Consider the following 50661-nt stretch of genomic DNA (forward strand, 5'->3'; position numbering starts at 1 on the left):
AGCTAAATAGAACTGTATGTTCAGTGTCAGTCAGTTGCTGACCATTTAAATAAAGCCCTACTGTACATAACACAGATTTCTAAATCACCCCAAGCATAGTTTTTTGCATTATATGTTCTGTTTTCATATCGGCGCATATCGGACAACATATACGCCGATACCGATGTCTGTGTCGGCCAACCGATAATCGGGCTTTATATTAATTTACTAATTGTTGTTCCAAGTTCCAAGTCTTGGTGTTACATGGCTTTAGTGACCTAAATGTTACGATTGTTGACCAAGGTGGGGTCCAGCATGTTGTTGTGAGTTTTGTTTCTCTGGTTGCTGCTGCTCTACACATTTAGAAGTAGGTAATGAATCTAACTTCCTTGGATGTTTTGCTGAATACCTTGCTGATAGTCATCCAAACAATCTGATGACAGATGGGTCTTTTTTGTTTTAGAATATACAGTTTATCTTACGGATATAATAATAAAAATGGCTGTGTCATTGGTTGGGATTTGTAAAAGTCACCTCTGCCTTGCTTCTTTTCCCCTTAGTCACTCTACGCTCAATTTAGCAGCAGACACATCTTTCTCTGCAAGGTGCACAAGCTGTACCCTTGAAAAGATATTTTTACTGGCAACACTCCCTTCTGACAGGCTGGTCTTTGTCTCCTCTGTGCAGCTCAAACCTTGACACAATAATAATGAAAGAAGCAGAACAAGTCTCCTAATATACTTCAGCTTCTGCATATGTTCTAGTAACAAGGCATGCCAGTTAGTATCAGGTTCCCAGTGGATTTGCTGCTTCTCTCCACTGTGTCACAAATTTACAAAGCAGCATAGAATAATAGGAAGTGCAGTTTTTGGCTGTTGAATTATACATTAGCTTGTTCAGCAAAAATCTGAACCCCTGAGCTCCTTTCAGGGTGGTACCGTTACTATTTTACACGCCGCTGCTCCATTGGATCCAATGAAATCCAATTGTTTACGATCGATCACGACATTACTGCTAGCTGCTCTATAAATGTAAAGTTTTCTTACTTGAGCAAAGAATCTCATACATTTTCTTAAACTGCTGTGATTTTAAAATTGTAGTATTTATGTGAAGGCCTGTGCCTTGGTTGTCGTCCGTACAAACATAAACAGTTGGACTGAGTATTATTGCTCGTCTATGCCAGTGATTCTAGTGTCATTCCAGGGCAATCCCCAGCTGTTGTTTCAATCTCGTCTTTTAAACCCCACGTTAATAAAACGGTAATTAAAAAAGCTTTGCATCCTCCTGTATCCAGTTACTTACACTTTGGTAATATGCACAAAAGCTGTTTGTATGGCTATTCCCTCTAGTCCATTTTCTGATTGATGTGTGTGTGTGTGCACTAAATAGATCCTATAATTGCAACAAGGACAGCTGACCAGACAATAGTAAACTGCCAACACTTTTCTCTTGCTTGAGTCTCTAGTTTCTAGTCTTCTACTTTTGCTCTAATGAATTCAGTAAGGTGGTGTCTATAGGCAAAATCAATTTGGTGTGTTATGTGGGCAAGTTTCCATCTGGCTCCTTCTGTCCTCCTGTTGCCCCACTATGACTCAGTTTTTCGGGTTGTTCAGTCTTTTACATTACATTACATCTCATGTAGCTGACATTTTTATCCAAAGCGACTTACAATTGCTACATATGTCAGAAGCCGCATGCCTCTAAAGCAACTAGGGGTTAAGTGTCTTGCTCAGGGACACGTTGGTTGATGTACCGCAGTGGGAATTGAACCTAGATCTCCAACACCAAAGGCATGAGTCATATCCACTGCCCCATCACCACCCAGTATTTATAGTTGGACATAGTCTTGCTCCAGTCTAAAGCTGAAATCATTAGTTGATCAATCGATTAGTTGATCACCAGAAAAAAACGGATCTGCAACTTTTTGGATAATTGCATAGTAGTTTTAAAGGGTACTTGTATTGCTGTATATTATCTTCTGTGCTTGACCCATACAAGGCGTTTAAAATTAGGATATCTTGACCTCTACTGCTTCAATGTTCTTGTTTTGTGACCATTCTTGTTTAATCGGTCCATTGTGAGTTCCCCAACTTTATGGAAGTGCAGTGCTAAATCGCTGTAGGCCTACCCCTTTAAGCTATTTTTTAGGAAAAATACCATACATATGATATGTGAGAATTTGCTTCTTTCTTTTATCTTTAATCATAGTAAATTGGATATCTTTGGGTTTTGGACTGCTGGTCGAACAAAACAAGACGTATAGAGCTTTTTAGACATTTTTATAGGCCAAACAATTAATCAAGGAAATAAATGTCAAATGAATTAACCATGAAAATCATTGTTAGTTTCAGCCGTACTCTTCCTTGTGAAAAAAAACAAGGGCTTTGTGATTTTCAGGTGGACAGTAGTTGATTACTTCTTATCTCACTGTATCACATCAGACATATCACATTAGTATACTTGATGTATGTAATATGTAAATTCATATTTAAGGATAAGTGGTATCTTGTTGTGCATTTGCTTCAGATGTTTTAAAATGTGTTATTACCAAAAAGCAGCCTTAGCCAGTATACAGTAACAGTATTAGCTGAATTAATCTCAATAGCTCAGCACCGTCTCATTAACGGTGCCCACTCTCCATTGATTAAAGTTACACCCTGTCAATAACCAAGTAGTTTTGTCTATTCAGGCTGTTGGTTGCCTTGGATTGCATAGTCATGTGCTTACACAGCAAATCATTAATTTGCTGGTCCAGTGTGGCCCAGTCTATCTGCTCCGTTGGGACTAAAAGGTCCTGTTTTTCTCTTTTACTTCATACATATATTCTTTATATAACTACAGAAATATACTTTTACGTGCAGTAATGTTGACAACATAGAGTGTATCTTTAAGTATATCAAAACACGTACCTGTGACTTAAAGTGTAATTCAATGACTGTCAACACACCTAAACACATTTCTGTTGCAATCTACATATATCTCCACATTATATGAAATGTTTTGTTTGTTTGTTGTTTTTCCATTATGGGTTGTCTTGCCACGGCTGTTTATCAGCAACAAGGCCTCACTGGTTGCTAAGGTGGGCTTGAGGCTCCCTGGCAGCCGAGAGCACCTCGGGTCCCCAGAGCCTGGTGCTCTGTGACGCGTTGGGAAATCCCCCGAGCCTTCATCTCTTCCCAGCACCTTGCAGGATAGGATGCAAACAGGGATGTTAAGGAGGGTGAACCGAGTGCACTAGACTTATTTTTATTTGCTCAATATTTTATTCACATTTTTCACAGTTTCAAGTTAAATAGTGTTTTTTCTTTTGCATTATTAAGATCATCAACTGCAGGTCTTTTTCCACATTTCCTTCACCACTTTATTTCTGGACCTGAACTCAAAACAGTGCCAGGCATTTAATCCATGGTTAGATTATTCTGTTAGTCGCAGGGTATGTTACTGTAACAATAGTAATGCGCAATCTGACCAGCCAAAATATCTGGTTGTGTAAACTTCCTGAACAAACAGCTAAGGAAGTGTCAGACAGGATTGCCATTTGCTCTCCTGTGACTGTTTTTACACCTTCCTTCTAAATAAGGCAGCAGGCTGCCAGGACATATGACCACCGTCCCGATTTGGGTTCTGGACACAGTATCCATCCATCCATCCCATGATTGCTCAACGCCAATGAAAGACACACACACACACACACACACACACACACACACACACACACACACACACACACACACCCCCTTCTGCAGGTCTCCCATATGGAGAAGAGCTCCGTCAGGTCAGCCACAATTAGCCACAGGAAGACTGAGAAAATAGGTTAGATTACCTTCAAAATAAAAGCACAGGATAGCACAACTTAGAACATGTGAATTTCTTATTTGAATCACAATAATTTTGGAAGATTGTGCTGAGATGTACAGATGTTCTTATATATCTGTTATTTTTAATTTTATTATATATATATATATATATATATATATATATATATATTTTTTTTTTTTTTTTTTTTTTTAAACATGTTCAAAATAAACTACACTAACAACTTAAAAAATAAACTTAAAACCTAAACTTAAAAAAATAATGACTTGCAACCCTGAATTCCTTTGAGATGAGATTCATAATCTATATTGTTCATACATTTTGTGATATGAAAATGACATTTAGGATAAAATACTATTTACTTTCGAATTATATAAAACAGCAGACAATCTTCACATTTGAGAAGCCAAAACCTACAATGGTTTGTCATTTTTGCTTGATTAAATGACTTTAACAATTGATCAATTCAGAATATCTGGACCTAGACTTTACTTTGGACCGCTGGTTGTACAAAACAAGTGATTGTAAGACTCCACCTTGGTCTTCAATGTCATTTTTTTTTTTACTATTTTCTGACCTTATAGAATAAATAAATTAATGGAAAGGTAAAAGTATTAAAGGAAAATTAATATATCTAAGTTACCCGCAGCCTTTGTGTTTTCATTTGCTGTTTTTCACCTCATTAGCTAAACTTTTTATTACAGACTCCCGCTTGACTACGGTCTTTGTATTTAGTTGCATATATATCTTTCTTGAACTTTGTTTTAATGCTATTTTTATGGTATTGTTATTTTAGCTAATTGCGTATTGCTCAGTTTTTCTTTACTTAAATTTAACTTAAAATTGTGGAGGCCATAACATATGATTTACATCACTTTCATACTCATCAAACCTTTCAGTGACTGGTCCCGCTTTGTATGAAAGTATTTATTCAGGTTTTTCCTTAATTGTGTAATTTAATGAATTGGATTTGGAAGTTTTGTGAGACGAAGTGATGCAGGGACTTACTGGAGTTTTGATGTGTGTAAGAGTTGGAACACGGCCACACTGTCAAGGGCTTTATTTTAAAAAAGCACCACAGGAAACCCTTCTTCTTATTCTCTCTGGCTTGTTTGACGCTGATGTGAAGGTGCAGCACCCCCATCGTTCTTATTAGAACTGCTGCTGCTGGGGTCTTGTAACTCTCTCCTCCTCCTCCCACCTCCTACTTTTGATGGGGGGTGCAGCGGTGTCATAGTGATGTCATTTTAAAATGTGAGTGTCGGAGCCAAGGTGAGCTGGTTTTGCGGTGAGTGGTGTCCCCTCCACGACCAGCGTTGCCTGTACAGAGGCGCGGAGCGGCGAAAGATGATCATCGTCACCGGCACCAATTCAAGCTCCGACGCGCTCTTTCCCTCTCCTGTTCAGATCTCGGGCTATGGGGCCCTGATCTGCCTTGATCCCATATTAAGCCTTCACCACCACCATGCCAAAGGACAAACAATCCGAAGAGTTGCATTTTTAGGGCAGGTAACTTTGACCACGTGCCCCAAAGGTAAACTGGATGGCCGTTACGCAAAGGTGCCTCTACAGTATGTCCAGCGGGGCCAGGGCGCACTGGACGCTGCCAGCAGTTCTTGTACTGTGGACTTCTCTCTGGGGGATCGTTTCATCTTATCCGATTCCGAGCAGGACTAATGCGACTTTATTGGAAAAGAAGTGGGAGACCCTCTTCTCCCGCTCCTATCTGGGTATAAATGGGGGGAAATCGGAGCTGAACTGGGAGAGTGACTATTTGCAGGGCATCAAAAGAGTGCGGCGACTGTACTGCAACGTGGGCATTGGGTTTCACCTGCAGGTGCTCCCGGATGGCAGGATAAGCGGTGCACACAATGAGAACCCATACAGTGAGTTGCATCCGGCAATACACTGGACCCGAAAAAAAGAGTGTACTGTAACCCTATGCGCACGCTGTGTAAAAGTTAGAGCGGGTCACTTGTCTTGCATGATATTTAATAAGAGGTGTCGGCATAGTTGAAAGTTTCCGAATGCAAAAACAGTGTACTGAGCCCTACATCCGTGCACTGCGAAATATCCTCCCAAGCCAAAAACATGACATGAATGCTTGGACCCAGTTTAGAGTCTAACTTATTTTTACCCTGCGTCCCGCTGCAGCAGGACACGCACACAGAGCCCACTCAACACGCTGTAAACTACACTCATAGGGAATCATCATGTTTAAACAAAGCAAATAGGCTAATTGAGCAGAGGAAGCATCATCCAGTCGCAGTGCACCTGCAAGGTTACACCCATCACTGCTGCATAGGCCAGTTACTCGACTTTGTCCCCAGTCGCAGTGTGCAAGAGTGTCTTTGTTTTCCTAACATTATGTTTCGTCTAGGTCTAATAGAGATCTCCACCGTGGACCGAGGAGTGATCAGCATGTTCGGGGTGAGGAGTGGGCTGTTTGTCGCAATGAACAGCAGGGGAAGGTTATACGGAACGGTACGTTTGTGCGCCACTCCACACACATCCTGCTCAGTGTAAGATGAGTTCATGTAGCTGCTGCATCCGTGGGTTTATGAGCACTGTTGTGTTATTAATATGCTCTGATGATAGGGGGGTTTCTGTGTCAGAATCTGGCAGTGGGGGAAAAAGTACTCAGATCCTTTACTGAAGTAAAAGTAGCAATACCACAGTGTGAAAATACTCAGTTACATGTAAAAGTCCTGCATTCAAATGTATTTTTAATCAAGTAAAAGTACAAATATATTAGCACCAACATATACTTAAAGTACCATAATACATTTCTTATTGTGCAGAATGGCCCATTTCACAATATAATATATTATTGGATTATAATTATCAGTGCATTTATGTGTTCATCACTTTAATGTTGTGCTTTCATGTTTATTTACTGCTGGGCAGCTTTTGAATTTACCCCCAAGGATCAATAAAGTTTTATCTCATATTAACCGACAATAATACATCATCATTTATTTGTTGATTATATTTCATATTATTCATCTTATCGTAAAAGTAAGTCAAATTACTAAATAAATGTAGTGGAGTAAAACATACAATATTTGCCTCTGAATTGTAGTGAAGTAGAAGTATGAAGTAGCAGAAAATAAAAATACTCAAGTATTCAAGTACCTCAAAATTGTACTTAAGTAGCCTAAATGTTAGTTACTTTCCACCACTGAGTAAAATACCACAATGTGAAAGTACCCCTCAAGTTAACGTCCTGCACTCAACACTGTACTTATGTAAAAGTACAAAAGTATTATCAACAAAATGTAATTTAAATATCAAAAGTATTCTGATTATGCAGTGGAGTGGCCCCAGTCAGTGTATATTAATATATATTATTGACATTAAATGTTATTGATGTGTTAACATGAAAGTACCATTTTTATGCAAATTTACACACGTGATTTTTAATGCATCATATTTTAACTGTTCATAAACATTTTTTATGTAAAATCTTAATCTGCAAAGTCACTCAGATAAGTGTGGTGGAGTAAAAAGTTCAATATTTCCCTTAGAGATGTAGTAAAACTGAAGTATAAAGTAGTATAAAATGGAGATAATCAAGTAAAGTACCACAACATTGTGTTTAACTGCAGTACTATAATATGTGAACATTTTATGGTTAAAACCAACAGAAGGTCAAACGTTAACTTACCTGAGGCCTGTCTTTATAAATATAGGCCAGTTAATGTCTTAGATTACAAAAAGGCAGTGGTTTTTACGTGATATTCACAAATATACAGTATATGTATATTTAGGAGTCATCAACATGAAATTATGCAGTGGGTCTTTTGATACATGTTCAGAAATCACTGAAAGATTATACTGTAAACAACTTAATTAACCTATAAAACGTTATACTGTAAAAAGAAAAGGATGTGTACGATTTGAATATGTAGCAGAAAATTAATAAAAAATTTAGGAAATAACTCCAGAATTCTTTAAATCAACAGATTAATGTCACTGTTAACTGTCCTGTTGATTTGCACAGTAATGGAGCCCTAGCATTAGTTTATCTAGCTTTATTAAAAGAGAAGAACGAGCTCTTTTTAGCGGAAAGTAAAGTGAATGATGGTATTGTTCTTTAAATCGACAATGAAAGATACAGCAGCATTATGTAGGGCTGGCTATCAAACCTCAAAACTATTTTGGTAGCGTTGATTATTAAAAGTACCAAAATCTACTTTTGGTACTTTCTCTTTGATAAGACAGTTTCTGATTTAAATCATAGTTTTAGTTTTTTTTGTTTAGACAAAGTTGTTGTATGGCCACTTTATGTTTGATCAACATTTAACATTTCAGAAGTTAACGTTACTATTTCAAAGGTCTCCGTTTCATTCTCTTTGGCGGCACCTATGGCAATAAGCAGTAATTGCAGGTGTGTTTTTGGATCTCACTTCCCAGAGATCACGTGTGATTTTTCCCGGGAATGTCGCCACAGACACCCAGTTCGTAATATTGCAAATGCAAGGGCTTACATCAGTGAGCCAAGGGCTCAATCACCATTCTGTTGCCCCATTCAACAATAGATAGTAACTTAACAGACATTTAATGAAATACAAATCTTCGAGATTATTTCTTTAAGCTTCTTTTGTTAAATGAAAAAATGGGTTTAAGAAATTCAATATCTTAGTTTAAAGTATTATTTTGATGTTGGGACGGAAATTCAGGTATCATTTTGGCACTATACCCAACTCTAGCCCTATGGTTGTAATGAAGGATATACAACTATATTTATTTTGCCCAAATGTGGTTATAAATACACATTTTATGGACTACAATGTCTAAATTCTATTCTATAATGTGTCACTGTTTCCTAATGCTGTACATATTGTTTAGCATTTGATCATTGCTTATTTAGTTGCATTTCTCCTTTTGAATGAGTTGGAATGTTTCAGATAGATGTGTTATAAGAGTAAAAGCAGGAGGCTGGTGTCTTTTGCAACATGCCATCTCCTCCAGTTTCCTGCTTTCTAAGCAAGCTGTGAAACCATGCATACCGGTATGTTGTGACGTTCCTTCTGTGTCTGCCATGACATTTATTGACCCTCTCTCTCTTTTTGGCCTTTATAGAAAGTCTTCGTGGATGAATGCAAGTTCAAGGAGACTTTGCTGCCCAACAACTACAACGCCTATGAGTCTTTTGTTTACAAGGGCTTCTACATTGCCCTCAGCAAGCATGGCCGCGTTAAGAGAGGCAACAAGGCCACCCCCGCCATGACCGTCACACATTTCCTCCCGCGACTATGAGAGAAACTGGCAATAACTCAGTCATTTGCACATGTGGATGTTCTTCCAGGTAATATAGAAACGCATAGTCATGATATACACACTGATGGACTGCGAGAGGAAACAAATATTTATTCTGTTTATATATATATGTATATTTGGATAGCTATCTTTGTATATGCACTGTGCTGCTTTTTGTTTTTATGGACAGGGAGAGTTGAAGCCTTTGCCTGTCTCACTTTACCTTGGTGCTTGCTGTACGTGTCACTTCCTTTTTTGAGATGGAGGATGAGCTATATCCTGTGCTTTCAAAGAGTGAAATGAATACTTTTTATTACCTCAAAGAACCACTTTACTAGATTAAGGGATGCATGGACGTCTGCTCAAATATCTGCTAAGTTTATGATTTCTTTCAAACCTTTTGAGCGCTTGATGGCTCCCTGCCAGATTATCAATGTCCGGCAGTGGGAGAAACTTAAATGCACTACCTTTGCTGCACGATTTAAAGGTGCCTTGGTGTTCCCACTTGTGGCCCCCTTAAACTTGCATGTAAGAGACACCCGCCGGAGTCAGAAATAGGGCTGACACGCCGGAGAGGGCCTCAGAGAGGTGGGGGGGTTGACTATCTCTGGTTTATTTTCTTTTCTGTAATTAGATCGATTAAGTCATATACAATCTGTGGTTGATACCAGAGAGCAGTCAGCCATAGAAAGTGGCACAAGGCCATAAGTTTGACTGTGTGGCATTGCCAGCTACTAAACAGGGTGAAATACATATCTATCTGAGCATGGAGGACATTTTTGTTTGGACCTGGCTTGCACAAGAATCGACTGACGGATAGATTGCGAGCGCATAGTACAAATGTACCTGCACATTGTCTTAGACAGAGCTCCTACAGTAAACCAGGTTACTGTTTTTGAATCGCAAAGCTTTAGCTGCTGTTGAAAATGATGTCTACTGTCCATGAAACCAATGAAAAAACAATGTAAATAGTTGCAAATGTAAAAGAAGAATTCAGGAGCTTTTGACTCTGCTTTGTCGCAGTTGCCTGAACGAGGCAACAAGAATTCAGGTTGCACAGTTAGCCATCAATGATGGTGCCTGAATGTTTTGGTAAGAATCGTTTCCACGTTTTGTTTCTTTTAATGGATCTTTGTGTGTTTGGTGTGTGCGTGCCCTGGGCCATTTCCCCCGCTTGTCTGTGTGCTCTGCAGCAGCACTGCAGTAGCAGCGAGGTGTTGGGAGCTGGAAGCAGATTGTTTTAAATGAAATTATGGATAAACCAATCAGAATTTCCCCCGAAGGACTAAAGGACAGTGCAGTTGGTGGACTGGATGCGCACTATAAGAAATGTCATAATTTCTGTTGATTTTTAGCTTGATTTTATAAATTTGATGTGGAACACGTGAGCACAGAAGCACACTTTTAATATATAATAGGGTATACATATAAGTAATGGTATGCATTGTGGCAGTTTGTTTACCAAGCTGAAGTTTGTACACTCATTGCTATCATGTGGATCAATATATATTTAATATCTTGTTACATATTCCAATGATGTTGTTCGTACTTGACTCAGTTTCGGAGAATCTTATAGTGTACATCTGCACGTGTGGTTTCTGCAGCTGTTAGCTTAAAAACCTGAATATTGCTGCCTCCATCCGTTCTTGTGTTTGGAGAGGAAGCAGGACTATTTAAATCCAGGAAAGACGTATGTGAGGGAGCCGGCTCGCCGTCTTTGTTGTTCGTCAAACCACTTGCAGGAATGTGGATCTGCCAGGATGACAGGCAGCCTCCCACATACCTGAGCGGCCCCCCCTCTGAGCGCTGTCACCCCTCGCCACCCATCTCTGCTCGTCCCTTACCCCCTGCACCCGCTGCAGGCAGGGACCTTGGGATTCCAGCTGTAACCCAGGAGCTTCCTCCTCTCCTTTCAGCCTTTTTTAGTTCAAGGTCAGAGTCACGGACCAGCCTTGGCCCCAACCCCAGTGGTCCGGGGTGGTCGGCTATATGGGTCCTACTGTTTCCATGAAATAGGAATTTGAAGTATCTTTTTCATGCAGGAAACAATTTATTTTATGCTTAAACAGAATATAATTTAGTGAACTGATGGCTCGAGAAGTGCTCTCCAACTGACTGGTACAGAACCATAGATAGCTCCTATAGTTCCTCATCTGCGTCACAGACTGCAATATTGTTTTTTTAAACACAATCCTACTTCTCTTTCTAAATTTATAGAGCCCCACCTCTTTAATGTGCAGCTCTACAGCATGCTGTCTCCTCCTTTTTTCCTGTACTTGTGTTGGGATATTTCTAGGGAGGGGACATCTGCAGAGTTAGTGCAGTGTGTGAGGAGCAGGCAGAGAGCAGAGTCACGCAAGGCCTCACCTCTCCTGCTGCAGGACGGCACCCCTGCCATCCTCAGGATGTGCCCTCCGCTGTTGCTGCTGCTGCTGCTGCTGCTGCTGCTGCTGCTGCTGCTGGGCACTGCCCCAACCCCAATCATCTCTCATCACCAGTATCACCTGCTGCTCAACTGTCTATGACGCACAGATCGATTCATAACAGTATTTTTCTAACAGATAAATATCTTTACTCTTTTTGTTCTGATGTGTGTGTGTGTGTGTGTGTGTGTGTGTGTGTGTGTGTGTGTGTGTGTGTGTGTGTGTGTGTGTGCATGCGCGTGCGTGTGTGAGTGCCAAGGCTACTGAGATGCAAATTTATCGGAAGCTTAACTCAAAGTTTCAAAAAAACAAACCGACTTATTGCTGCTGTAGATGAGGCTGCATGAAATACCACAGATGTACATTTCTTGTTGGGAGTAAATTGTCATCGTTTTTGGTTGAAGTAGTAAACGAAAAACGATCCTTGTTTCAGCATTTTCAGCTGAGGAAGCTGTGGAAGTGAACTTTGCGCATGCACAGCAATGAGCACTTCTCTTGCCCACCTCACAATCAAAGATGTCTGACGTCTGTCGCAGCACCTTACCTGATTATACACTAGAGTCAAGAGTTTTCTCACATTTTTCTGTCAAGAAATGGAGCTGGATCCCTAAAAAGAGTGAAGGTCTGTGTCTAAAACAAAAAGCTCACCTTTCAGCTTTGACCAAAAAATGTTATCCAGATTTCTCTGTCGTCGTTTTTTCTTTCTTTCAACAGCTTATCTTAGATCAAATTTGAAATAATTCAAGGGGAGGAATATGTTTTTTTAAACAGAATGTTTCATGTACTATTAGCATGTCTGAGCCCCAAGCTTAATTAGGGGTGTGTGCTTTATGTGTTTCATTTATTTTTTAAACTTCTGCTCTAAAAGGGAGTGAGTCTCCACTCTATTCCTCTCATTTCTGTTCTCATATACCTCACCCTCTGCCTTAGTTTTGGTTTGCTGATGACTGTAAATTAAGATGAAACAAACTTCAGTTATTTGTTTCTGAAAACAGACAATGCTAAGTGAGGATATTAAAGTTTTTCCTTTTATTTTTGTACGTATGTGCTGTGCACAGCAGTCTACTGTATTCCTGAGATAACAATAAAAGTTTTTTTTTTAACTGGTCGCAGGTAAAGTGTCGATCTCTCTGTTGGATCAGTTGAACTCTGATGTGACTGTGTATTTGTCAGTGGTAGAAAAAGTACTTGGATCTTTTACTTAAGTAAAAGTAGCAATACCACAGTGTACTGTAGAAATACTCTGTTACAAGTAAAAGTCCTGCATTCAAAAACTTTCTTAAGCAAGTTTTTTTTAACCAGGGCAGCAGTTTTCAGATTACATTATGTGCTTACATAATTGCAAAAGGGTTCTCCAATGTTTTCTCAGTTAGCCTTTTAAAATGATATCAGGTTAGTAAATAGAATGTGCCTTTGGAACATTGGATGAATGGTTGCTGATAATGGGCAATGTAGATATTGCATTAAAGATCAGCCACTTCTTTCTACAACAGTCGAGAACCCTTTTGCAATTATGTAAGCACATAATGTCAACTGAAAACTGCTGCCCTGGCTACAAAAACAATGCAACTGATCTCAGCTGTTATTCTGTCTATAATGGAGTGGAATGGAAATTTCTAAGTGACCCCAAACTTTTGACCGGTTGTGTGTGTATATGTATATATATATATATATATATATATATATATATATATATATATACATATATATTTTTTGTATATATATATGTATATGTGTATGTATGTATGTGTGTGTATGTATATGTATATATATATATATATATATATATATATATATATATATATATATATATATATATATATATATGTATATATATATGTGTATATGTTTGTATATGTATGTATGGATGTGTATATATATAAAGTATATGTATATATATATATATATATATATATATATATATATATATATATAATGTATGTATATATATGTATATATGTATGTATATATATATATATATATATATAATGTATGTATATATATGTATATATGTATGTATATATATGTGTGTATATGTATGTATGTGTGTGTATATATATATATGTATATATATATATATGTGTGTGTATGTATGTATGTGTATATATATATATATATATATATATATATATATATATATATATATATATATATATATACACACATATATGTATGTATGTATATACACACATATGTATGTATGTATGTATGTATGTGTGTGTGTGTGTGTGTGTGTGGGTAGCTTGTGAATTTCATCAAGGAATCAATAAAGACTTCATCATAATGTATTTGTTGATTATATTTTGTATTATGATTCTGATAAGTAACCAGTAACTAAAGTTATTGAATAAATGTAGTGGAGTTAAAAGTACAATATTACCTGAGATGTAGTGGAGTAGAAGTATAAAGTAGCATAAAAAAAGTACAAGTTCCTCAAATTTGAACTTAAGTGCAGTACTTGAGTTTATGTAAAAATCTTTGTGTTATGTTTATTTGTGTGCAAATGCAATACTTGAAGATTATCTTGATTTTCTACATTTGGAAGTGGGTTGTAAATTTAATTTCTTGGATGAAAATAATAATAAAAAAAAATTAAGAGAAGCTGTTGAAAATGTTTCGTGTAACCTCTAACACAAGATCAGGAGTATTCTTTAGAGTGATAAACAGTTTGCATGTGCCCTATGCTAAAACGTTAGCCAGTCAGCGTCTCCCAGAAAAACTGTACTAAATAAGGGAGTGGCTCTCTCTGCTGGTGAAAGGGTGTAACTGTTGAGTTCGGTTAGGCAGGTGCGTAAAAGCAGCAAACTGAACTAACTTCAAACTATGACGTCCAGTCAATTAAACAAAACTGTAAAAATATTTAATATGACGCTTAATAATTACTAATTAATTCCTTAATCGAGAATTCTGGAGTTTGCACGAATTGGAAACGTCAAATTAAAGCATACTTAACTATCTGACAGTGAATTCTAGGTCTGATTTAATTAGCAAATCATTTTTAACGAATCTGCATTCATGTCTTTTTTTGTTTTCTTCATTCTTTCTTTTTTTATTTGCTTGTTTCCAGTCTAAACAAACAAAAACTGAACCAGTTGTCTTTGGACCATTTGGAAATAGTCTTAAAATAGTGTTTAAGGTGGATGAGTCAAGACGTGTCACTAAAATAAAAGTTCAGTCTGTCCAAGAGCATCGGGATAAACAGACAGAGGTGGAAGTGGCCCTTCCGCTGCAGCAAACCCGCACATCTGCTTTGGGGGCGAGTTTCCTTTTTTTACGCAAAGGATGTGAGCAGGAGTGGCACTCAAGGGGCTTTAAATAGGAACTGTCTCCAAACTTTGGGACAACAGAGCATCTGAAAACTTCCAGCAGCTCGCAGTGGAAACCACCGGTTTGCTCCAGGATGGACGTCAACAGGAGACTGGGGATGAGGGACACTGTGCTTGCGCTCTTACTCACCGTACTCCAGGGATTTCCTCTCGGGGAAACGGCCCCGAACCCGTCACCGCTGGTTGGATCCAACTGGGGGAACCCGAGGAGATATGTTCACCTGCAGACATCTACAGACCTCAACAACTTCTACTTGGAGATCAAATTAGATGGCACTGTGCGCCGAACTACAGTCAGGAGTTCATATAGTAAGATCCTTAACCTCGTTTTCAAGTGTGTTTTAATTTTTGTAATTTCTGTAATAACGTTCTGTGTTTAACGCTGATGCTCAATGCTTTTTCTTCCCTGCAGGTGTGATTTTACTGAAAGCTGAAACAAGGGAGCGCATTGCCATCCTCGGCGTCAAAAGCAGCCGTTACCTGTGTATGGATTTGGAAGGCAACCCATTCAGCTCGGTAAGCCAATGCTTACTTTCAGTTCGATTGATTGTTACTATTATATCAATCGATCCCCTATACCAAAACTTTTTCACTTTTGAGTTCCTCTTACTTGGCACCCTTGTGGGGTTTTACGCATCGCTTCTAAGGAGCCTTTATTTTACGCACAAACGTACTGCAACTATAGGACGTCTTAACATCAATTTATTTCATTTTTGTAACCGTTTAGTTGAGTCACGTCGAGTTTGGCATCATTGTGGGGTTTTACGCATACGCATTTTTAAGATCTCTTTTATGCTTTTACGCACAAAATGTACTGTTACTATTGGTCGTTTACACATAAATGTATTCATTGCAATTATTTTCATTGATATCAAGTGAACAAACTGCTAATAGTGGTATTAGTATTTTCACTCTTTTTTTTTTCTTTCTTTTTTTAGTATCTAGATATTCCTGCACTGTAGTTTAATTTTCTCCCCGTCTCCTTCTGTCTTTCAGCCCACCTGCCTCAGGGATGACTGTCTGTTTAACCACAGACTTCTGGAGAACAACCGGGACGTGTACTATTCCACCCGGACCGGCATCCTGTTCAACCTGGAGGGCTCCCGACAGGTGTTCGCAGCGGGCCAGAACCTGCCGCAGACATCCCTCTTCCTGCCTAAGAAGAACACAGTGCCGCTGGAGCGCCTCCTGCTGCACAGGGAGAAGAGGAACCAGGTGGTAGATCCCTCCGACCCGCACAACGTCTACATTGGTCAGACCGAGGAGGGCTCTGACTCTCGGGCCGTTCCGGAGGACGACGCCGATCTGGAGGTGGAGGCCGGGGACGATGGGCGTAACGTGTCCCGGGAGACGCCGCTGGCTCCTTCCACCCACGACCCCTGGAACGTGCACTCGTCCAACCTGGCCAGCCCCCGGAGCACCGGGACCATGGGCTGATTTTAGTTGTGACTGATATGGATATCATTACCTTAATCTAAGTGAGTCCAAGTTTAGTTTCGTTTTTGATCTGTGAGAGAAAAAACATTAACATCTGACTTTATTTTGACATTAAGGCTTTTCCTTCTTTTTCACAGTGACTAAATAATGTATTTTCACTCATCACTCATTCAAAAAACAGTGTTTATACACACAAATATTAGACTTGACTTGCAGACCCTTTTTTATTGCACAATGTATAATGTTAAAACGCAATTCTTTGAGATCACTGCAGATTTAATAAGTTCAATCAATAAGGGATATGCGTTTTACCTGGATTGTCTCATCAGCATTTAGTATTTAGTACATTCACAAGCAGGTTTGGTGATTAATGAAGCATATAGGGATTTCACCACATCTAAAAATGTTGTTTGATGTTACATCTGACAATTCTCCCAGACAGAAACAGATTACTGAAAAAGAAAATGTTAGTTTTGTGCCAAGATGAGTAATCCAAATCCATTTCCCATTCCCATCCATTACAATTAGTTGGCACTCTCTGACACTGCACTATAGCTTAGATAAATGGGCCATTTCTCATCTAAGCCACATGGCCGTAAACATTGATTAAATTATTCATAAACACTGTTTGGTTTCCCTGAAGAACTATGATTTATTTTAGTGAGGATGTCATTGCTTACCAAGCAAACAAAGCCTTAGAAATTAAGAATCCCAACACTGCGGACAAGTAAGCATGTGCACGTTGTGGTCTCTTCTAATTGAGGTTTTTACAGCTGGTCTGAGAAACCCACATTTCAAAGTGACATTGATGTTATCTCAAGACAGAAGCCTTATTTAGCCTACCTCTGAAGGACTGAAGGCCCTGTGTACTGATGTGAAATTAGGCAGGCATGATTTAAAACAAAAATATATTTCATTTTGTAGAGTTAAGGTTAGGTTTTTTCCTCATAATTTAAAGTCCTACATTTACTGAGTTAGATATAGAAGATATGTTTGTTTAGTGTAAGATCTTGAACCTAAAACAGAAATTCCAAAAACTTTCAAAACTACAGTTTTGCTACAATTACAGTATTCGTTGTGTTGTACTGTATTCGTACAATCTAATTCATGACTTGAATGAATATAACTACAGGGTAAATGTTTTACAGAGCAGTCATCTTGATGTGGTTTTTACAGGTGCTGGGCACCACCAGCAAACACTAAAACCAGTCCCAAATAGTATTTATTTATTTAATTCCATTCCTGTTTTGTTATTTATGGATTTTATGGATAAATGTACATACAAGAAAACATGGTTTGTCTTTGAATGTATGAGTTGGAGTTGTAGATAGAGTGTTTGGGACAAAATAAACTATCAAGGAAACATGTTTAGTGTTGTGTCATTTATGAAAACCTACGTATATAACTGTGATGTTTTAAAAACGTTTCTGTTCTTTTTGTTCTATATTTGGTAAAATGTGCTGTCTGAAAAGGAAGTAAGCAGGTTTAACATTGACCCAGTTACTCAGCACTTTCACTCATTATAGGTAAATGTCCTGCACTTTCACACCTCCTGCACTTAATTAGCAAACAGGTACATGAGTTGCAGCTGACTCTTTTCACTCTAAAAATACACATAGTTCCGTTTTTACTTTGTCTAACTGTTAAATTGGTCACCCATTAACCTTTGACCTGTGTACAGAATAATTTAGCAGAGATTTCAGGAAGTTCCCAGCCAAGACATAGTCAATCCCCACAACCGGTTGTTGTGTTAATTAGTTAGCTTTAGAAGAGCTGGTAGCCAGATTTAGTGACAGAGCCTGGCTAACTATTTCCCCGTTTTCAGTCTTTGTGCTAAACTAAGCTAACTGACTGCCAGCTCAGCTGTAACATCATGGGCAGATAATACAGTTGTATCAGTCCTCTCATCAGCTGTTAACTCTACCTCCAATGAAAATTTAAAAAAAGGTTTTGAGATGCTGTACTATCTAGCTGCAGGATATTGAAGCTCTTTGAGATCTAAAATAGCTGTTCTTCACAGGTCAGTAGTGATGGTAGTACAGAGCCCTGGGGGGCTCAAACATTTTCCAGTCATTAAGGATGAGAGAATACTGATCTCTATCAGTTGTTAAAGACATGTGATAGGAGCCACTAAGTCTTTTTTGTTTCCCCAGTGATGGAAGAAGTACTCCGATCTTTTGTAAGTAATACCACAGTGTAGAAACACTCTATTACAAGTAAAAGTCCTGTATTCAAAATGTTACTTTTATTTTATTTTTTTTACTTATTTAGAGGTAAAGAAGTTTTATAATCAAAACTTACCTAAAGTACAAAAAGGTTACTTACTTATTATGCAGAAACACCCGTTTCAGAATAATGTATATCAGGGTAGTAATCACCTATTTACCATTAGGGAGGACCATTTACAATATTCGCCTTCTGTGACCCAACGCTTTTTTAATGGATTTTTTGGACTCTTTTTATATATATATATATATTTTTAAAGCTCTTATAACATGGTGCTCTTTGGATGCTTGTATATAGGCCGTAGTGGTCCCCTAATACTGTATCTGAAGTCTTTTTCCTGAAATTCAACCTTGGTGAAGAATTACAGCCACTAGAGCCAGTCCCACAATGAGCTTTACTTAGGATGTGCCATTTATGTGTCTGTAGCTTTAAATGCTATTGAGGAGGAGAGAGAGTGGGGGGGCAAGGTGGAGGGTGGGGGTGTGGCCTTGACCAACTGCCATACTTCACTTGTTTGCAAGCCATGATGTCTCTCTCTTTCTCATGGGCCAAATGATCTGGGCCAGCAAAGCAGAGAAAGGGGGAGGTAACCTTGCCCCTTATGAAGTCATAAGGGGGAGATTCCAGATCGGCCCATCTGAGCTTACTTTTTCGTAAAGGTGGAGCAGGATACCCAGGGCTCGGTTTACACCTATCGCCATTTCTAGCCACTGGGGGACCATAGGCAGGCTAGGGGAACTCATATTAATGTTGAAAAACCTCATAAAGTGAATTTTTCATGCCATGGGACCTTAAACTATACTGTGACTTTTTATGACATTTGTATGGCATACTATACTATGGCTTTTTTATGACATTTTTACTATTGCTTTTATATGACATACTATATTATGACTTGTTATGACATTTGTATGGCATACAATAGTATAACATAACATAACATTTGCCATTGTATAATCATGTCATAAAAAAGTAGAGAAAAAAAAAGTCATAAAAAAGTCATAGTTTTGTATGTTATCTATATATTTATTTTTTAACATACTATACTATGACTTTTTTGACATAATATACAATTACTTTTTCCCCAAAATACTATATAATTACTTTTTTTCAACAGATAATTTTTTGGGAGTTCAAGAGCTTTTATTGACAAGACAGCTGAAGACAGAAAGTGGAAGAAAGAAGGGAAGGACATGCAGGAAAGGGCCGCGGCCGCTGCGGTGAGGGCTGAGCCTTAGAACATGGGAAGCACGCTCAACCAAGTGAGCTACCAGGCTATACTAAAACTTTTTTATGACTGTTTTTGACATGACTTTTTTATGATTTCTTTTTATGACTTTTTTGGACATACTATACCATGACTTATTTTCAACATGCTATGTACTACGTTTTGGACATACTATACTATGACTTTATTATGACTTTTTTGGACATACTATACTATGTTTTTTTCAACATAATATACTGTGACTTTTTTATGACTTTTCGACATACTATACTATGACTTTTTAACATAATATACTATGCCTTTTTCAACATAGTATACTATGAATTTTATATATATAATGACTTCTTTCAACATACCATTTTTAACATGACTTTTTTCGACATACTACACTACTACACTACACCATGACGTTTTTCTGACATTAATGACATAATATACCATGACTTATTTTCAACATGCTATATACCATGACTTTTTCGACATACTGTACTATGACTTTTTTGGACATACTTTACTATGACTTTTTCGACATACTATACTGTGACTTTTTATGCTTTTTTCTAACATGCTATCCTATGACTTTTTAAAGATTTTTTTGACATACTATACTATGACTTTTTTATGACTTTATTCAACATACTATACTATGACTTTTTTTAAACATACAATACTATAACTTTTTCAACATACGATACTTTGACTTTATTATCACTTTTTTTCGATATACTATATTATGACTTTTTAAGACTTTTTTTTCTCGAAATTCTACATATTATGACTTTTTTCAACATACTATACTATGACTTTTTATGACTTTTTTAAGTCATAAAAAAGTCATTATAGTATGTCGAAAATAAGTCATAAAAAGTCATAGTATAGTATGTCGAAAATAAGTCATAAAAAGTCATAGTATAGTATGTCGAAAAAGGTCATAGTATAGCATGTTAAAAAAGTCATAAAAAAGTCATAGGCTAGTATGTCAAAAAAGTCTTAGTATGGTATGTCGAAAATAAATCATTAAAAGTCATATTATAGTATGTCGAAAATAAGTCATAAAAAAGTCATATTAAAGTATGTCGGAAATAAGTCATAAAAAGTCATATTATAGTATGTTGTAAGTCATAGTATGGTGTGTTGAAAAAAGTCATAAAAAGTCATGGGATAGTATGTCAAAAAAGTCAGAAAAAGACATAGGATAGTATGTTAAAAAAGTCTTAGTATGGTATGTTGAAAAAAAAGTCATAAAAAAGTCATAGTATAGTATGTCGAAAAAGTCATGGTATAGCATGTTAAAAAAGTCATAGTATAGTATGTTGAAAAAAGTCATGAAAAAGTCATAGTATAGTATGTCAAAAAATCATAGTAAATAGCATGTCGAAAAAAAGTCTTAAAAAAGTGATAGTATAGTATGTCGAAAAAAGTCATGAAAATGTAGTATAGTATGTAAAAAAAAAATGCATTAAAAGTAATAGTATAGTATGTTGAAAGTCAAAGTATAGTATGTCAAAAAAAGTCATAGTATAGTATGTCGAAAAAGTCATAGTATATAGCATGTCGGAAAAAAGTATTAAGTTTTTTTCGACATACAATACTATGACTTTCAACATACTATACTATGACTTTTTATGACTTATTTTCGACATACTAAATATGACTTTTTTTATGACTTAATTTCGACATACTGTAATATGACTTTTTTATGACTTATTTTCGACATATGACTTTTTTATGAGATATTTTCGACATACTAAATATAACTTTTTATGACTTATTTTCGACATATGACTTTTTATGATTTATTTTTGACATTCTATGACTTTTTTATGACTTATTTTCAACAAACCATACAATGACTTTTTTTGACATACCATACTATGACTGTTTGACTTTTTTTCAACACACTATACTATGACTTTCAACATACTATTATGACTTATTTCCAACATACTATATATACTATGACTTTTTTATGACTTATTTTCGACACACTATAATATGACTTTTTTATGACTTATTTTCGACATATGACTTTTTTATGATTTATTGTCGACATACTATGCTTTGACTATTTCAACATACTAAACTATGACTTTTCATGACTTTTTTTCAACAAACTATACTATAACTTTTTCATGGTTTATTTTCGAAACACTATACTATGACTTTTTTAACATGCTATACTATGACTTATTTGACATACTATACTATGACTTTTTATGACTTTGTTTCAACACACTATACTATGACTTTTTCATGGTTTATTTTCGACACACTATACTATGACTTTTTTAACATGCTATACTATGATTTTTTTCGACATACTATACTATGACTTTTTATGACATTGTTTCAACACACTATACTATGACTTTCAACATACTAAACTATGACTTTTTAAGGGTGGTGGTGGCGCAGTGAATATGACATACATTTAGTGTGGTAGTTCTGGGGTCAATTCCTACTGTGATGCATCAACCAATGTGAGCACTTAACCCGTAGTTGCTCCAGAGTATCCACATACTATATTTCAACATACTAAACTATGACAAACTATCAACCAATGTGTCCCTGGGCACTTAACCTCTAGTTGTTTCAAAGCCGTGTGCCCTCTGACATATATAGCAATTGTAAGTCGCTTCGTATAAAAGCGTCAACTAAATGACTTTTTTTCAACTATGACTTTTTATAACTTATTTTCGACATACTATAATATGACTTTTTATGACTTTTTTGATATACTATACCATGAGTTTTTTTATGACTTTTTTTGACATACTATACTATGACTTTTTTAACATGCTATACTATGACTTATTTTCGACATACTATAATATTACTTTTCTATGACTTATTTCGACATATGACTTTTTATGATTTATTTTCGACATAGTATGACTTTTTTATTACTTATTTTCAACAAACCATACTATTACTTTTTCAACATACTATACTATGACTTTTTATGACTTATTTTCAACGTATAACTTTTTTATGATTTATTTTCGACATACTATACTGAGTTTTTTATGACTTTTATGAAATACTATTCTATTACTTTTTTTGGACTTTTTTTGACATACTATACTACAACTTTTTTATGACTTTTTTTCCGACATACTATATTATGACTTTTTTTAACATGCTATACTGACTTTTTTAACATGCTATACTATGACTTTTTTAACATGCTATACTTATTTTCAACATATTACTTTTTTATGATTTATTTTCGACATACTATGACTTTTTTATAACTTATTTTCAACAAACCATACTATGACTTTTTTCTGACTTTTTTTTTTACATACTATACTATGACTTTTTTTCAACACACTATGATATGACTTTTTTTAACATGCTATACTATGACTTTTTTCGACATACTATACTATGACTTCTTTATGACTTTTTTTTCAACATACAATACTATAATTTTTTGGTCATATTATACCATGACTTTTTTATTACTGTTTCAACATCCTATACTAAGATAAGAACTGAGCCTTGGTACATGGGGCACACGCGCTACCAAGTGAGCAACCAGACAAAGTACAGAACTTTTTGACAGTATTTCAAAATCAAGGTGACCATCTTGTACTTGTGCACTGTGGACACTTCCCCTGCATATTTTAGTAGTTTATCAGCATCATAACACTTGTCTGACATGATCAGCTCAGTTTGTGTCCTTGCTTAACATGCCACTGTTTACTCTGGCATTATGCTTTTCAGATTGGAAACACAGGTTTCTTAGAGGAGCTGTAGCTCAACAAGGTTGAGACTGGTTTTCAGAGCAAAAGGTTAGGGGTTTAAATCCCCTACGCACCACTCACCAACCCTCACTTGAACAGAAAACCCTGTTCCTTGGGCATACTCAACAGATGAACAGGAATGTCTCTGTTTGGCACTTCTTCTGACAGAATCTTCATTTATTTCCATTTTTCTGCTCTTCTCCAATCCACCGCCTTTTTCTTTTCCTGTTCAAAATCCTCGGCCCCATACATCATATAATATATACATATACAATATAATACATATAATTCATGATTTTTTTAACATACTATACTATGACTTTTTCATGAACATGTATACTATGACTATTATAGTCATATTATATATACTATACTGATTTTTCCGACATACTATACTGTAACTGTTTTGTGAATGTTTTCAACATACTATACAATTACTTTTTTATGACATACTATACTATGACTTTTTCAACAAACTATAATGTGACTTTTTTAGACAACCTATACTATGACGTTTTCATGACTTTTATGACAAACTATAGTGTGACTTTTTTGACATAGTGTACTATAACCTTTTTATGACATACTATACTATGACTTTTGACATCCTATCCTATGACTTTCTTATGACTTTTTGACATACTATACTGACTTTTTTTGACATACTTTACTATGACTTTTTTGACATACTATACTGTTACCTCTTATGACATACTATACTATGACTTTTTTGACATAGTGTACTATGACCTCTTATGACATGATATACTGTGACCTTTTTTCAACATACTATACTACTTTTTCAACATATAAACAAAAGTCATAGTATACTATGACTTTTGTTTATAGTATTTCATAAAAGTCTTAAAAAAGTAATAGTATAGTAAAAACTCATAGTATAGTATGTTGAAAAAGCCATAGTATAGTATGTCAAAATACATAATAAAGTCATAGTATAGTATGTTAAAAATAAATAAAAAATAAAGCCATAGTATAGTATGTGGAAAAGGTCATAGTATACTATGTTAAAAAAATCATTAAAAGGACAGGAGTATAGCATAGTCATAAAGTCATAGTATACTATGTCAAAAAAGTCATAGTAGAGTACGTAAGAAATCATGAAAAAGTCATGATATATGTAAGTTAGTTAACATGGTAAGTTAGTACATTTAGGCAAATATTGTACATTTTACTCCACTACATTTATTTTTGACAGCTTTAGTTACTGTGCAGATTTAGCTTAATACAAACATATAAATTAACTAATAACTTATGATTATAGATTAAGCTACCTAGCAGAAATATAATGTATTTAAAATTAGCCCCACCTTTACCAACTGCAATATTAAAGTGATGTACACATGAATACTTTCACTCCTGGTACTTTAAGTATACTGATGCTAATACTTTTACTTGATAAGATTTTAAATGCAGGACTTTTACTTTTTATTGTTAAACTGTAGTATTACTACTTTTACTTAAGCAAAAGGTCTGAATAGGTCTTCCACCACTGATAAATGCCATGAAACGGTACTCTAGAGACAGCTCCTCTTTCACTATTTCGTGTTACATTTTGTTGTGTCAGACGAATAAAAGTGCATTTATATTCAATGGAAAGTCTACAGTTTTTAGATTTTACCTTGCAGTATTACCATAAATATATCAAACACTGCGTTTGAAATAGTGAGGCTATGACGGGCTGCTAGGCACAGGCATTCAGTGGAGATTAAAAAGTGACTCTAAAAATAGAAAGAAATAAAAAGACACATGGAACACCAGGTAGTTGGACGGATATAATAAATGTAGTTTTACAGCATTTTGTGATATATGCATCCTGTTTTTTGTCTTCTTTTATCTATTTATATGTATAAAACAACAAAAATCCAGTGTTATGTTGTATTGCACAAGTAAAATGAGCAGCATCACAGAAGACATCAACTTGAAAATGCCACACATACTGACAGTGTTCAATAATACATTAAATAGTTCTGACTTTGGTATAACATGATAAAAGAGGCAATACAGTTAACAAAATGTAGAATGATAAGTCCTCACTGGCCTAGGTCGGGAGGATGATGAAACAGTTTGATAATACAGTACTGCAGCCTTATTTTGACTAATGATCCACAGTAAAACGCTATGATTGAGAAAACATAATTTACCATGCCCCTTTCTTTATTCAGTTACCTGTGGTAACTTTGAGGTCTTTTCCTTTATTTTCCCTCATGACTGTTCCTGACAGTGCACAGAAACAGAACACATACGCCATACATGAAACATTTATCCCCATCTCTCCACACTATTTAGCAGTTGTGAGATTTTCTAGGTGATATTTCTTGTTGGTAAAGAGGCAACGGGAAGCAGAGAGGACCGGGCCGGACTCGGACTGGCTCAGGGTGAAAATGAAGCGACTGATGCCTGTGTTCGGACAGGGTGAAAACAGCTGGGACATCTTCACCCCTGCAGGCAGAGAACTCTTCAAGTCCTCTACAAGGTGCTTGACGCCTACACGGATGTAACCGCCGTGGCTCACGACCAGAGCGTGGACCGGCACTCCCTGGAGCCCATCAGCAGCCGAGCCCACAGGAGCAACGTGTGAGGCGCTGGCTGCAGAGGCATCTGGTCCTGACCGGCAGTGTTCATCCAACATTTGCTTGAAGAGGACTTTAAGGAATTTTTTGAATCGTAGCTTCACCTGGAAACAAGATGACAGTGAACCAGAGCAGGTTTGAGAGAGCGTGAATCAACTGTTAATTTTGATTCTATTTTGAATATTCAAAGTCATTTCTCAAGCAAAAGTGCCCAAAATCTTCTGGTTGCAGCTTGTCCAATGTGAGGATTTGCTACTTTTTTCTGTTTTCTATCATTATAAAAAGGAATATCTTTGGGGTTTTTTTTAACTGTTGGTCGGACAAAACAAGACATTTGAAGACTTTTATAGAAAAAGGTTTTTGCGAGAAAACAACTGCCATTTAGAAAAGCAGCAGAAGTAGTCACGCATTGTCACAATTGTGGAACATTCTCCTACATCAGAGGCTAATATAACACTTAAAATCCATTGAATTAACTAAAGAATGCATTGTCATGAAGCGTAAAAAGAGGCCGTTTTATTTCATGAAAGGTTGACGTTATAGACTGTCATTGAACAAAGACAACATGTAATAGCTAAGTGTGCTTCACAACACAATAGAAGAAAATACCATGGGAAAAAAAGTCCATGCATTTAAGAAGAGTAGTTCAGGGTTTTCATTACATCACATTAATCTTTGTAAGCAATATAAAAGCTACATTGACTTTTTACAACTGTTATCTGTCCAGAAACTGATTTTAAATGCAATATTTAAAATAGGCCCTACATGGCGCTGTTGCACAAGCAATACTCTCTTGACCTTGAATTTTAAAGTGACTGTTTTCAACTTTTTAACAGTATTGTACAATGGTGTCCAAATGATGAATCCTGACTGTATCTGACTCACCTGGTCTAAAGTCTCTCCTCCAGGAGGGGTGTAGTCACCACATGACTGGCCAGCAGCGTTGGCCATGTTCTTCAGATCCTCTTTGGGACGTCCTTCAGCAACGCCGAAACCCTGTATTAACAAATCAACCACAACTTAGAGCTCAGAAAGGAAACTAATGTAGTAGTAAATTTAAACCTTTAATATTTGGACGTAGTGTAAAGACAACAGATCTTACCCTCTCTCTGAGTAAAGGCTCCAAAACCATCTCTGTGCCAGAGCAGTAAGTGTTGTTCCTCAGAATTATTTCAGCTGTCTGATGGAGGAAATGTAATCTGGAAATGACTGACTCAATACATTTGTAAGTGCCAAAAGAATCTGCCGTGGACAGACTACAAAGTCATGAATACACTGTCAGCATCAGTGAGTCAAAGACCACAGAGACATGAATGTTTACACAAACTATTTCATATCTGGAAGTCCTTTACATGCATCCCGTATTTCCCTTTCCCCGTCACAATCAGAAGAAAACAACAGTGACATTTTACTGGTTTGAATGAAGAATGATTTGTTCCTGATGGAAAATAAACAAGCTAGATATGTATGTGTTTATAGGCAAGAGGTCTGAAGCTCCAACTGTGACACAATTTACAATAAGTGTCGATGCTCAGGTCCAATCACAGAGCTTCTTTTGCATCTTGGTAATGAACAGTACCTATTTGCTTAACGCAAGTAATGTAAACAAAAGTTGTATTTGTCAACGATCCCTTGCTCAGCATTACGTACCCCTTTTTTACCAAAAGCACCTAGATGCCCTTAGTCCCATTTCCAGTGTTATGGGCTAAGATGCTTTGAGGACCTGTACTGTTTTAGACATATTGGGGCAAATGATCACGTAGGAGTGTGTTAAGATGTGAAAAAAAATGTGTAAGGTTTGGTCTGTAATCACTTTATTACAAATGTCACTTATAAAAGGCTGTTGCACAATGGTAGTGTTGAAAAAATGAGAAGTTCCACTAACAAAATATAAAATATCACTAAAACACAGTACACGGACATACCCTATACAGTATAAGATCAATAGGCTGTCATTATGTATGTAAACCTAATAAAATATTCTAATAGAAATGAGACCTCAAAAATATCCATTAAAAAAACGCTGTGGATACAAGGTTTAAAAAGATATGCCCGCCTGCTGTTATTCCTTGTTTTTTTTCTTACTGTCAATAAATCCCATGAAAAGATAGAGACCAATAATAACTTGTGTCTGTCTCTCAATACTTTGACTGTCCCACACTGTCTGTGACTCTCTGCCCCAAGCCCAGTCATACTCAAGATGTAAATCTTTAAAAATTATACACATAGAGTCACTTTTATAAAAGGATACATAATAAAAACAGCAGGGAACTGTAGTTCATAGCCAACAGGAGTAAGCAGTGCATTTGTTGGGAACTGTATTTGGCTGCGGATTATTACACGTGATTCTCTCGTGAGCATTTTCAGTAAGAAGTTGTATGTGGGATTGTCTCAAAATAAACTACAGTGCCAAGGTTTATGGTAATGAAGGAACATGTTTTTTTGTATCAGTTTTTGGACACAATAATTGCACAGAGGAATAACATGTATCAGGTGTTGACTACACAGACAGCAGTTGTTACTAGGATCAATTCATGGTCTTGGTTTTGGTCTTTTCATGGAATTTGTTGACAAAAAAGACAAATATACAATATCATCAGGGTTATCCTTTTTAACAACACTACACAAATACAATAACAAATCTGCATGGTCTGACAGTGTATTTAGTCAATATATACCACTTATTTAGCCACTATGCATGTGGCAGGAGGGCAGTGATTTTTCTTTTAGTCACCTAATCTGTGTGTAATATGCAGATGGTAGGCCACTTGTTATGGCCCGTTAAATTAAAAATGAATGAGTCTGACTTACCTGTATGGCTCGTTGTAGGTTACTGGCAAACACATTGTTAAATGGGATGTCTCTGAGGTATTTTCCTACGGCCTCAGCCTGCTGAACACCTGTTTCTGACAAGAGCGTGTCAACACCTTGACCTAAAAAAACACGTTTTCAGTTTCTGCAGTATTACTCTGTACAGTGGAAATTAGGGTTAATCAAGTCTATTCAAGTGTTAGTTTTCTGTAACATGCAAGAATATGTTTAACGTTAACGTTAAAACACCCACGTTTGACCATAGCTGTATAACGTTAACATTAGCTAGTTGATTCAGACTTAAACAACGTACCTTGCAGCAGCTTGTCTCTGTTGTAGTGTGTTTCCCCACTGTGTAAAAATATAGCAATGGCATATCAATGTATTTCACCGGTGACAAGTAGCTAGCTAAGTCTGTGTTAAAATCCTAACGTTTGCTAGCTAGGTTAGTGAAGAAGACTACAAGACTGAAACATATGCACATGTTAGCCTAAGTTACTTAACGTTAACTCTTGTTTCTGTTAAATAACGTTAACACATTCTGCCGCCATGCTTAACCTTAATTACCAAACTGGCAGGACAGACGTCACATTACCAATTCATTCGTGTTTAAGTCCTCTGAGATAATAAAAGGGAAATTAAACCTTAAAATAATCACTTACTGTCGTATTAACGTCAAACTAAATGTAAACATTGTTTTCAACGGCTGCTTTCGTGCTACTTCCTGGTTGCAGTTTTTTTTTCTAGGACGGCAAAGGCATCTCCCTCTGATTGGCTAGTGCTCGTTGTCTGCTCTGGTTGGCATCAGGCAAGAACAGTCCATGGATATAACCATAGGCAGTATGGATATAACGAGAACAGCCCTTGGACCTCTCTTATGATACATCCGAGGGCTGTATGCTGTAAAGCTTGTAACGTGGATGAGAGCTGAAGCCATGGATGAGCTTTGTTCACGAAACTGCAGGCTAACAGCTAGCTAGCGCTAGTTAGTAGGTAGTTAGCTAGTAGCAAAACATAATTATTAAATCTCCTTGGTTGTCTAGCTAAATACATCTATCGTTTATTTAGCTAAGCATGTAAACTATAGGGAACAACGAAAACACAGTGTTTAACGTTAGTGAATATTTTAGACAATGAAAACGGCGAGTTCATGAGTTCGCCACTTGTAAGAGACATGACAGAGAAGCTCATGAACGCGCATGTTGCTACCGGTTGCTACGACAACGCAAACAAATTGTTGCTAGTGCGCATGCCCATCGTGAGCCAACCAGCGTTATGGGCCAACAATGCGGAAGAGCCGAGCTCCATGTTTGCTTTATGCGTTCTCTTAATACATCCATGCTTTATGCGCTTTTGAGAGTGTCTCCATGTCACTCCCTGTATGTTTCTTCCGATAATGTTAAGAAAGCCAATTCAATTGTTTTCCAATTCCTGTGGAAAAACAAAACCCATTATATTAAGAAATCACAGCTGGTTAAAGACTATGATATGGGTGGTATCAAAGCATTGGACTTTGAATCAATGTTTGGGACCTTTAAGATCAACTGGTTGAAAACATATCTATCACAACCAGATTCTATGTGGTTTCACATACCTAGACATTTATTTAAAAAAATAGGAGGGCTTGATTTTCTTCTGCAATGTGATTTTGAGGTGACCAAAATTCCTGTTAAGTTGTCAAACTTCCACAAACAAGTTCTCCAATATTGGAAAATGATATTTACCCATAACTTTTCTCCACATGGATCCACCTTATGGAACAATAGGGTCATTATAATCAATAGGAAATCATTGTTCAGGTATGATTGGTATGAAAAGGGCATTGTTTTTGTGAATGATATTATAGATGACAATGGTCACCTTTTGGAATATAAAGCCTTTTAAGAAAAATATAATTTAAACTGTACTTATAGAGAATACAATACGATCTGTAAAGCAATACCTGTACCATTATTACAGTTAATTCATAACACATTGTTATATGCAAGAACAAGACCCTTACCAACTTTACCAAATCTTGTTATCAATGATTGTACTTTAATTGACAATAAATGTAATAATAAATATATTAGTGATGCTTTGAAATCTAAATTATGTCTTGGTTATGAAAGAGGATTGTGTGTACAGGTTCCGAACATGGATGCATTGTCCATAGGAAAAACACATTTTAAATTCATTAAATGGCCCATTTCCCCAAAAATCAAAGAGACTCACTTTAAAATAATTTATAAGATATATCCAGTCGCTGACTTTCTTAGAAGAAGATTCAAATTTGATGTAGACCCTTGTATTTTTTGTGAGATAGCTGATGAGACACTGGAACACATGTTCTTTTTTTGCCCTGTGTCCAACAGCTTCTGGTCTGAGATACAAAATTGGCTGTCACTTAAGATGGATAATATCCCTACTCTCACCTTGCCACACATCCTCTTTTATATGGATAATATAGATTCATCAATATCAGATCTAGTCAATATGATTATTCTAATGGGTAAATATCATATTCATTGCAGTAAATGGAGATGTTCTAAACCTTCCTTCCTTTGGTTTATAAATGACTTTAAATTATTTTTTTCCTCACTGAAAAAGATCAAATCTACTAAGATTGCAAGGAAAATGTGTAGTGACATATCTAGGAAACTACTGTTTTGATTAATCTCTCCTTGTGTACCGCTCCAAATGTTAATTTTATTTTTTCTAGCCTTTTTGCTTTTGACTTGTATATTTTAAGCAGCTCCCCCTTTTTGTTCTATTCTTTGTTTCTTTTGACCCGGTAATTCTTTCTTGTACATTGACAACATTTATATTGTATATACGCATGTATATCCTTTTCCCCAACGAGAGTTTTGTATGTTGGTGCTTTTTGTCAATAAAATAAAAAAAAAAAAAAAAAAAAGCTTTTGAGAGTGTCGGTACACGATCCGTTCTGCCTGCACGATCCGTTCTGCACATGCGCAAAATGTTCGCGCATGCGCGGTTGTACGAGGATTTACGACACTGCACGATCTGTTCCACGCTTCCGGTCGACAGCCAAGCTAACGTTAGTTTAGCTAACAGCTAATTCGGCTAACCGCTAGCTGATTGTAGCGGTCTGCCGTTAGCCTCCACAGGCAAGCTAACGTTAGTTTAGCTAACGGCTCATTCGGCTAACCGCTAGCTGATTGTAGCGGTCTGCCGTTAGCCTCCACAGGCAAACTAACGTTAGTTTAGCTAACAGCTAATTCGGCTAACTGCTAGCTGAGACAGCATGTAATAACTTTAAAAGACCCTCAAAATAAAACTTGAAAATAAACGTTGACATATATAACAAACACCTAACATATATAACAGCTGTTACGTCAGTTCTACTTTACTTGTGCTCATTTAAAATACAATCACTCAATACTTGTCTTTATTGTTATTACTGTGAAGTCTTAATTTAGCTGTAGCTGCTTTTCCCATTACGTTTGAGTTAACGTTATTTTAGACTGAATCTAGCTGTCAGCTAGCGGTTAGCCGAATTAGCTGTTAGCTAAACTAACGTTAGCTTCCCGGTGGAGGCTAGCCATAGGCTAGCGTGGAACAGATCGTGCAGGTCGTATCCTCGGTAAAACAGTATTATCTTGCGCATGTGCAGAACGGATCGTGTACCGACAACATCCATGCCTTGGACGCATTAAGAGGAACAGCCTCCTACTCTCCGTTGACGCAACTCTCTCTCTCTCTCTCTCAACGGCGCTGGGCAAGCGGAGTGGGCATGATTAGGGTTAGGGTCAGCGTAGGCCAATCAGAGGCAGAGTGGGGCGGAACCTTAATACATCCATGGTCAGGCGGAACATGCCTTCGCTGGGATAAAAAAAAAAAAATACTCGCATCCCGGTTGGTTCAGTTCTCTGTATGTTCAGACTGTCGGTACACGATCCGTATAGCCTAAACTAACGTTAGCTTGCCTGTGGAGGCTAACGGCAGACCGCTACAATCAGCTAGCGGTTAGCCGAATTAGCTGTTAACTAAACTAACGTTAGCTTGGCTGTCGACCGGAAGCGTGGAACAGATCGTGCAGTGTCGTAAATCCTCGTACAACCGCGCATGCGCGAACATTTTGCGCATGTGCAGAACGGATCATGTACCGACAGACTGTATATTCTATGGTTCAGACTCGAGCCGCAATTATGTAACGTAGCCTCCTGCATCATAACGCAAATCTTATCGCATTGCAGAGCAAATCTTTTGTTTGTTACGGATTTTTCACTATATTTTTCATTTTTACTTCTTTGTATCATTCGTTATTAGTATTGTACTTTTTAATATAGCAGAGCTGCGTGAAGGCAATCTAAGCAAATACAAAGCTTCCTTACTCAATCTTTAAAGTTTTCTAGTTGAATTCAATTTGTCCATGAATACATTAACCCTTATAAAAAACAAAAGTGAATGCAGTTATACAGTATTAAAAAATATATTTTTTGTCACCTCTGATTAAGATATTTACTTTGATTTAATTGTTTATATATGTTTAGGTACCTTGCTTTTTATATTTCATGTATTTACATTTTTAAAATATTTTTTCGGATGCAGGCCTCTTAATTTTGCCCTTAGATATATGTACTGATGTGGATGCAACAGTTTGAGGGCACACCACCTACTTGTCTACTATACGTTTTCAGATGTTTAGTCGTCCTCTAGTGGCAACAGAAAGGTAAGATCTCACTAAAGGCACAGTCCAATTATTTCTGCAGATGGGCAGACCTCAGACTGTAAAGAGGAAGACAAACCAGTCACATGATTTTTAGCCAATTTATTGAGGAGAAATTGTTGAGGTACACTGTGTGGTTGCACATGGGGATAATGAAAGAGGAGTTTGGAAAAACAACCACACTGAACAATGATAAAAACATTTGCGTGGTTTAAACTTTGACTAAATGGGTACCTCAAAAATAAACAATGTTCCACCTTGTTTAAATGAACTGATTAACATGAAAATTATTTTTGTTTAACTTGGATATATGAAATAACCCATTTTAAAGTATAGGCACTTATAACTGCTCAGTGGAATCTGGCAGCAGTTATTTGATTTAAGAAGCATCATACTTCCTCTCATCTAGACAGAAAAAAAGTGAAACCCGTCCAACAAATTCAGAGTAAAACCGACGTGTGTGATGTGAAGTTTGATGAGGTAAAGATGGGCTCTCGCTCTATCCGTCCAAATTAACCTGAGGTACACAACATTACAAAGAAGCAGCAAGAATATGATAGAATATAAAGTAAAAATACAAATGAAACAATAAAAAGAATAAAACATGCTAATCAAAAAGATTGGCAAAAACAAGTACTTCCAGTCCCGCACCAAACTGTGTTACGTTCCCTCCAGTACACATACAAAAGCTAAGAAGACAAGTTATAGAACATTTCATAATATAGCAGCACACAAGTGAATTACAATAAGGCATCTTTGTGTAAGACTAGAAAAGAAAAGCGTAATAGCAGCAAGAGAATGATGAATATAATCTAGTTTTCTCACTTTGGAATTATCTTTCAAATTATACACAAAGCCTTTAAAAGCATAATCTTTTTTTCTGTTTAAAGCACTTTTTTTGGTAAAACATTTGGCTTTCTGCACAAACATGCATGGATACAATTTAGAAACTAAATTTCTGTAATGACTTTTCAACATTTCTGCTAATTGGTTGTTATATACAGTTTACACCATATAAACCCCTACCTACCCATGTCTACAAAAGGGGAAAACTCACTTAAAAGTTCAGTTCAGAGAGCAGTTTATATTTATAAAAAAAAAAAAAAAAAAAAAAAAGAGCAAAAACATGAACAAGAATATTTAGGACACAGTATGCGTGTAATTCTTTGAAAGAACTATTGGAAGGTTTTGGCTATGAATTAACAAAAAATTCAAGTAAGGCGCACTGAATCCAAAAGAGTCTACAAGTGACTTGGATTTCCTTAGTTTATATACTATTATATTATAACACCAATTATCCTACGTCTACTCACCTGTCGGGGCGTAGCTTTCAAGACAATGTGCATTACCCCATGGGAATCCAGCCCAGAAAAAAATCAAATAACTTACAGAAAAACTAAAAAAAAGAAAAGACCCTAACAACCAACTGAACGCTCCACAACCACCATCCTCTTACCCTCCTTAAGGAGTGTGTTTTTAAAAGTGCATAAATATTTTTCCATGTCACCCACTCTCAAAAAAGTTAATGGTTAAATTGATAACAGGAGAAACTGCAGCACAACTAATCTGATCCCTGTCCCGCCGGAACTTCACTGGGAATTCTTCTTCCTCCTGTGTGTCACTCAAGTATAGTGAAACTGCAGAAACATTACATAGCTTAAGTTAACTTCCTCGCCAATTTTCTATAATTCATCAATCCAGACTTCTAGCATCCCCCACTTTCCACATGCATTTCTTTTCCAAAAAACCTTACAACAACCCTTTCAACCTGCATCCATTTCTTCTCAAACCTGGTCAAAAAAACTTGCCAAATCTCCTTTTCCTCAAGTAACATGACATCAGTACTACCTAGCTGAGGATAAAATCAACTGCAAACCATCTGCTAAACTATCTCTAACATGTAGGAGCTAGACCAAGAACAAAATAATAAAAGTAGACTCACTGAATATTGTCCTATTAACATACTCTACTGGTCTGTGGATATGGCAGTGAAATCAATACCTTAATAACTGACCTTGTCCTCTGTGTTAACCTTTAACAGTAGCCACTGCTCCAGACCTCAAAGCCCCTAATGCTCTTCTTCTGTGAGCAGGCCCAGCCCACTCCTGGCCAACACTTTTCAGCATAAATAGTAAGCAGTGCTTCAGGTGCACAGTATATATGTGTGAGAGAGAGAGAGAGAGAGAGAGAGAGAGAGAGAGAGAGAGAGAGAGAGAGAGAGAGAGAGAGAGAGAGAGAGAGAGAGAGAGAGAGAGGCTAGCTACAGTAGCACTCCTCAAATCGGAAATCAAGTTGGTTTAAATGCCATGTACTGTATTATCAGCATTTCAATCACTACTAGGAGTTTCCCTGCACATGTGAGGAAAACCCAATAAAACTGTGAATTGATAACTGTTCACTAAAGATGATAAAAGAGTAACATAACTAAATGCTAGCTAAATATAGCCTAGAAATCCAGACCCAAATCCGAAAGATTAAGGTTCTGGCATTGAGTAATGAAAATGGCCCAACTCGAGGGGAAGCACCAAGCATGCATTTGAAAATCTCACTGCACGCAATTGGATAACCCTACGACCAATCACAACAATACATGAGGTGACGTATCCAGAGCCCCACACGCTTAGTTACCAGCGGATCTAACTGGCAGATTAAACTGTCATCTGTTTAGCTCGCCTCTGGCCCGCCTATATCAGATACACCGATGTGACTGGTGCAGCTCGGCTACAACGGCATAGTTAATGAGCATCGTTACTCAATGCCAGAGTGCCTCGCTGAGCAAATTCAAATTGTGCTCCCGCGAGAACTCTGGATTTCCAGGGTAAGCTAAATATACATTATCATATCTATTTTTACTAAGAAGTATGTATATTTCATATAATTATGTTTTTGTTTTTTTTTCAAGTATGAAAATATATTTAGGTTTCCATTCTGGGAAACCAAAGGCACTATCAAGTTTTCAAGAATATTTTTTTTAAATAGCTTGTTTGATTACATGTGGCCCGTACAAAAAGGGAAAGTACACCCAAAAGGGTATGAATGGGGCAAAAAAAAAGGAGAAAAACTAAAAATTTCTTATTTTTCTAAAAGTTCATGGATTGTCACACCATCGCTCATGTGGCGCCTCAACGTCGATACTGGCAGCTCATGCCTCCCTCGCTCCCGTTAGTTCATTGGTAAACAAGCATGAGTGGTGTGTGCGAGTCGGGTGGTGATGGGAGTTCATAAGTTGACATCACGTACATCTGTGGGGGTGCTGGACTGGTCTTGCTGCTTCCTCGCCTTGTTGCCTGCTCTGACGCCGGTCTCCTGTCCGTCCTGCTGGCCTTGCTGCAGGCTGGTGGTCAGCACGCGCTCTATTTGCTCCTGGCACGCCCTCAAACAATCCTGGAACAAAAAGGGTCAGACGTTGTTACACATACACACAGTTCAGATCCCCCATGCTACGGTTTATGTGCCATTAAGACAGGGTAGTCATTAACACACTAACCAAACAACCCTCTAGAGACCAGGCTCATATTTGCTGACTTTCTATGCATGATTTTTGTCTTTTAGGGCATTTTCACACATGAAAGTCTGAACCAAGGTCTGGACCAAGGTTCATGTTTTTGTTACATTGTATACATTTGATCTGGTAAGTTTTGGTTTCACACTGCAGTTATGCAAGCGCACTAAAGATCTATACGTGACAAAACTACGTCCTGCCGTCATCACATATGTGAGCTGCGTCTCCAGATACTTATGATTGGTTTGTAGACGGGCTTCTATCCTCTCATATCCTCTCTCTGTGTCGGAGTTTTTCCAGCTGACTGCTGCTCTCCCCTACTGCCGCGGCTCTTTTTGTTTTATTGTGATGTTGAGAAGCAAAGACACGGGAGCTTTCTTTCTGGAGAATTTATTCAGAGACAAATGGAAACCTACACTGTACATTTACTACCACTTAAATAAACTGCTGATGTATTCTCTGCTCTGATAGCAGACAGCTGTCTGCTCTGAACGCATTCACCGTCACTCTCTCATGTAGCCTACACACTAAGCACCGAGCTACTCCTTAAAAGAGCTTCCCCGGTCTTGTAACACGAGGACAGCCTGCCAGAGCTTCTTGTATTTGGTCCGAAAGTCCGAACCATCCAAAAAATGCTTTCACACTATAAACGAACCGGACCATGGTTCAGTTTGGTCCTGACCGAGACCACCTCTTTTTATTGGACCAAAATTTGGTCTTTTGATCCAAAAGACCAAATTGTGAAAACGCCCTAAAACTGTTCTTACCCCACATGAATAGTATCCTATTATCAACACAAATTCAGTTGTTTTTTTTGTCAATTTAACGAAGTATAAAGCTGCCAGGAACCAAAAACAAAAATGTCCCTCAAAATAATTGTTCTGGTCTACAGACATAAATGAGATATTGTGTGAAAGTCTCACATCAGCACTTTCAAATCGGTTGTCTCAGTTTCTCTCTATATGATACACAAATAAAGTTAGTTTCTATAAATAAAACATGCTTACTGTATTTAATTATGAATACAGGGTTTAATCTGTACACCTGTACGCAGACACTAGCGTGCAAAAACCTGGTATTTTATCCCATTTGATGTGCAAGTTGTTTAACAGCTTTGGTCACATGCATTGCATACCAGCAGGGAATTATGTGCGCTGAGGTAGGTGGTCCTGTCTGCATCATGACCAGAACAATGGGTACCAGCACACTCCAATACCGACAACACAGTGCAGCAGAGTACATGGTGGGCACAGGAATCCCCTCTGACACAAGACCTGTGCAAGGCTCCTAAAGGACCTCTGTGGTCTGTCAGAGAACAGATCGGCAGATCTGGACTCCCTTCCTCCACCCCCCTTTGGGTTTACAGCACGGATAGTCCCATGTGGAGGTCTAGAGGAAATGGCTTTGACCTACTGCACCCTGAACCTCAGCGTTTGGGTGTAAAACAGAATATAGGACAGTGGGACCGGATGTTTTTGGACAACTTCTCTTGTGAAAGGGGATCCTCGGTCTCTCTGTCTGCATCCCGCTGCAGGTCTGTGTGGAAGATGTGGGAGGTCTAGCTCACTGAGCCGGCTGCAAAACTCTTAAAAGAATGAACCGAGGCTCGCAAAGAGGCCAACATTCCTTTGAAATGTACGGATAATTGGAACCTGATGGGCTGTAGTCGGAGCGCCTGTTGTGACGGCTGGGTTTTCGGGTCCCTCGTCGCTGTGGCAACGTAACCACAAGCTAAGAGGCAAACCGTGTTGTTCCTGTGGCCCATTGGCTGTGGCCTTTTAGGATTTCTATGCTTCTGGTCTTTTGAAATAACAATGTGACACTGACAATGAAACCACACACTGGGAGAAATATTTTATAAGTAGTCTTTTTTTAAGTTAGTGTGATTTTTTTTGTTGACATTCATAGTTTATAAATTGTTAGGAGGTAATATAATGCATTAAAGTCGATGCAGGCCCATTCACTCCCATTGTATTTGTAACGGCACCTGCATACAGCAGAAACCATTCAGCTCAGTATTGTACAATATGTGTTTTATAGCTCCATTCACTCCCACTGCATCTACGATTCTGCAAATACATTAAAAGTCAAAAAGTCATTTCTAAAGTCATCTAAAATGTTCTAAAGTGTTGTTCTGCAGGTATGCGGACAGGTCGGAAAACTTTCCGTATCTTCACCGGCCCTTTGCTCTAGAAAAGGTGCCTCTCGACTTGATTACGAACGTATTCCTCCACCAGGAGGGGCACGCAGCTAAAGTGGGAGCCATGCAGAGAAATTGCATGTGTCCTACCACAAGAATTTGGGCTCTGAGTTTTAAGAAGACATTCCCTCTGCCGCTGCTCTTTATAGCAGCAGTCTGGCTCCACAGCCAAGAGCCAAACGCTCGCTCTCCCTCTCTCTCTCCATGAAAAGTAAATAGCTTCAATCTGCCACTGCTGAAGTCATCACTGTTTACTAAAGGGCCTTTTATGCTGCTGTCGTGAGATGTTGCAATGATTATTATTAACAACAATGCATTGTTGTGCAGCACTAAAACTATTGAGTAATTACTTCTAGCAGGCATACATGTCCTTCACCATTACTCACCACCTCGGTGTTGGTGATCTTGGCCAGCAGGTCTGTCAGGTTGTCTCGACTCAGCCTCTGGTCACTGTGGTCCAGCTGCAGGCCACAGACAGCAGCTCCCAGGCTGCCAGTGGCGATCATGGAAGGAGGGTTCATGGCAAGGCGATCATCTGGCGAGAAAAGAGGAAGGAGTATTATTGTGCAATTAGTCAAGCAGCAGCTTTAGGCCACAGTGACGTACGGAAATCACATTTTAATCTGTGACACAAAGAGCAGCATCACTTAAAATCAGCCCAGAGGAAGTATGAGAGATGCAGGAGAGTTGCAAACATCTGAATCATCACCAACATGCTCCACAGCTGAACCCGGCTTTCCCACAGTGTAAATTTCAACAGATCAAGCTGCACAGTGTAACCTGTGTGGGTTTCTTCATAGAACCGTCAGCTCTGATTAAAAAAGCAGAGTAGGAATCCTCCTACTCGCTGTGCAATGAGTTCCAGGAACGACTCCCTCCGGTACGTATCGGAGTCTAAAGGCTTAAGCGACAACAGGCCTAGATGGAGGAGGCGGAAGAGGAGGTAGCCAAGAAGAGTACACCTCCACAAGTACTGAGCTGGAGCTGCTGTAGAACGGCTCATGATGTGGTTGTGAATGAAACCACCTTCTCTCGCCTCAGTTATTTTCATTTCGAGGGAAAACCTGCAAGTACCTTATCTGACCACTAGGAGTCTAAAAGTTTCCTCTTAAAACCTTTTTTACAAAGCTGCTAAGAGAAACTTTTTCAGAGGAACTGAGAGAACTGGTCTGTCAAACACACAGAAGTGTAAGGAACAAATATAGATAGCTAGACTGTGATTTATTTTCCAGTTGACCGAACAAATCAACTTAATCTATTTATTTATAGCTGTTGGTGAGTATTTTATGTATGTATTTATGTTGAACAAAGTGGAGTCTGAGGAGCACATTTGTGGTTTGATGGATAATTCAGCGCTTCATACTGTAAGCGTTCAAATGAACTCCAGTGTTAAGCTGTCAGTATGCTTCTTCAGACAAGAATGCTTGTCAGACAGGCTAATAGCTTTAGAAACCTACTCCCTCCACACCTTTCTCTAGCTCTTTGCCTTTATTCTTTTTAAAGAATATTTTTGGGTGTTTTGGGCCTTTAATTGATATGACAGCTGAAGGAAAGAGGGTACAGAGAGGGGGGGATGACATACTGCAGGTCGAACTCGAACACGGGCCACAACGGTAAGGACTGAGCCTTAGTACATGGAGTGCACGTGCTTTCGTTCTTGACAGAACTATTACTGAGACTGATCTCATGAAGTGGCGTATGTATGACACGCCAATTCGTATGCCATTATTGGCGTGTTATCTAGACGCATACTCGTTTTTTAGCGTGTTTATCAAAGCCGTTTGGCCTCCATTGACTTACATTACCTTGCGATTATATGTAAATTGACGCCGTAGCGTGTGGTATGAAAGGCCAAACACAGGACTTTCACCCAGGACAGCAGGAATTGCGTCCCACGTGTGACTTTGTGTCCCGCGTGTGATTTTTCCTTTTCCATGTTTGTTGTTTTCCTAAACCCAACCAGTTCTTTTCCTTTACCCAACCCACGTGTGACGTTTCCTAAAACAAACCTTGTTCTTCTTTTCCTAAACCCAACCGTAGCCTCGCGATAATACGTAGCCTCACAATAACTTTCTAAAGCCACGTGGCGTGTAGGTTTACGCTGTGACGTTGCAGACTGCCGTCCACTGTATAGAGCGTAGACATACATGCGGGTAGCTCATAATGCGTACAGATAACATGCCACTTGGCTTTAGGAAAATGGTGTGTATGTTTGCGCAAAGTCATATCACGTTGCATTTTTAGTGTGTACAACCAAGTGCAGTACTATGAAAATGTGCACCGTTATTCCCATATTAAAACAATATTGTGTTCGTATTGAGAGTGGTGGAACAACTAAACACTTTGCAACTTCTTTCCTTTACTCTTTTTATTCTTGAGCTGCTGTGACAAGTGAATCACCCCAGTGTGGGATCAAAAAAGTTCATCTTATATTTCCCGAATGGAGTCGGGAAAAGTTAGAACACACACCCCTTATTTTTTAGGAGTTTCTCCCAACTCGGCCAGTTAGGAGTTACTTTAGTTTTAGGATGTTTTGTGAATATAGCCCCGGGAGGGTCTTTCACTATTACAATACACAGGTTTTTACGGTCTTAGCACATGGACATGACCAATCCTCAAAAAACTTTACACACACAATTGTTAAGTGCTGTACAAGTCCAACCCAGCACATAGTCCTAGCCCAGTGCAAACCAGTCGTGGTGGCCTGATAGCTTTGATTAAACCCTGGACAGCAACCGCCTGCTTCACTACGCCCATCTTCTCCTCCAGGGGCCAGCTGTCCATAGGAGGAGCTCCTCCATCATAAGAATAACATCTCAACTCCATATAAAACTCCAAACATTTACATTACTGCACAACCACAGCAGGCCTTTTTTTTTTCTTCCACTGCGGCTACTTTGTGCTTGGATATAACCAGCTGCTTATGAATAGCAGAGGTGACCACTGAAACACACCCAAATACCAAAAAAAGTGTGACACTAAAACTGTGCTAAACGGGGCATGAAACTCATTGAAGGAGCCTATGGTTCCAATAACTAGTTTCTTGTAAACAAGTGCTTATATTGCACTGAAGTGTCCTCTTTTGTTTTATTTCCTTTATTGAATTAGCTGAAAAAAGGTGGCAGATGAAAGGCATCCTTGTGACAGAATAGTGCTGTATATTATGTGCATTAGGTGATCCTGGAGTCCAGGATATGAAAATATTAGAGGGATTCCTAGTATAGGCAAAGGAATGCCATGAAAATTCACCTAGGGAGAGGCCTAAGGGGACATCTGAGTTTGTGCTTCTCCAGAGCCTCAAGAGTTTATTTTGGACATGAGGCCAGGATGGGAGGAGGATCACTGCCCTGACTTTTAAACCTGGAAGCTGCCCTGTCAACAAACAATACAGGGAGAGTTAAACTGCACCCGAGTCATAGAGCACAAGATACAGTATGATACAACCGCGATCATTAACCATGTACGTGGTTCATCTAAACACACCACTGATAGGATTTTTCCCAGACACTTAGAAGAGAAATGTGGAAATGACCGCTTTAAGAAGCTTTGAAGAAAAAGGCCTACTACAGGCTGAGACTAGAAAGTGGATAAGGCTGCCAGTAGAGTATGCTGTGAAAAGAAAGAGGTCACAGATGACTCATGATGCGAGAATGTTTGTGTGTGGGAATATTTTGGTAGATGTGGGAATCACAAGGCAGCAAAGTGAGCGTGCGAGTGAGCAAACGAAACAGAAAAGGCTCATAAGGTGATATGCAGCTGTGTTACCTGTGGCACAGAGGGCAATGAATGTCTGCGTGTGTTTGCGGACCATCGGCAGCTTGTCTTTGGGAAGGGGCAGCCTGCGTATAATGTGCTCTATAAAATCATTGGGGATGACCGAGGCCATGTTCCACTTCAACTTCCCCAGGACGACCAGCTCCCAGTCCTGAAATACAGAGAGAAATATGATAAAAAGTGTCATTCATTTCAGATTCAGTCTCTTGGCAAAATCTACTCAGTCAGAGGGTTAGATGGCGTGCTGCCATGCCTCCATTGACCGTGGAAAAGATCACAGTCCGTCCCTATTCCCAGAGGAAATGGCTCTGTAAGAAGAGTAACATTTCTTCACTTTATCTCTCCTCGCTGTATCTTATTATCTGCATGCCTCTCATTCCTCACATCCTTTGTGTTCATATCGCCGGCATGTGACAAGCTTTGCCCTGCCAATGAGATAGCTAGCCCCTTCCTTCCTGTCACAAGCCTCAAACAGCTACAATGAGTTTGCCCTGCACAGGCAGCAGCACAGAGCTGACTCTACATCCAGTCAGCTTTTGCAGCAGCAAGAAAGGTGAAGCATTTCATGATTTAATTTCCTGTGTTGAGTTGACCTTTACAATTCAAGGGGGAGAATGCAACTTAAGGATTTATAAAAAGAAAACTGCACACATTCACAAATGTGTACAGACCTCCGACTAGTCAAAACCACCTAGGCCAGACAAATGCTGGTTTATGCTGGCTAGTTAAAAGTTGGTTATGAAAAGCGGCAGAGACAAAAGAGACAGAATGAGTTATCATTGTCATTACCAGAACCAATACTCACTATGGAGAACTTCTTTTTCCCCAAGCAACAAAATAACAAGTGACCCCAGCCAATCCAATGGCTTGCCACGGGGTTTCCATAAGTCTTGCTATGTTAATTCACTGATGAGATTTTCTTTAGACCTCCACAAGTAATGATACAGGATTTGAAGACACACTCACAAATCTTGCTGAACATTGTGATCTAGCGCATTTACAAACTGCCGTATACATTTTTAAACATTTCTGTGTGTCCTGTTTTACATTTAAAAAACAAAAAACCTTGATTTTAACTCCATTTTTATTATCAAACCTACTCAATATTCCAAATAAAAGTCCTACTGCAGTAAAGCATCACAGTAGGACACTAAAGGTTTTCTGACATTTCTCCTCTTGGTCCCCCATGACGGCATCTATTGTTATTTCATAGTATGAAGACCATGATGTCGGCCATATGCAGAGGACTTATCAAAATCACTGTTACCTATGAGGAACCCTCTAGAAGATGACAGCCCTGTTACATTACTGAGTACAGCTTCATGCTTGCATTTCCTTTCATTTGACACGTCACATGTAGCTGAAAGTAACAGAAAAACAAAGCTGATTAAAAGACTAACTGAAGTGTATTTAAGTAATCTATGTGTATAAAAAGTTACAGGGTATCTGTACATTTTTTAACAGCAAATGTAATGCCTTTTAAGACCTTTTTTTAAGTCCTCTAAAAAAGGAAAATTTAAGACTTTACCACGAAAAAAACTAAAACAGGAAAAAGTTCAGCGCGACACGACCACGACGAATGGTGTGGCGAAGCGTAGCGCGGCACAGCTCACCAGAGCCACGCTCAAGACAGATCACAGGGACACGACAGCTTTTATACCAAGTGCTGATTCGCCTTACAACCCTGACCAGTGTTGTGCAAGTTAATTCCAAAATGTAATACATTATTGATTACTAGTTACTGTCATTTGAGAGTAATTAGTTATATTACAATATCACTGTCTCTGAATTGTAATGCTTTACACTACGTTTGCGTTACTTTTGAGTTACTTTCACCAAAATCATAGCGGAAGCATGACTTGGCAGATAGCTATTGTGAATTTCACCACCGGATCAACAAACCCTCCTCTTTATCCACTTTAATACATCATAATTTATTCATATTATTTTGTTAAGAGAAAATGAAAATACTCAATTAAAAGCACCTTAATTGAAGTAGCCTACGGTATAGTTACTTTCCACCGCTGATAAAATGTAATGCTATTACGTGTAGCAAGACTAAATATTAATTCCCGAGATGTTATCTGTCAGTTGCTCGGGCACATTGCTGTCGGCACTGTCAGGACACAGATGTCCCTAGCCTACCGTCTCTGGTTCTGGCGCTGACCACGGCAACAGTGACGGGACAGCTCGCTTCAACGCAGCATAACTCCTGAAAATAATGTCCATGTCGCAAATGTGTCCATCTCTGCAGTCATTTCAATCACCGAATACAGCAACAGGAAATAACATTTGGACTTTTTCTCTCTGTGCCGAAATGTTTCACGGTGTTGGTGAATTCTTAAAAAAAAAATAAAAACCACCACTAAATGTCAGGTAAATGCGTTGTAACTCGCGTTACTGAGATTGTAACGGGTATATTATCGAAATTGTATTAGTAATGCGTTATATTACTGTGTTACAGCAAAAAGGAATACATTGCTGTAAACGCATTACTCCCATCACTGACCCTGACATGGTTGACTGTGTAGATGAGAAGATACTTATGGGCAAACTACTTGCCTGCGACAACACATACTTCTTGTGCTTCTCTGCTTTCATGTGTGAATCGAGCGCTATGTGGCCCATTGTCCCCAGCTGTATCGTCTTTTTACATGAAGCGAGGTGTGCTTTATGTAAAAAGACGATACAGCTGGGGACAATTACTGGCCAATTACTGGCCGTTTTCTTCAGCCACCCCCGATCGACTCGTCAGTCACCTATGGAATGATGCAGGTTGCACCCACATAGATCGAAGTGCTGCCCCCAGATGGTGCGCTGGTCAAATTGCAGTTGAACAAAAAAATAAAAATAAATACAACGGATGACGAGTCGGACTCAGTCACATTTGAAATTTAAAACCTCCTTATCATAAATTCCAGATTTTAAGACATTTTCAGACCTTAAAAATCGGAGATGTTATTTAAGACTTTTAAAGGACCCGCGGGGACCCTGAGTTATGATAACATTAATAAAAAAGGAAACGCTGTAAAAGCAGCTAAACTGGTTCTTACGCTGATAAATAAATGCTGATGAATTAAACTCCTCTGCTCTACGGAAAAGCGTCACCTAAAAAGCAAAAGTAAACACTGAAACCCCGACAGGGACAGTCCCCCCACCCCGTTTACATGGGTTTCCTGTACATAACCTGCCACACACATTTAGCAACCTATTTAGCCCTCATAGAGATTGTTGACTGTGAGATGAGCGGGGCGGAGGCTTGCTGTCGGTGCGCTCACTTCCTGGACAGCTGCCCCCGACACAACCACCCCTCCACCCCCTTAAACTTCTCTCTTCCAGCTGAAGCAGCATAAGACTGTTCATTATAAGGAAGAGCTGCAACATCTTTGACTGGCTCTTACGGCCTTCTCTGTGCATCCTGTCAGGATATCCAGGAATCTGGAGTCTTAAAGAGCATCAAATAGGACTAATGTCATTTCCCTCAACAGCTGCAGGCAACACAGGAGGATGTATAGAGCGTGTGGAGCCGTTTGGTTGAAATAAGAAGCAATTTTGTAAAAGCCAAACATTACATGGTCACAGCTTTTCAAATGGGAGGATTTGCTGCTTTACTTTAGGGCTGCAACTAATGATTATTTTCTCAATTGGCCGTTTTGTCTATAAAAAATATGTAGCGGTTAATTTGTCATCTTTAAATTCTTGTTTTTTTTTCTGAACAACAGTCCAAATCCCAAAGATATACAGTTTACCATCACATATGAAAACAAAAGCTGCAAATTATCAAATTTTTGGCACTTTTGCTTGAAAAATTACTGAAACGATTCATTATTCTGTCGATCGACTGATCATCTCAGCTCTGCTTCTCTTCATTTTAGCTTTGTGATGGTAAACTGAATAGCTCAGAATCACGGAAAGTCTGAACAGCTACTGTACAGGTCCATTACAACTGAGCAAACTTAATCTGCCAATAAGGACTGTGTGATACTGCTCCAGAACATGTTTGTATGTGGACCTTGAGTGCAGATTGTTTTTGGTTTTTGCACTGGTGGTTGAACAAAACTTGGGCGTTACAAAATGGTGATGGCCAATGTATACAATTCTCTGACATTTTATAGATCAAATAATTGAGAAAACTATTGACAAAGAAATAATCCTTAGTTACAGCTCTAATATGGTAGCTACTTTGCTTTAAAAAAACAACAGCTCAAAGTTTGTGGTGGACAAACTGGTCGTCAAGTTAAATCAGCCTCATGTTTGTGAGAAAGAATAAAAAGTATTCTTGTAAATGCCATAAAGAGATATACTCCTCTTGTTTAATACTTCTATAGATGTGTGGAGATATCTACTTGAAATACAGAGCAAATACATGCACTGCAAGAGATCCAAATCCTATACTGCATAACTGGCACTAGATGGCATCACACGCCTCTTTAGTCCACATGGATCCAAAGAAAGGATATGGCTGTATTGTGCACAGCTCCATTTATAAGGAAAATAGGATACTTCTAGTGAAACCAATTTAGCTATTAGCATTATAAAATCATGACATGTTGAGTGCATTTTTATGCTCTCATGAATGGGGCTTTTAAAATCTCCAGTTCTTACCAGCAGTTCCTGTGGTGTGATGGAGTTGTCTGTGTACATGCAAAGTGTTTCTGCTGATAGCTGCCTGCAGTCTTTTAACTTGGAGGCCAGGAATATGCACACAGCTCCCAGAAGCTGCAAATAACTCTTTCTTGTGGGCACCACTGCTAAAAACCTGTCTAAATAATTGATTGCTAAAGGGAAGACGTCTTCAGTACTCTTCTCCTCTTCACACACCTAAAATGAGACAGAAATGGAACAGAACAATTAGTATATATCTGTAAAATAATAAAAATGTAAAATAAAAGAGTATCAATGCTTTAAAGCAAAGGAGCAGTTAAAGATGTGGGTGGTTCTGCATAAGAACGTGATTTTCCATGCTATTGTTGTCTTAAGGTTAAAAGGTTAAATCCCTAATTTCCATATCACTTAGCAAAGTCAGGGCATGGCAGAAACAAATTAGTTCAATAGGAAGTACTTCAGCAAAACGTCGCCATTCAACTCCTCTTCCTTGTTGGGGCTTGTCTCTTTAAAAAATATGTAAAAATTAAAATATATCATCGAGGAGCTTTACAGCGTGTGCACAATGTTAATAAAGTGTGTTAAAATAGTTTCCGACAGTTAAAAAACGGAATTTTGTGAACATTAAGTGATTTTATCTTCAAAAGTGAAAGTGGTTTTGCATGCACGTTGCCCGACTAAAGCCAACGAGCTTGAGCCATTTGAAAAAATTAATAATAATTATTAAAAATGGTAACTGTCGGTTTTTCGATTATGTAAATTAAGATTAACTTCCCCTCTCACGCGTGAGCTAGCTAGTTAGCAAAAAGCACCAACTTTGTAACTGTTAATCAATGTCAATATCTAGCTAGCTAGGCTATTTCTTTGAAGCCGAATTTTCTTCGTGGTGGAATTTCCGACTCTCCCACGCCTTTGGTGAGTCATTCTCGTTCAATTGTCGAATAGGTTAACATCCACGACAACTCTCTGAACTAAAACACACAGTTTATGAGCCAAAATTAGCTTAAAGATGTGTGTCAACATGCAAAAAAAATAGCTAAAACAGTTAGCTTATCAATGCATAAAATGCCCACAAACCTCGTGCATCCAACCTGCAACCATTCGTCTCATATAAGGCTGAATATCCTTCTGGACCCGCTGGAAATAAGAGCATTGAGGTAAAAACCTGTCCTCAATTGTTAATAAACTTTGCAACACTCTGTCATCATAGAGGATGTTTGGGTCAGGCTGGGCTCTCACGGATATGTCCGACTCCAGGCAATAAAGCTCCATGACTCGGCCCCCGTCTCCCCCCCCTCCACTTTTTTGTTGTTTTTTGTGGCTAAATAATACAAATAAAAATTAAATATTGTCACGATGTTGTCGACAGCGGACAAGAAGAGAAGGAGGGGAAGAGCCCAGGATAAAGCATGAGGCTGAGACTGCTGGGTTACGCTTCAATTCAGTCCCACTGCCTCTCAGCTTTGCTTCTGCGATCTGCAATGCCTGCTCGGAGTCAAACGGGACACAACGAGGACGACATCCGGCTACAGCTTTCAAAATAAAAGCCGATGTGGCAGAAACCCCACAAACCCCTCTGCTGTTTGCTTGGCTTCCGATCTTGCTCTACTTTAAACAATATTTTTAAAAGACTCGAGGTCGACTGTCCGAACATGACGTAGCCTAGGTCTTATCTGTCCCACAACTGGTTTAGACTACCTTTAATGGAGCCTTTAGATCTCTGCATGAAATAGCCTACAGGATAATAACCATAATGGACAATGTAGCCTACACTTTTTGGGGGGTTAGTTGCTTAGTTTAGAATAGAGCTAGTTTGTACATAATTTGAACTACTAGCCTACTACTACTACTACTACTACTACTACTAGCCTACTACTACTACTACTAATAATAATAATAATAATAATAATAATAATAATAATAATAATAATAATCATCAGCAGCCGCATTATGATCATAATAGAAATGTAAAAGATGAATTTAACATTACAACTACTAACATGTTAAACCGTTAAATCAAATGTATTAGTTTTATATATTATACAATTTATTTTGTAGTATTTATTTTTATTTAAGTAACAGAAAAATAAAACATAATTCTAAAAAACAAAGGTTTGTACTGGTAAAATTCAAAAACACTGTCATGAGGGCATCTCACCAACAAAGGAAATAAAACATTGACAACTAAAATTCAGTTTAGTTTATTACATTTATTTCTCAGGGACCATGTACAAAAACATTAATCAATCAGCCAAGGAGAAGAGATACTTTGTACTAAATTTAGCTACTGTGGTCCCATGTACAGACATTAATAGGCCTACAACTAATGCAATTCATTCAAATTCAAAATACAATAATTACTAAATTTAATTAATTGAAACAACAAAGAACAAAAAGCAGAATATAAAAAAATGTTAGGTTATATGTGAAAAAAGTAGAATATAATGAGAGGTGGACAATGACAATGACGTGTCTGATCAGAACAGAATAATTATGAGATACATGAATTGCTGGGGGAAAATACCATGCAAATGCTAGAAAAGACATAAGTAGAAATAATAGCTGTGGTAATACTTACCATACACGAATCACTACAGTTATAATGCAGCCGTCTTGCCATCAGCTGGGCCCCCTGAAAGAATATTGCTCAATCCCCCAATTTCCCTGAATTTGTGAATAAAATAGATGCTATGTTGGGGCCTCCATAAATTTCTAGCTGCACATAAAACTCACCTCTTGTGGGCCAGACTTCTTAAAAGACTTACCTGTTAAGCACAGTACCTTACATACAAGATTTTATAAAGTGGGTTAAATTCCTATATACATCTTGCAATTTAAATGGCAAAACATAGGTTATTGTAAATAAAATAAAATGTTTACATTAATTTAAAGTTGAAGGCAGCCTAAGAGTGAATAATAACAGTATTGAAAACTGGAAAAATGCAAAATCCCTAGTGTACAAATGATAGACTGTTTACATACAATGTATGCAGCTTACGATACAAATCAGCACTTTGTACTGTCTGCCATTAGACCTGTATATCTCCAACCCAGATGGTC

General features: G+C 38.0%; 4 protein-coding genes and 1 long non-coding RNA gene across 5 annotated transcripts; 3 read left to right on the plus strand and 2 right to left on the minus strand.

Moving 5' to 3' along the window:
- Positions 1-4778: 4778 nt before the first annotated feature.
- Positions 4779-10046, plus strand: LOC116060139 (fibroblast growth factor 6-like). Its single transcript, XM_031313573.2, has 3 exons — positions 4779-5681; positions 6176-6279; positions 8881-10046. Exons 1-3 carry the CDS (start codon positions 5339-5341, stop codon positions 9055-9057), a joined length of 624 nt encoding a protein of 207 aa, XP_031169433.1. The 5' UTR covers positions 4779-5338; the 3' UTR covers positions 9058-10046.
- A 557-nt stretch (positions 10047-10603) lies between these two features.
- LOC118494003 lies at positions 10604-12588 on the plus strand. The gene is made up of 2 exons (XR_004896064.1): positions 10604-12065; positions 12096-12588. It is a non-coding gene; the product is annotated as an uncharacterized LOC118494003 (long non-coding RNA).
- A 1975-nt stretch (positions 12589-14563) lies between these two features.
- Positions 14564-17606, plus strand: fgf23 (fibroblast growth factor 23). The gene is made up of 3 exons (XM_031313545.2): positions 14564-15115; positions 15219-15322; positions 15803-17606. The coding sequence occupies exons 1-3, from the start codon at positions 14881-14883 to the stop codon at positions 16241-16243; spliced, it is 780 nt and encodes a 259-aa protein (XP_031169405.1). The 5' UTR covers positions 14564-14880; the 3' UTR covers positions 16244-17606.
- A 7620-nt stretch (positions 17607-25226) lies between these two features.
- Positions 25227-32545, minus strand: tigarb (TP53 induced glycolysis regulatory phosphatase b). Its single transcript, XM_031313591.2, has 7 exons — positions 32501-32545; positions 29511-29718; positions 29162-29199; positions 28849-28970; positions 27140-27217; positions 26923-27033; positions 25227-26141 (listed from the first exon to the last, which is right to left on the minus strand). The coding sequence occupies exons 2-7, from the start codon at positions 29540-29542 to the stop codon at positions 25746-25748; spliced, it is 777 nt and encodes a 258-aa protein (XP_031169451.1). The 5' UTR covers positions 29543-29718; positions 32501-32545; the 3' UTR covers positions 25227-25745.
- A 3949-nt stretch (positions 32546-36494) lies between these two features.
- On the minus strand, positions 36495-49113 carry LOC116060121 (G1/S-specific cyclin-D2-like). Its single transcript, XM_031313553.2, has 5 exons — positions 48679-49113; positions 47602-47817; positions 42988-43147; positions 39609-39757; positions 36495-36904 (listed from the first exon to the last, which is right to left on the minus strand). Exons 1-5 carry the CDS (start codon positions 48871-48873, stop codon positions 36740-36742), a joined length of 885 nt encoding a protein of 294 aa, XP_031169413.1. The 5' UTR covers positions 48874-49113; the 3' UTR covers positions 36495-36739.
- Between the last annotated feature and the right edge of the window lie 1548 nt (positions 49114-50661).

This window comes from Sander lucioperca, chromosome 20, assembly GCF_008315115.2.
Source record: "Sander lucioperca isolate FBNREF2018 chromosome 20, SLUC_FBN_1.2, whole genome shotgun sequence".
Taxonomy (NCBI): Eukaryota; Metazoa; Chordata; class Actinopteri; order Perciformes; family Percidae; genus Sander; species Sander lucioperca.

Bases quoted from the DNA above. Each gene is read 5' to 3' on its own strand.
- LOC116060139 (XM_031313573.2), top strand. From the start codon at position 5,339: ATGGCCGTTACGCAAAGGTGCCTCTACAGTATGTCCAGCGGGGCCAGG. The intron at 5,682-6,175 runs GTGAGTTGCATC...TGTTTCGTCTAG, and splicing joins ACACAATGAGAACCCATACA to GTCTAATAGAGATCTCCACC. The intron at 6,280-8,880 runs GTACGTTTGTGC...TGGCCTTTATAG, and splicing joins GGGGAAGGTTATACGGAACG to AAAGTCTTCGTGGATGAATG.
- fgf23 (XM_031313545.2), top strand. From the start codon at position 14,881: ATGGACGTCAACAGGAGACTGGGGATGAGGGACACTGTGCTTGCGCTC. The intron at 15,116-15,218 runs GTAAGATCCTTA...TCTTCCCTGCAG, and splicing joins TACAGTCAGGAGTTCATATA to GTGTGATTTTACTGAAAGCT. The intron at 15,323-15,802 runs GTAAGCCAATGC...TCTGTCTTTCAG, and splicing joins AAGGCAACCCATTCAGCTCG to CCCACCTGCCTCAGGGATGA.
- tigarb (XM_031313591.2), bottom strand. From the start codon at position 29,542: ATGTTTACATTTAGTTTGACGTTAATACGACA. The intron at 29,200-29,510 runs GTAAGTGATTAT...ATTTTTACACAG, and splicing joins AGTTTGACGTTAATACGACA to TGGGGAAACACACTACAACA. The intron at 28,971-29,161 runs GTACGTTGTTTA...GTGTTTTTTTAG, and splicing joins CAGAGACAAGCTGCTGCAAG to GTCAAGGTGTTGACACGCTC.
- LOC116060121 (XM_031313553.2), bottom strand. From the start codon at position 48,873: ATGGAGCTTTATTGCCTGGAGTCGGACATATCCGTGAGAGCCCAGCCT. The intron at 43,148-47,601 runs GTAAGAACTGGA...TCTGTATTTCAG, and splicing joins TCACACCACAGGAACTGCTG to GACTGGGAGCTGGTCGTCCT. The intron at 39,758-42,987 runs GTAACACAGCTG...TTTTCTCGCCAG, and splicing joins CATTGCCCTCTGTGCCACAG to ATGATCGCCTTGCCATGAAC.